The sequence below is a fragment of the Muscardinus avellanarius genome, assembly GCF_963383645.1.
Source record: "Muscardinus avellanarius genome assembly, chromosome: 7".
NCBI lineage: Eukaryota > Metazoa > Chordata > Mammalia > Rodentia > Gliridae > Muscardinus > Muscardinus avellanarius.
Genome location: NC_137793.1, coordinates 86,441,832 through 86,513,626, shown reverse-complemented (window position 1 = coordinate 86,513,626; position 71,795 = coordinate 86,441,832). Strand labels below are relative to the sequence as shown.

General features: G+C 41.9%; 3 protein-coding genes across 4 annotated transcripts in view; all 3 read left to right on the top strand.

The window, feature by feature from the left end:
• The window catches only part of LAX1 (lymphocyte transmembrane adaptor 1), a gene marked incomplete at both ends in the record, with an annotated part of 6,652 nt that extends 3,517 nt beyond the window's left edge, over positions 1-3,135 (top strand). Inside the window, 2 exons of the mRNA XM_080698728.1 lie at positions 527-606; positions 2,251-3,135. Coding sequence (XP_080554854.1) covers positions 527-606; positions 2,251-3,135 — 965 coding nt within the window. The remainder of the gene's footprint in view (positions 1-526; positions 607-2,250) is intronic.
• Positions 3,136-27,112: 23,977 nt separating this feature from the next.
• On the top strand, positions 27,113-27,440 carry LOC308265399 (uncharacterized protein; the record flags this gene model as incomplete). The annotated part of the gene is made up of 1 exon (XM_080699080.1): positions 27,113-27,440. One exon carries the CDS (start codon positions 27,113-27,115, stop codon positions 27,209-27,211), a length of 99 nt encoding a protein of 32 aa, XP_080555206.1. The 3' UTR covers positions 27,212-27,440.
• A 3,946-nt stretch (positions 27,441-31,386) lies between these two features.
• On the top strand, positions 31,387-61,068 carry ZC3H11A (zinc finger CCCH-type containing 11A; the record flags this gene model as incomplete). 2 transcript variants are annotated; one of them, XM_080698589.1, is made up of 16 exons in its annotated part: positions 31,387-31,440; positions 33,020-33,139; positions 35,900-36,023; positions 38,647-38,850; positions 38,969-39,085; positions 39,277-39,357; positions 40,550-40,660; positions 43,998-44,060; positions 47,603-47,701; positions 50,173-50,241; positions 51,888-52,391; positions 54,032-54,111; positions 58,711-59,035; positions 59,398-59,564; positions 60,394-60,461; positions 60,810-61,068. In XM_080698589.1, the coding sequence occupies 16 exons, from the start codon at positions 31,387-31,389 to the stop codon at positions 61,066-61,068; spliced, it is 2,445 nt and encodes an 814-aa protein (XP_080554715.1). The 2 variants fall into 2 exon arrangements, with proteins under 2 accessions (XP_080554715.1, XP_080554714.1); XM_080698588.1 differs by having other exon boundaries at positions 58,711-59,041.
• Positions 61,069-71,795: the final 10,727 nt, after the last annotated feature.

Here is a 71,795-nt window from a genome sequence, read left to right as displayed (position 1 = left end):
ACAAGGGAGCTGGGGGGGATCTGGGCTTGGAGTGTTGTTTTTCTTAGATGTTAGAGCAGCAGAGGAAAGCCGGCCTGTCCAGGCATGGAGAAGATGTGCATAAATCAACCATTGTACCCAGCAGCAAGGGATGGGGGCGTCCCCTGCAAGGAAGGGCCAAGTTTCAGAGCACAGAAGCCCAGGGGATCTGATGCTACCATCACAGAATGCCAGGTGCCACCAGACACGGTCACCCACACTTGTAATACCAGTACTTAGGAGGCTGAGACAGGAGGTTCACAAGTTCATGGCCAGCCCCTGCGACTTAGTAAGGCTCCTTTTCAAAATAAGAAATAAAGTAGGGCTGGGGTATAGCCTTGCGATAGAATGTCCCTGGGTTCAATGCCCTGTATCACATGCACACGCAAAAAGAAGGAGGAGGAGATGGGGAAGAAGAGATGCCAGGTACCATGCAAACCCTCAGCCACCGTGCAGGCTGAAGCACTCCAAGAATGGCTAACATCGAGATCATTTTCTGTCATTACAGGCAGACATCAGCCTAGGAGTATCCATGTTTTCAGTGCTGAGAGCCTTCTCTCCAGAAATTCGGAGAGCCCTGAGCATGTGGTAAGAGTCAAGGGCTGGGGATGTAGTTCAGTGGTAGAGCACCAGCCCAGCATATGTGAGGCCCCGGGTTTGATCTCCAGCACTGGAAAAAAAAAATTACAAAGACAAGCCCCTTGAGAGAATAACAGATCTTTGACAAAATAACTGAAGAGAATGAGTTTTAGGTCTTAAATCTGGTTTCACCACAAACAGCAAGTCCTTTGGTGCTCGCCTTACAGTCTTATTAATACATTGGGAAGTCTAACCTCAGGACCTCCCTCCTGCCTAAAAAGAGAAATTAAGGAAGACCAAAGCAAGTGTTTGGGGTTTGAAGAAAAGCACAAGTAGCCGGGTGTGGTGGCACACCCTTGTAATCCCAGCATTTGGGAGGCTGAGACGGGAGGATCGCAGTTTGCTGACAGCCTAAGTTACTTAGTGAGGCCCTTCACAACTCAGTGAGACCTTGTTTCAAAATAAAGAATAAAAAATAGGGCTGGGGATGTAGCTCGAAGGTAGAATACCCCTGGATTCCATCCCCAGTACCACAAAAAGAAAGAAAAAAAGAAAGAGAAGGAAGAAAGGAAGGAAGGAGGGAGGAAGGAAGGAAGGGAAGAAAAAAGACAAGTATTTGAGTATATGATGTTAGAACTGAAATTATTTTAGCTGCTGCTCATGGAGGTGCATGCCTTATAATCTCAGTACTTGGGAGGCTGAGACAGGAGGATTGCAGGTTTGAAGCCAGTCTCAGCAACTTGGCAAGACCCTCATCAACTTAGCAAGACCCTATTTCAAAATAAAAACAACTGAGAAAAAAAAGGGCGGGGCTTTCTCATCAACCTAGTGTAATCCTGTTTCAAAGCAAAAAAAACCGCTGGGCGTGGTGGCCCATGCTTGTAATCCCAGTACTTGGGAAGCTAAAACAGGAGGATCAGAGGTTTGAGATCAGGCTCAGCTACTTAGCAGGTTTACTTTGAAGACCCTGTTTCAAAGTAAAAAATAAGAAGGGCTGGGCTGTAGCTCGGAGGTAGAACATCCTTGGGTTCGATCCCCAGTACCAGGAGAAAAATTAAAAAAAGATACTAAGCCGGGAGTTGTGGCGCAGGCTTGTAATCCCCGAGCTTGGGAGGCAGAGACAGGAGGATCACGCAGGTTCGAAGCCAGCCGTGCACGCTGGTTTAGGAGACCCTGTTTCCTGGCTTAGGAGACCCTGTTTCCAAATAAAAATGTAAAAGTAGGTCTGGGAGTGTAGCCCGGAGGTAGAAGGGCCTCCAGGAACCCCAGTACCACCAAAAATAAAATAAAATAAAAAAAGATACTAAGCTTTCCTTGGCCGCTCCGCCCTGTGGCCCATTGTCCTCACTGCACTCTGGCAGGCAGGCACTCTACTTTACAGCACTTCCTCCCCTTCCCCAGTGGCCAAAACCCAGTTGCAATTTGTCATCACATTTACGTGATTGCTTGTCTTTGACTCAGCCCACTTCACACACAGCCTGCCTGGCAGCTTGGAGCTTGCAGCCCAGATTCCGAGCTTTTCTCCAAGGTGGGGGCGGGGTGGGGGCTGAAGAAGGAGCTCTGCTGGCCGTGCCCTGCAGGGAAGAGGACAGGCTTTGTAGGCTTTGTCCCCATTTCTGCTTCCATCCTGCCTCTTCCCCGTCTTCTTTGCAGCTCTTGCAAGCTGACAGTGGCCTCCAGATGCACAAAGCCCATGCCCCGGCCATGGGGTACGCAGTGGGTGTCTATGACAACGCCACAGTGCCCCGGATGTGTGGGAACCTCGCATACTACATCAATGTCAGAGCTTCCAGGGCTGACTCGAACAGCTCTTCAGAGGAGTCAAAGGATTATGTCAATGTTCCCCGAGCAGAAGAGATTGCTGAGACTCTGCCTTCCACCCCCAGCCTGTCTCAAAGCCTCTTTGTCCTTCAAAGTGCCCTGGAGCTGGAGTTTACTGAGGTAAGACACGAGGGCTGTGGAGATGCCACTGACTGTACCTGTTTTTGGTCTCCGGGAACTGAGGGCAGCGATCCACTCAGCGACGGGGAAGATTCTTCTCATACGTCAAATGACTATGTCAACATGGCAGGTTTGGATCTCGGGGACATCCAGGAGGAGCAGCCCTGGGAGGCTTTTCAGTGCCTCGGGGATTATGAGAATGTCCCTCCAGCAGATCCTGAGGAGAGCCAGCAGCAGGCTGGGGAAGAAGTGACATCTTCAAGCACAAGCCATGGGGAAGGAAAGACAGATGGTCCAGGGACCCACATTCAACCCGCCACAAGGGATGCCCGGCCTTCAGGGTACCATGTGACCTTTCAGCCATCCACACAGAGTGGGGACAGTCAGATGGAACATGGGGGAGACATCTCAAATGAGGACTCGGATGACTATGAGAATGTGGCTCTTGACCAGTTAGGAGGGAGGGACCGGCAGCTGTGGTCTGATACCCCGCTCCTTCCCGATGAAAGAACACCCAGTTGCCCAGCCACAGAGCCACCTGAAGTAGCCTATCCTGCTGGCTCTCTGGCCATTGGAGAGCCTTGTGAAGCTCCCTGACCACCCTGGCATCTCAGCGGATTCACTTAGGCTAAGAGCGTGAGAGGAATAGGGAAGGCTGCACGAGGCCGAGGTTTGGGAGATCCAGAAAGGAATTCTTCCGATCAGGATGCTGTTCTCTCTCATAGTAACCTAAGTAGGTTTGCTGGAACTGCCTTACTGGACTATTGGAAAATAAAAATAAACAAACAAACAAAGTAGATAGTACTTGGTACACAGTGGAAGTATGAAGTGATCTAAAACAATTACTTTCACTCATACCAGCAGGCTGCAAAGCGAATGTATGGATTATTTTGTAATCCAGGCAGAGAGCGAAGGGAAGGAAAGAGTTGAGATGGGGCAGGCAATTTCCATTTTAAAGAAGGTGGAGAACCAAATGCCCGCGAGGATGAGAACAGGGACTCTCAGTTGTGAGACTGCAAATGTGACTGTTAACGTGACTGCCAGGCAGAACAGCTACCATGAAAAATTCAGTTTCTTATGAGCATACATCTACTTTGTGACCCAGCCATTGCACTGTGAGGAATTACCCAAGTTAACTGAAAACATATTTGCACAAAAAACCCACACATGGCTGTTTATAGCAGTTTCGTTCATAACTGCCAAAAAAATAGAAGTAGCCCAGATGTGTTTCAATGGAAAAATAAACTGTGGATATCCATTCTAGGAGTTTATTCATACTCAACAGTAAAATGGAGTAAACTATCTGTTCATACCATGACGTGGACAAAAAAAAAATTTTTTTTAACGGTACTGGAGATTTAACCCAGGGGCATTCTACCTCCAAGCTACACCCCAGCTCTATTTTTATTTTTTTATTTTTTTTTATTTTTATTTATTTATTTATTTATTTTTTTTTTTTTTTTTTGCGGTACCGGGCATGGAACCCAGGGACATTGTACCTTTGAGGTACACCCCCAGCCCTATTTTTTAGTATTTTTAATTTTTGAAACAGGGTCTCACTGAGTAGCAAAGGGCCTCGCTAAGTAGCTGAGGCTGTCCGCGAACCACAATCCTCCAGTCTCTGCCTCCTGAATGCTGGGATTACAAGTGTGCACCACCACACCCAACCTCTATTTTTAATTATTTATTTTGAAACAGGGTCTCACTAAGTTGCAGAGGGCCTCACTAAGTAGCTGAGCCTGGCTGACAACCTACTATCCTCCTGTCTTAGCCTCCCAAGTACTGAGATTACAAGCGTGTTCTACCACGCCCAGCACTGGCCAAATCTTAAATGTGCTTTGCTAAGTAAAAAAAACTTAAAAGTCTATACACAAGCCGGGTGTGGTGGCACACACTTGTAATCCTGGCATTTGGGAAGCTGAGACAGGAGGATCTTGGATTTATGGCCAGCCTCAGCTACTTAGTGAGGTCCTTTGCAACTCAATGAGACCCTGTTTCAAAATAAAGAATAAGCCAGGTGTGGTGGCGCACGCTTATAATCCCCGCGCTTGGGAGGCAGAGACAGGAGGATCGCGCATGTTCGAAGCCAACCACACGTGCTGGCTTAGGAGACCCTGTTTCCAAATAAAAATGTAAAAATAGGTCTGGGAGTGTAGCCCGGAGGTAGAGGGGCTTCCAGGAACCCCAGTACCACCAAAAATCAAACAAACAAACAAAACAAAACAAAATAAAGAATAAAAAATAGGAGCCAGGCATGGTAGCACACGCTTGTAATCCCAGCATTCAGGAGGCTGAGACAGGAGGATCGCGGTGTTTGCAGACAGCCTCAGCTACTTAGTGAGGCCCTCTGCAACTCAGTGAGACCCGGTTTCAAAATAAAGAATATAAAAAAAAAATAGGGCAGGGGGTGTAGCTTGGAGGTCGAATGCCCCTGGGTTCAATCCCCAGTACTGCAAAAAAAAAAAAAAAAAAAAAGCCTTCACACTATACAGTTCCATTTATAGAACATTCTGAAAAAGACAAAACTACAGGAATAGAAAATAGATTCGTGGTTGTCAGGTTTAAGAAAAGAGTTTACTACAAGGATCTGCACAAGAGAATCCTTAGAATGATGGAGCTGTTCTGCATTCTCTCAATACTACCACAACATATACGTGTATACATTAACATAAGTTCCACCACAATACTATGTGTATTGGGGGAATATATACATAACTGTATATGTATTTGAATTTTGTATATATAATTATGTATATACTCTCTAAAATACCACCACAATGCCACACAGAACAACTCCATCATATACAGTTATATACATATACAGTTATATACATATACAGTATATATATAGTTATATACATATACAGTGTGTGTGTGTGTGTGTGTGTGTATATATATATATATATATATATATATATATATATATATATTCCTCAAAACATAAAAACTGTATATCACTGAGAAACTTTATAATTTTTGTATTGGGGATTGAAACCAGGGGCATTCTACTTCTGAGTTAGACCCCCTAGCCCTATTTTATTTTTTATTTTGAAACAGGGCCTCACTAGGTTATTGAGATTAGCCTCAAACCTGCAGTCCTCCTTTCTCAGCCTCCCAAGTGTACCAGTATTGGGAAGAGGCATCAAAATGTATTAATGTGCTGGTATTGGAAAATTGCTTTGATAATTTCCAAACTGTAAAACCTAGTCAGAGCTTAGGTGCTGTGCACTCAGGCAGGGAGGGGGCAGCAGCGATTACAATGCAGAGTTCCTCTCTGTCGTTGCCTTTCATTCTCATCATTAACCTATAGTAAAAGCCTTAGAGTCAACAGAAGCCATTTAGCCCTAAAATTACAATAGAGGCAACCGGTGCCTCTGTTTACCTCCTCACCTCTGTGATACGGCCTGGGCAGAGGAAAGGTAAACTTTGTGTGCGGCTTCAAAGCACCCTAGTTGATGAGCAACCAATACTGCCCAATACAATAGAGCCGAGGGCCAGGTAGATTCTTGACCCTTGCACTTAGTACATGCACTGTCTGGCGACAAAGAGTCACCACCTGGCTAAGGAGTAAGTAACTAGCCCATTGCCTTGGTAACGCTGATGAGAAAGATACCAATACAAAATCTATTTAAGGGTTGAGGTCCCCAAAAGGGGCCGGAGTTCCATTTTCGGGCTCCCCAGCATGCGGGTCAGCATGCTGCTCTTTTTTTCCCTATTTCCTACTGATCTATTTTCTACTTATTTTGTAATAAAGATTTGTTAAAGCTGCACTGAGCTGCCTGTTAATTTTTCTATTCAACCAACCTTAGTTGAATAAGAAAAAGAACCCTCCCCATTTCAAACCGTAACACCAAGTACTGGGATTAAAGGCATGTGTCGCCATGCCCTTCTGAAGAGGGAGCTTTATGTGAAAAATTTTTTTAATTAAGCAGGCTGTCTGACATAATCTCACTTGGAGGGGATGGAAGATGAAGAAACTGACCTTAACATTGGAAAACCGTGTGTGTGTGTGTGTGTGTGTGTGTGTGTGTGTGTGTGTGTGTGTGTGATACTGGGGCTAGAACTCAGAGGCTTTCTACCTCTGAGCTATACTCCCAGACCTATTTTATACTTTATTTGGAAACAGGGCCTCACTAAGTTGCTGAGAGCCTCACTAAGTAGCTAAGGCTGGCTTCAAACCTGCACGATCTTCCTGTCTCAGCCCCCCAAGCGCGGGGATTACAGGTGTGCACCACCACACCCAGTTCAGTGTCAGCAATTTAATGAGACCCTCAGAAACTTAGTGAGACTCTGTTTCAAAATAAAAAGTAAAATAGGGCTGGGGATACAGCTCAGAGGTGGACCACTGCTGGGTTCGAGCTTCAGAACCAACAAAACAAGAACAACAACAAAAACAAACAAACAAAAAAACAGCTGCATTACAGAGAATGTACTGAAAAGGGGCAAGAATAAAGGAATTAGGGAAAACAGTCAGGAGGTGTTAGCAGCCACTCCACAGGGGCAGGGTGGTGGCTGGGACTACAGAGAGAATCAGCTTGGAGAACAGGATGGAGATGCAGATCTCATTCCTGGGGCTCCAACAATTGGAAGCTACAACAAGAGCCAGCAAAGCAGGCTGGATGCCCAAGGCTGTGGGAGGAACCTCATCAGAGAACGTTGGTAAAGAACCCACGAGAAAAGAAGAGCGTTCCGAGGAGTGTCACCCCTGACACCAAGAAAGGACAACGACCTGTTCTTTGTTTTGCTTTGTTGTGTTTTTGCAGTGTGCCACACAGTGACAACCCCAGCCCTTTTTATTTTTTGTTTATTTGGAGACAGGGTCTACCTAAATTGCCCTTGGCTGGACTGGAACTTGAGATCCGTGACTTGCGATCCTCCTGCCTCAGCCTCCCAAGTTCCTGGAAGACAGGCCTGTGTCACCTACCGTGACTGACAAAGACATATTTCTTAGATGTGTCAATATAGACGACCTGGCAACTTCAGTTTCTCCATCAGTAAAATAAGTCATTCTGGGGATGGCCGATCATAGGGAATCATACCCAAGACATCATCAGGTTGAGTTCAAACAATTTTATTTTTGCAGCTCTACTCCATCAGTGGTTTTCAAGCTTTAATGTTTATTAGCATCACCTGGAAGATATGTTAAACTATAGCTTTTGCCGAGCGTGGAGGCGCACGCTTGTAATCCCCGTGCTTGAGAGGCAGAGACAGGAGGATCGTGCAGGTTCGAAGCCAGCCACACGAGCTGGCTTAGGAGACCCTGTTTCCAAATAAAAATGTAAAAATAGGTCTGGGAGTGTAGCCTGTAGGTAGAAGGGCTTCCAGGAACCCCAGTACCACCAAAACATAAAAATAAAAATAAACTATAGCTTTACTAGGGCTGCAGATGTAGCTCAGTGGTAGAGGGCTTGCCTAGAATGTTCAAGGTCCCAGGTTCAACCCTCAGCACCAAACACCAAAAAAGATTGTTTTGATACAGTAAGTGTGAGGTGGCTCTAAGGAGATTTCAGGCATTGCTGAGTCCTACCTGTTGGGCTCAGAGGAGGATGCAAACTTTCCTGGGAGTTGGCTTGTTCTCTTCCTTTGAGCCTCTCCATGACAACCGTGTGTCCATGATTAGCCCTGGTGACTGCTTGCTACTTTAGTTCGCTGAGCTTTGGCCTGCAATTCCTAGTTCCTAACAAGCAAGGCACTTGTGCCTTCTGGCCTCTTTCCGCACCCGGGCGCCCAGGCACCTGCTGGCACTACTAATAATGGAAACACATGGCCACTGCTTGGCAGAGCTGGAAACCTCTCATGGCATTAGAGTATATTTTTTTGTTTTGTTTTGTTTTTTGTTTTACTCAAACCCCAGGAGTCCTGAAGAAATAAAACTAGTTTACTGACTTGCAAAGGCCTTAGTTTAGGCCTCTCTAGGTTTCTCCAGGCAGCAAGACTTCCATGAAATAAAAGGGAACTCAATTTTCATGAAACCCTGAAGTTAGGCTGTCCCACAGCTGTCTGGTCCCCATGTGACACACACATCCGTGTGTGTGTGTGACCTACCTACCTCTAGAGTCACCTCTTCACATCTCCACCTCACTGTTAAAAGGCTTCCCTGTAGGGTGTGGTGGCACATACCTGGAATCCCAGTACTTAGGAAGGTGAGACAGGAGGGTCACAGGTTTGAGGCCAGTCTCAGCAACTTGGGGAGGCCCTCAGCAACTTAGACCCTGTTTTCAAAATAAAAATAAACAGGGCTGGAATGTAGCTCAGAGATAGAACACCCCTGCGTTCAATCCTCAGTAGCACAAAAAAAAAAAAAAAAAAAAAAGATAAAAAATAGGGCTGGGGCATAGCTCAGAGGTAGAAGGCACCAGAAACCCCCTTCCCAACCCAAACATACACACACACACACACACACACACACACACACACATACACACACACGCTCCCCCACTGGGCCTTTGGGTAGAGTCTTACTCAGTGGCTCCAAAGCCATTTATCCTCATACGTATGTATGTTCCTCTAGGGAACCTGATTGTCTTTCTGAAATCAAAGTTTTGCTGGGCCTGCCCAATCCAACAGGCATGTATTTCTTTTCTTTTTTTTTTTTCTTCTTTTCTTCTTTCTTTCTCCCTCTTTCCCTCCCTCCCTTCCTTTCTATTTATTTTCTATTTCTGTTATTAAAGATGAAACCCAAGGGCATTCTACTACTGAACTACATCCCCCATCCCCAGACCTTTTTACTTTTTGTTTTGAGACCGGGTCTCCCTAAGTTGCCTGAGCTGGCCTCAAACTTTTGCTCCTCTTACCTCAGCCTCTCCGGCAGCAGGAATTACAGTCTTATGCCACTATAATCCCAGTACTTAGGAAACTGAGACAGGAGGATCACAGGTTTGAGGCCAGCCTCAGCAACTTGGGGTGGCCTGCTCAGACGTGTTTTTATAGCCTTAAGTCTTAGTGGGATCAGACTTTCTGCTCCCTCCATTTTGTGGGATGAGTTCATTTGTTTCTGAGTAAATCTGTGACTCTAGCAAGATACAAGGGATCCCATCAAAATTCACCAATCCAGCCCCACAAGCACGAAGGTGCTCAGGGGAGGAGCATGCTGAACTCTTTTTCACAAGAGCTCAAGGGACTATCCAGCCTAAACTTTCTGCTAGGCCTATGAAACACCTAGCACAGACATGATATGAATAGTAAGCAATGGCTATCACTGCCTGCTTCTGCCTTAGAAACTCATCTTTCTCCCCAAACCAGTTTCCCTTCAGGCTTTTCCTACTCATCCCAGGGCCACAGCCCTAATCTTAGCCCTTATTTCTTCACACCCAAATAGGACTGGGGTGGAGCTCAGAGGAATGACTCTGGGTTTAATCCCCAGTATCAAAACAAAAACAAAAACAAACAAAAACCCCCAACCAGCAACCAATCCAAAGTAGTCTAGTCCACCTGAGAGGGCATGATAAGGACATCTCTTTCCCTTTAACCCTGTAAGAAAAGTAACCTCGAAATTGTTACTGAAGTCCTGGGCCAGAGACCTGACTCTGGGGGTCCCAACAAGTCAGGTTTGGCCATTTACCCCAAAAACCAAATGGAAAAAGAAATAGTGAAAGGCTGGAAAGGAGGTTTTTTGTTGTTGTTTTGTTTGTTTGTTTGTTTGTTTTTTGCGGGTCTGGGGATGGAACCCAGGGGCATTTGACCTCCGAGCTACAACCCCCGCCCAATTTTTTTTATTCTTTATTTTGAAACAGGGTCTCACTGAGTTGCAGAGGGCCTCACTAAGTAGCTAAGGCTGTCCACGAACTGTGATCCTCTTGTCTCAGCCTCCCAAATGCTGGGATTACAAGCGTGCGCCACCACGCCGGCTTGGAAAGGAGCTTTAATCAGTGTAGCTACACTGGAAAGACAAGGGACCCAGATCTTTAGCTCTGCCTCTGAGGGGCTGGCTGACAAGGACTTTGAGGTTTTATAGACAGGGAAATGGGCTGCAAATCGTGGTGCACACCTGTAATCCCAGTACTTGAGGGGCTGAGATGGGAGGATTTTGAGGACAGCCTGGGCAGTGTAGCAAGGTTGGCAATCTAGGGAGATCCTGTTTCAAAACAAAAATTAAAAAGAAGCTGGGCGTGGTGGCGAACGCTTGTAATCCCTGCATTTGGGAGGCTGAGATAGGAGGATCACCAGCCTCAGCTACTGAGTGAGGCTCTCAGCAACTTAGTGAGATCCTGTATCCAAATAAAATATAAAATAGGTCTGGGAGTATAGCCCCGGAGGTAGAAAGCCTCTGGGTTCCACCCCCAGTACCACATACACACACACACACACACACACACACACACACACACACACACAAACACATACCAAAAAAAACTAAAAAGAGCTGGTGTGTAACTTGGTGGAATGTCCCTGGGTGGTTTAACTCCCAGAGGAGAAGAAGAAAGAGGAGGTGGGGGGGGGGACCACAATGGAGGAGGTGGTGGTGACACAGGAAGAAAGGAAGGAATGGAGGGAAGGAGGGAGGGAGGGAGGGGGAACAAGGGCAAAGGTGGGGTTTGCATAACTAGCAAAGCAGGTGATCTTGGTCAGGATTGACCAAGATCCATTATTCCACCATCATCTCAGGATTGGTCCTGCAGGGCCTGCCAGGAGTAAGAAATTGCTGTTTCCTGAGGGCTAATTTCAACTCGCCACAAGATGTTTATCAATCAGAGGGCTGTTCCTGGAATCCTCGGTGACTCACAGCAAAGGATGCAGATGCAAAATGCAGGCAGAGATGACAAGTTTTTTTTTTTTTTAATCTTGTGTTGGGCACCTAGTTATCTTTATTCAAAGTTAGGAGTTATAATACAATTAGAAGCATGCAAACATTAGCTTGAAAAGGACGGTCACTAATAACAATTTCCATTTGAAGGATGCCAGCTTGGTAAAGTGTCCTCTTAAGCTATGCATTTTAGAAGGCTTTTACAGTTGGGGTACACTGAACATAGAAGAACCCAGTAATAATTAGCATCACAGTTACATACAAGTCTTTGATATATTAACTTTTATCCTTTTTTTCTTTTTTTGGTACTGGGAATTGAACCCCAAGGGCCTTCTACCTCTGAGCTACACCCTAGCCCATTTTATTTTATTTTATTTTATTTTATTGATGATACTGGGGTTCCTGGAAGCCCTTCTACCACCGGGCTACACTCCCAGACCTATTTTTACATCTTTTATTTGGAAACAGGGTCTTCTAAGCCAGCGCGCGTGGCTGACTTTGAACCTGCGCGATCCTCCTGTCTCTGCCTCCCAAGCACGGGGATTACAAGCGTGCGCCACCATGCCCGGCTGCCCATTTTATTTTTTATTTTGAAAGAGGGTCTCACGAAGTTGCAGAAGGCCTCACTTCCTGAGGTTGGCCATGAACCTGTGATCCTCCTGTCTCAGCCTCCCAAGTACTGGATTACAAGTATGTGGCACCATGCCCGGCTATATTAACTTTTGAGGTGAAATTCTGAATCTATATCTTGGGAGGATAACTATAAGCACACGTCTCTGCTTTAACAGGTCTATATAGGTTAACAGAACCAATAAAAATCACAGGACAGTTTTATATGTTTAGAAAACCACACTAATGACTACATATAGACTTAGTAATGTGTAAGTATCTCATATATACAGTAGCAAAATTCTTATTCAATCAAAGCAAAGAGATGTAAACCAGGTTTTCAATGGCAAGACTGCCAAATGGTACAATTTTGGTTTTGATTTGATTTTTTTCCTTTACCATATCAATGATACTGGGATACAGATTTTTTTTTTTTTTGCAGAAATGTCAAAAATTAGTTGGGCGTGATGACACATGCCTATAATCCCAGCACTTGGGAAGCTGGGATGTGGATCGCAGGGCTGAGGCCAGCCTCAGCAATTCAGTCAAGTCCGTGTCAACTTAGTGAGACCCTGTTTCTAAATGAAAAATAAAATAGTGCTGGGGGTATAGCTCAGAGGTAGAATGTCCCTGGGTTCAATCTGCAAAATCTCAAAAGAGAGAGGGAGAGAAAGAGTTTTAAGAAGTAAAGTTGGGGGACTGGAGATGTAGTCCAGTGTCAGGGCCCTTGCCTAGAAGGTGCAAAGACCTAAATTCGATCCTCAGCACCAAGTGAATAGGAAGAGAGAGAGAGAGAGAGAGAGAGAGAGAGAGAGAGAAAGTCAGTGGAATATCCCATTTGGATTTTTTTTTTTGGGGGGAGCGGGTCTGGGGATGGAACCCAGGCGCATTCTACCTCCGAGCTACACCCCCTGCCCTATTTTTTAGTCTTTATTTTGAAATAGGGTTTCATTAAGTTGCGGAGGGCCTCACTAAGTAGCTGAGGCTGTCTGCAAACCCAGATCCTCCAGTATCAGCCTCCCAATGCTGGGATTACAAACGTGCACCACCATACCGGGCTATAACTATTTGGATAAAGTCTGTAGTGACTGGGTGGCTGGTGGCTGGTACCATCATTCACTAAGACAGAGACTTCAGGGAGGGATGCTGGGGACAGGTGCTGAGTTCAGTTTTTGGTGTGCTGAACTTAAAGAGCCTCTGAGTCATTCAGTTGGAGACTCCTGTAGGCAGCTAAACAGAGATCTGGGTCAGAGATAAGATTTGAGTCACTATATTTAATTAATGTAGAGTAGAAACTCTGGAAATGGATGAGACAATCTAGGGAAAAAATAGAAAGCGAGAAAAGATGAAGGCTAAGGACTAAATCCTGGGTGGCACCCACAGTTTGGGGAAGGATAGAGAAAGAGGAACTTGCCAAGGAATCAGGAAGCCAGAGAGATTGGAAGAAAATCAAGAGAAAATTTAATTCTTTAGACCAAGGGAAGGAGCCAGGTGTGGTGGTCCAGGTCTGTAATCCCAGTATGTGGGAGGATGAGACAGGCCGATTGCAGGTTTAAAGCTAGCCTGCTGTAATTTAGTGAGATCCTGTTTCAAAATAAATAATAAAAAGGACTGGAAGTGTAACTCAGAGGTAAAATACCCCTGGGTTCAATCCCCAGTACCACAAAATAATAACAATAATATAAAATAAACCAAGGGAGGGGAAGTTTAAAGAAATAAAATGGCCAATGAGGTCAAATAAACCAGGTGTGGGGGCACATACCTGTAATTCGAGTACTTGGGAGTCTGAGACAGGAGGATCACAGATTTGAGGTCAGCCTCAGCAGTGTAGTGAGACTCTCAGCAACCTACTGAGAGATTGCTTCTTCTTTCTTTCTTTCTTTCTTTCTTTTCTTTCTCCTTTTTTTTTTCTGGCACTGGAGATTGAATCCAGGTGCATTCTATCTCTGAGCTACACCTCCCATCCCTATTTTATTTTTATTTTGAAACAGAGTCTCACTAGATTGATGAGAATCTCACTACTTGCTAAGGCTGTCCTCAAACCTGTGATCCTCCTGTCTCAGCCTCCTAAAGTACTAGGATTACAAGCGTGCACCGCCACGCCCGCTCCCAGGTTGGTCATGAACTTGCCATCCTGCTTCAGCCTCCCAAGTAGCTGGCATTATAGAAGTGTTCCATCACACCTGCCTCAGAAGTAACATCTTGACAGAAACCTGTCCTACAGCCTGTGGTACCAGAAGAATGTAGATTGTGGAGGAGAGACAAAGTGTGAAATGTGCGGAGCCAGCCAGGTGTGGTGGCGCACGCTTGTAATCCCAGCATTCGGAGGCAGAGACCTGAGGATCGCGGTTTGCGGACAGCCTCAGCTACTACTTAGTGAGGCCCTCTGCAACTCAGTGAGACCCTGTTTCAAAATAAAGGATAAAAAATAGGGCTGGGGGTGTAGCTCAGAGGTAGAATGCCCCTGGGTTCCATTCCCAGTAAATGCCAAAAAAAGAAAGAAAGAAAGAAAGAAAGAAAGAAAGAAAGAAAGAAAGAAAGAAAGAAAGAGAAATGCAAGGAGCCAGAGGGGAGTCTAGCAACATGTAAAATTTACATGTGTCTTCACACATGTAAAATTTTATGTGGAAGATTCAGTTACCTTTAACAATAGTATGGCAGCACTCCTCTGCGCTAGACATCAACTTTCTCTATCTCCCATTACCCTGTCCTTCTAGGCTCCCTCTCCCCCTGTGATGTCAGTGTGAGGCATGCAATCAGTAGAATACAGAGGAGTGGTGGTCTGTCCTTTCTAAGGCTAGGTCATAAAAGGCATTTCAGCTCACAGCTTCTGTCTCGTACAAGCTCTGCTCTTACTCTCACTCTGAGAGAAGCCTGCTGCCCATGCCCTCTGGTGAGGAACTAGGGTCTCCTGTGGACCCCGAGATGAGTTGGCTTGAGAATGGATCCTCCAGCCCATATAGAGTCTTCAGATGATTGTAGACCTGGCCAACAGGTTCACTACAAACTCAAGAGAGTCTCAGACAGCATCACTCAGCTCTGCTGCTCCTGTGTTCCTGACCCACAGAAACAGTGAGATGATACGTGTTGGTTAAAACCAACTAAATTTTAGGGTAATCTGCTAAATAGGAATAGATAACTAATACAACTGTAGTGCAGGCCTGTAATCCCCACTGGGATTTAGGAGGCTGAGTCAGGAGAATCACAATTAAAGATCAGCCATAGTAACTTAGACCCTAAAATAAAAAATAAATAAATAAATAATGGTTGGAGATGTAGCTCAGTGGTATAGCTCCCCTGAGTTCTATCCCTAGTACTGCAGAATGAAAAAATAAATAATTTTTTTTTTTTTTTTTGGTGGTACTGGGGTTCCTGGAAACCCTTCTACCTCCGGGCTACACTCCCACACACCTAGTTTTTATATTTTTATTTGGAAACAGGGTCTCTTAAGCCGCCTATGCGATCCTCCTGTCTCTGCCTCCCAAGCACAGAGATTACAAGCATGTGTCACCACACCCGGCTAAAATAAAAATTTAAGCCAGGTTTGGTGGCGCACACTTATAATCCCAGCATTTAGGAGGCTGAGACAGGAGGATCACAGGTTCGTGGACAGCCTCAGCTACTTAGTATGACCCCTACTTGCAACTCAGTGAGACCCTGTTTCAAAATAAAGAATAAAAAACCGGGATAGGGATGTAGCTCAGAGGTAGAATGCCCGAGTTCCATCCCCCATACTGCAAAAAAAAAAAAAAAAAAATTTTTTTTAAATGGGCTGGGGATATGGCTCAGTGGTTGAGTGCTTCTAGGTTTGATCAAGTACTGAAAAAATTTATAATAGTATACTTAGCAAAAATGTTAGTTTTCAGCCAGGTGTGGTGATGCATACCTGTAATTCCAGTACTTGGGAGGCTGAGACAGGAGGATCACAGGTTTGCAGCCAGCCTCAGAAATTTAGTGAGACCCTGTTTCAAAAAATAAAAAAAATATAAAAGAGCTGGGAGTGTAGCTTGGAGGTAGAAGCGCTAGCACCAATATCACCACACACACACACACACACACACACACACACACACACACACACACGAGGCTAGTGGGTGAGGTAGAGCATGAATGTAATCCCAGTACTTAGGGGGCTGAGATAGGAAAATCAAAGGTTCCAGGACAGTCTCAGCAACTTAGTGAGATCCTGTTTCAAAATAAAATAGGGCTGGGTATGTAGCTCAGAGGTAGAATGCCTCTGGGTTCCATCCCCAGGACTTACCGCTCCCCCCTACACACACACACACACACACACACACACACACACACACACACACGCTATAGAAGAAACTGATTTATCCTTTTACTCTCCTTACAGCACAGATTTTTTTTTTCCAGTATGGAGGATTGAACCTAGTGATGGTCTATCACTGAGCTACATCCGAAATCTCTTTTCTTTTTCTTTTTCTTTTTTTTAGATATGGTCTTGCTAAGTTGCCCAGACTAGTCTCTAACTTGGGATCCTCCTGCCTCAGCCTTCCAAGTAGCTGTGATTGCAGGCATGTGCCACCACACTGAGCTAATAGAAACTATTGCAAAATTGGTGTCATATAAAGAAGAGATCAGTTGGGCATGCTGGTGCACACCTGTAATTTCAGTATTTGGGAGGCTGAGACAGGAGGATCACAGGTTCAAAGACCACCTCAGCAAGCAGTGAGATTCTCATAAACCTAGTGAGACCTGTTTTAAAATAAATATAAAATAGGGCTAAGGGTATAGGTCGGAGGTAGAATGCCCCTGGGTTCAATGCCTAGTGCCAATGAAAAAATTAAAGAAGTGATCAGCCTGGCCTGGAGGCACATGCTTTAATCCCTGTACTTGAGAGAGGAGGATCCTGGTTTGCGATCAGGCTCAGCAACTTGTGAGCCCTCCACACCTTAGTGAGACCCTGTTTTAAAATAAAGAATAAAATAGGGCTGGAGATGTAGCTCGGAGGTAGAATGTCCCTGGGTTCAATCCCTAGTATTACACAAGAACAAACTTTACAAAAAAAAAGTGATCAAAGAGCATGCAACCATATATATAAAAATGTACTATTGAGGATTATACTAGCAGTTTACTGGTAAAAAATAAATATGACTTTTTCCGTTTGTAATGTGGCACAATGATTTGGTACGGTGAAATTACTGGGCACTCTACCACTGAGCTGCATACTCAAACTTTTGTTACTATTATTAGTTTAGTCTTTTTTTTTTTTTTTTTTTTGGTGGTACTGGAGGTGGAACCCAGTGGCTTTTCTACCTCCAGGCTATACTCCCAGACCTATTTTACATTTTATTTAGAAACAGGGTCTCACTAAGTTGCTAAGAGCCTCACTAAGTAGCTGAGGCTGGCTTTGAACCTGTGCAGTCCTCCTGTCTCAGCCTCCCAAGCGCGGTGATCACAAGCGTGCACCACCACGCCCGGCTGCTTTAGTTATTTTGATATAGGGTCTTGCTAAGTTGCCCAGCCTGGTTTGGAACTTAACATCCTCCTGCCTCAGCCTCCTACATTACTAGGGTTACAGATGTGTGTCACCATGCTCAGCTACAACGTTTTCAAATGTGTAATTTGTTGTAATTCCTTTTCCTAGTCTAATATATATTTTATATAACATATACGATTTATATAATATATAATTTATATAAAATATATATACTTTTTTTGTATGCGGTACTGGGGATGGACCCCAGGGGCATTCTATCTCTGAGCTATAACACCAGCCCTATTTTATTCTTTTATTTTGAAACAAGGTCTCACTAAATTGCAGAGGGCCTCCCTAAATTGCTGAAGCTGGCTGTAAACCTGAAATCCTCCTATCTCAGACTTCCAAGTACTGGGATTACAAGCGTGTGCCACTATGTCTGGTTTACATTCTCTTTTGAATGTAATTTTGTCTCAATAATTTTGCATTCTTTTTCTAGAATTCTCTACAAAACCTTTGCACACCAAAACCACACTGAATATTCTAAAGGGGTTGGTCATTTATTGAAAAGGCCTACAGACTGGTTAAAATTCATTCATAATTTCAGGTGCTTTATAGGTTCCTCAGTATGAATGTATATGTATATACATACATACATACATACATACACACACACACTGGGGATTGAACCCAGGGAAATTCTACCTCTGAGCTACACCCCTAGCCCTAGTTTATTTTTTCTTTTAAACAGTCTTGCTGGGCCAGGCGTGGTGGCGCACGCTTGTAATCTCCACGCTTGGGAGGTGGAGACAGGAGGATTGCGTAGGTTTGAAGCCAGCCGAGCTGGCTTAAGAGACCCTGTTTCCAAATAAAAAAGTATACAAAATGGGTCTGGGAGTGTAGCCCGGAGGTAGAAGGGGTTCCGGGAACCCCAGTACCACCAAAATAAAACCAAAAAACAAAACAGTCTTGCTGAGTTGCTGAAATTGGCCTTGAACCTGTGATCTTCCTGTCTCAGCCTCCCAAGTACTGGGATCACAGGTGTGAGCTAGTATGCCCAGCTTCTTATTATTATTGCTTTAGTTATTTTGGTATAGGGTCTTGCTAAATTGCCCAGGCTGGTTTGGAACTTACTGTCTTCCTGCCTCAGCCACCTACATTGCTAGGATAACGGATGTGTATCACCATGCTCAGCTACAAACTTTATAAATGTGTAATTTTTTGTAATTCCTTTTCCTAGTCTAATACATATTTTTTACCCCCTGTAATATAAGAAGTCCCCCCCCCCCGAGAATCCTATGTGTATACACTGGTGGAGTATTCCCACATAGACTCTTCCCTCTGGGGGGAGCGGGGGTTCCCAACTAGTTCTGCCTTTTTCAACAGTCTCAGGTGTTTAACTTCTGTTCTCTTCAGTGTCCCTAATTCCCTATTATTTTTCTTTTCCATCTTTGGGAAGCCTAAGAGAAACCGAAACACGATTATTTCTACCAGTGAGGGACTAGAGGATCAAACTGTAGAAGTTCCTTGGCAATCAGAGCACTGTCTTTGTAAAGCAGGGATCAGAGCTAGGATTCTGATGTTGTAGCTTCTCGCTTTGAAAGAACGTAAAAGCTTGAGCCTGCAGAATCTCAGGAGAGGGTCTCGCTGTTGGTCACCAGCTGGCTGTGACTACTGCGCTAAAGGGACTGGCCGAACACAGGAGGAAATAAAAGGTGCCTGGAGTCCCCATCGTTTACCATCAGGTGTATCCTTCCTCAGTACAAAACAATCTTTTATCTAGGTTACACAAAACGTGGCCTCCTAAATCCTGCTAATCTACTAACCCAAGGCAATCTGTGGTTCTCATTGCAATAGCGTTGCAATATCAGAATTTTAAAATGTAGGAAGGGTTGGGCTGTTGACACAAACCAATAATCCCAGTATTTGAGAGGGTGAGACAGGAGAATTTCAGCTTCAGCAATGTAGAGGCCTCTCAGCAATTTATGGAGAGAAAAAAATATATATAAATGGGCTGAGGGTGTTGCTCAGAGGTAAAATTCCCTTGGGTTCAATCCCCAGTACCCAAAACAAACAAAACATGTCAAAAGGATATAAAGGATGTAACTTAGATTATTTCACAGGAATGAGATTAATGTAGACTTTATACTCCTGACATTTTCTTTTTCTTTCTTTCTTTTTTTTTTTTTTTTTTTTTTGGTGGTACTGGGGTTCCTGGAAGCCCTTCTACCTCCGGGCTACACTCCCAGACCTATTTTTTACATTTTCATTTTGGAAACAGGGTCTCCTAAACCAGCGCGCGCGGCTGGCTTCGAACCTGCGCGATCCTACTGTCTCTGCCTCCCAAGCGCGGGGATTACAAGCGTGCGCCACCACGCCCGGCTTCTTTTTCTTTTTTTCTCTTTCTTTTCTTTTCTTTTCTTTTTTTTTTATTTTTTTATTTTTTTTTTGTGGTACTGGGGGTGGAACCCAGAGGTTTCTACCTCCGGGCTATACTCCCAGACTTATTTTCTATTTTACTTGGAGACAGGGTCTCACTAAGTTGCTGAGAGCCTCACTAAGTAGCTGAGGCTGGCTTTGAACCTGTGCGATCCTCCTGTCTCAGCCTCCCAAGCCTCCCATCTCAGCCTCCTGTGCGCCACCACGCCCAGCTAAACGGCCTACTTTTTTTTTTTAAGGCAAAACCATTCCAATGGGAAATGGAAAGGCATCTGTTCACCTTTTTTCTTTGTTTTTATTTTATCTTTTTCCTTTTTTATCCCTAACTCATAAATTTAATAATGAGCTTGCACTGCTTCTGTAATACACAAATTTGTCTTAAGAAATCAAAAGAAACTCTCCCCCATCCCGAAAGCATAATTTCACTTCTTCAAATAAAAATAAACACACCTGGGCTAGGGAAGTAAGTCATAGGACCCCTGCCTAGCTGCCTAGCCTGTGCAAGGCCCTGAGTTCAATCCCAGGTACCTCCAAAAAATAAAAAATAGAAACCCTTACATAAATCCTTCCAACATCACATGGGAAAGATACCATTTATCTCTAACGTACGCTTTGGATAATTTATTCGTCACACAAACTTTGGTAAGAGTAAGCGGAACAATAAACTTTATCCAAGATAGTTTCTAGAGGCCTGGGCTTTTAGCAACGCACTCCTAGCTAAGGAAAGACCCGCACGTCAGCGCCGCCCCGCTCACGTGACCCTGTGACCCCGGAGCCATCTTAGACATGGCCTCATAGAGGAAACTACAACTCCCAGAATCCCGCGCGGCGCGGCGCGCTGGCACCCTAACCGGCCGGTCCTTAGAGCGGAGCCTGTAGCCGGGCGCCATCTTTGACGCTGGCAGCCTGGGGTTTCTGCGGGTTCTGCTTGCTGGTGCGGACGGCGGGCGGCAGCGGCTCAGAAAAGAAAGACGTGGCAGCAGACGGGAGTCGGAGAGAGTGTCCTCGGTTCGGTAAAGTTTCTGTTCTCTGGTAACTAGACCCGTTTTTTGATTCCCGGGTGGCCTGGGGCCAGGGAGTGGGGAGAGGGCGAGGGAGTCCGCTCGTCCCCCGGACTCGGCCTAGCCCGGGAAGTCAGCCCTGCGGCAGCGGCGCTCCCCGCCCTCCCCGGGCGCTCGGCCGCGGCCCCCCGGGTGGGCGCCCGCTCCCCTTCCCACCTCCCCGCCCCCACCCGCCGCGGCGCCCTCTCCCCTCGCTCCCCTCCCCCACATCCGGTGTTCGCGCCCCGGAGCCCGGTGCAGCCCGACTCCGGCCCGGGAACTGGCCCCAGGCTGCTTTCTTTGGGGGCAACATTTCTCCAGCTTAGCGAGTCCTCACTCTGCCAGGAGCTGAGTTGACCTGCTCTCATTCCTCTACAGGGTCCTCTTACTTCGCTGATCTTTTTACCCTCAAACTGCACATACAAGGCCACTGGCCTAATTCCGGCATTCTATCCCCTTCCCACCACCCCTCCTTCCGCCCCTACAACTCCCCCTCCGCCCCCAGCATTGGAGCGAAAAACTACAGGGACACTTCCGTTCTCCTTATAGGATTGGTGAAACTGTAATGAAGAACACCCCCTAAAGTCCCATAGTCGGTGCGGATTTCTATGGGGAAGGCCCAAATTGTTGACATCTTCCAAACTTTGGTTCTGGACCTTGAGAAGGAGGCTGTGGAACTAACTAGTGGTAGCAATGCTTTTTAGGGTAAATGTGTTGGGGAAAGGGGAGGGATCAATAGAAAAGGAATGGACGAATGGAAGTGGTTTAAAGTTTTTGCTGTTCATACAGAGTCCAACTTGTGAGTTACATATTAACAAGCTATAAAGTTTCTTCTAAGAACATTAACTCTTGGTAGGAAGAGTAATTCGAAAATGCAGCTCATTATCTTGTTTTAAAATATTATTCCCAAAGAATTTTTCTTAGCCACCTATATTAAAAACAAAAAAGTGTGATGCTCATAGTCCTAACTAAAAGGGCTCAACTAGTATTTACTGTTAATGACCAGTATGTGGAGTCTGATTTAGCTTTCCAGAATTGACTTTTGGGTTTGTATTGGCAGATCAGTCATAAATGATGAATGTTGAATGATGCACTATGTTTTTGTTTAAATGAAATTTCCTGAAAATAATTTCAGAATTAAGGGGAAATCGTTGTTGCTATCATGAGACATCATAAAACGTATTTTAACAACTGAAGACATTTCGAATAGATAATAGTTATTGATGAAGCAGAAAGAGCATGAACCTGAGATTTGAAAGTCCTGGCTTCTAGCTGCTGCTAATCAACTCAACTCTATGACTGTGGGAAAGTGGGCCTCATTTCTGGACTATTTGGATTCTGAACTCAGAAAATTGAAAGGGATCGTAAAGCTCTCTAAAGAGTTTGGGAATGTTCCCCACTGCTGTCACTTTTGCTACAAAAATAAACTGGCTTCTAGATCATTGGTCCACAGGGAATTTGACTCCTCATAGGAATTGGAGAAAAGGTAATGCAAGAAGAGAGAAACAGCTATATTTCTGCTTGAGTAATAAACCCACTAACAGATTCTGGTACCAGTTGTGGAGACCTAAAGAGAATGAATATATGTACTTTAAGTGTACCAGTTTCTCCAATCTCTCCTGGTAGAAGATGCAACACTTTTAGTGGTGCTGGGATTCTGGGTTGTGTTTCCATTAATTCTAATACAAATGAAGATTTGGTAGAGGAAAAGATGGTGGCAGAAGGAGTGGATAAAGAGGCAAAATTGCCTGCTAAAAAGAAAAGAAAGAAGGGTTTGCGGATCAAGGGTAAAAGGCGCCGAAAAAAGTTGATCCTTGCCAAAAAGTTTAAGGATTTGGCCTCTGGGAGGGCTGTTGCAGATGCCCCAGCTTTGTTAGCTTCCAGTGCTCCTGAGCAAGATGAAGAAAGTCTCTTTGAAAGCAATATAGAAAAACAGATCTACCTACCTAGTACCAGAGCCAAGACTTCTATTGTGTGGCACTTCTTCCATGTTGATCCCCAGTATACCTGGCGGGCTATTTGTAACCTCTGTGAAAAAAGTGTCAGCAGGGGTAAACCAGGTAGTCATCTTGGTACATCTACTCTTCAACGACATCTACAAGCAAGGCATTCACCTCACTGGACCAGGGCCAACAAGTTTGGAGTCACTAGTGGGGAGGAGGACTTTGGCTTGGATGTATCTTTATCTCCCTCTTCTCCTGGAAGCAGTGGAAGCTTTGAATATATTCCTGATTCATTAGATGATAATAGATTGAGGAAGAAGCGTGGTAAATCAGCATCTGATGCCCTAAGGGCAGAAAGAGGGAGATTTCTCATCAAAAGTAACATTGTCAAGCATGCCTTAATTCCTGGAACCAGAGCCAAGACATCTGCAGTTTGGAATTTTTTTTACACTGATCCTCAGCACATCTCAAGAGCTGTGTGTAATATATGTAAAAGAAGTGTAAGCCGGGGGAGGCCAGGTTCCCATTTAGGAACTTCAACACTTCAGCGACATTTGCAGGCCACACATCCCATCCATTGGGCTGTTGCCAACAAAGAAAATGGTGCTATTGCAGATGACCTAGATGAAACTGAGACTGAGAGCAATGAACTCTTAAATGATACTTTGCATGGAGAAAAGTCTACAGGCAGCCAAGATTTAACAGCTGAGGACCTTAGTGACTCTGATTCAGACGAGCCCCCGGTGCTAGAGGTTGAAAATAGGTCTGAGAGTCCTATTCCTGTTGTAGAGCAAGACAATCTGATACATACACAAGAGAGAGAAACAACATATTGTGAAAATCCAGCCTCAAGTCAAATAAATCAGGCAATTATTCAAATGATTGTAGAGGATATGCATCCTTACAATTACTTTTCAACACCAGCTTTTCAAAGGTTCCTGCAGATTGTGGCTCCTGACTATAGATTGCCATCAGAGACACACTTTTTCACTAAGGCTATACCTCAGTTATATGATTGTGTCAGAGAAAAAATATTCTTAACTTTAGAGAATGTTCAAAGCCAAAAGATCCATCTGACTGTTGACATATGGACACATGACCCATCCACTGACTATTTCATTGTGACTGTACATTGGGTCTCTTTGGAAACTGAATCTTCTAACAATGGTAGGATACCCAATTTTAGAAAGTGGGCAGTGCTTTGTGTTACAGGTTTGGCCAAAGACTGTTTGATAACCAACATTTTACAAGAATTAAATGACCAAGTTGGTTTGTGGCTTTCTCCCAATTTCCTTATCCCTAGCTTCATTGTTTCTGACAATTCCTCTAATGTGGTACATGCAATCAAAGAGGGTGGTTTCACCCATGTTCCATGCTTCTTGCATTGTTTAAATATAGTCATCCAAGACTTTTTCTGTGAGCACAAAAGCATTGAAAATATGTTAGTGGCTGCTAGGAAAACCTGTCATCATTTTAGTCATTCAGTCAAGGCCCGTCAGATACTGCAAGAGTTCCAAAATGATCACCAGCTACCATGGAAGAATTTGAAACAGGATGAAACAGGCCATTGGATTTCTACCTTTTATATGTTAAAATGGCTCTTGGAGCATTGCTACTCAGTTCACCATAGTCTTGGTAGAGCCAGTGGAGTTGTGCTCACCTCCCTTCAGTGGACTCTAATGACATATGTTTGTGATATTCTTAAACCATTTGAGGAGGCTACCCAGAAAGTGAGTATAAAGACAACAGGATTGAATCAGGTGCTACCCCTAATCCATCATCTACTCCTTTCCCTTCAGAAACTCAGAGATGATTTTCAAGTCAGAGGTATTACTCAGGCCCTCAGTCTGGTGGACAGTTTATCTCTGAAACTTGAAACTGACACCCTTCTAAGTGCAATGCTCAAATCCAAGCCCTGTATCTTGGCTACTTTGTTAGATCCTTCCTTTAAGAACAGTTTGGAAGATTTTTTACCTGAAGGTGCTGATTTAGAAACTTATAAACAGATTCTTGCAGAAGAAGTTTGCAGCTATATGGAATCTTCACCAGAGGCCTGCCAAATTGCAACTTCAGAAGCATCTGGTCCCTTAGTTACAGTAGGAGCTGATTCATTTACCTCATCTATTAAAGAAGGCACTTCCAATTCAGGTTCTATGGATAGCTCAGCTGTAGACAGTATTACCATTGGAGGCAAAGGTTTTATGTTCCCTTCTGCTATAGCAGTAGTGGATGAGTATTTCAAAGAGAAGTATTCAGAACTCTCAGGAGGTGATGACCCTTTGATTTACTGGCAGAAGAAGGTGAGCATATGGCCAGCTTTGACCCAAGTTGCCATTCAATATCTAAGTTGCCCTATGTGTAGTTGGCAATCTGAATGTATCTTTACTACAAATAGCCACTTTCATCCAAAGCAGATCATGAGCTTGGACTTTGAGAATATAGAACAGTTGATGTTTCTGAAAATGAACTTAAAAAATGTTAATTATGATTATTCTACATTGGTTCTGAGTTGGGATCCTGAGAATAAGGTTGTTCAAAGCAATGAAAAAGAAATGTCTTAATTTCTTTTCCTTTCTCCATTTAATGGGCAAATCTTTGCTATGTTACTGTCTCCTTATTGCTATAGTTATTATATATAGTCATACTAATTCTATAAGAAAATACTTGGACATGGTGACACACTTCTGTAGTCCTAGCTACTTGTGAGGCTGAGGCAGGAGAATAGCTCAAGCCCATGAATTCGAGACCAGCCTGGGCAACATAGCCAGATCCCATCTCAACCAATCTCCCACCCCCAAAAAGTCAAATAACCACAAAGCCAAATCTCTGGAAACCTGAAAACACAAAAGGGCTAAAAGATTCCTCAAAGGCAGTTATAATGTTGAGAAAGTGAAAGTTGACTTTTAAAGATTTCAAGGCTGTAACTCAATGTTACACTTGAAAATTTTGATGTTTATATCATTTGAGAAGATTTTTTTAAACTAAAAAAATATAGTGCAGCATTGAAGAGGCCTTAAGCTATTTCTGACTGGTATATTTAACTAGTAATTGAAATAAAAATTTTCCTCAACTTGGAAAATTTGATTACTCTGGAACAAATGATAACTTTTCTTCAAAAGTTATTTTTGAAGAAAAAAATAACCATACTAAACTAGTATTCCTTTCTCCTCTCCATTTTCTATATGCTTAAAAAACCCTGATACTTGGCAAAAAGAAAAAAATTGTTTTATATTTGGAAATTTCTAATTACCTCCTCATACTGGTCAACTCTATAATTTCAAATGACTGGGCATGATAGAATTACTCTTTTTAGGATTGGATCTATATAAAAGGGAAATATTAGAAAACAAATTAGGAAAAAGATTAATTTTAGTCTTCAAATTGGCTTTTTTTAACCTTTATAATATAAAAAACAAAAAGCAGGCATTTTGCATAATTTATGCATAAATAATAAAAAGACTACAAAATTGAAAAACAGTGATTGGGAATTGGAATACAAGCCCTATAAGCATACTTTGACAAACTCAGTATGCATTTCCCAAAGAATGCACTCTAATTTTATGTGATCTTTTTAAAAACATATTTAATGATCCTTAATTTTGTTATTAACTGATGTTGTTTTGGCTACCATATACCTTAACTAAAAATAAACCGTCAATATTTTCATGTGTTAGGAATCATTGGTGAAATGTGAATTAATCTCAGTGATCTTAAGGTCCCTTTCCACTCTGAAAGTATGTTTCTGTGATTGAGTGGAAGACCAGAAAATGATGACTTTTAGTAAAAGTCTATTAAATAAAGTTTCAGACTGAATAACTAATGTAAGATCCCAATTTTTCCTTTTTTTCATTTTAGATTTGGGGATATTCCCTGCCCAAAAAATTCCTGGAAAATTGACTAGTATTAAGTGTGAGTAAAAGGTGTCCACTTTTTAAAAATTTTGATTTTAGTTTTGTCTTGGATAGTATTTGGCAAGATTTAGCTTAGAAATTATGTAGTATTTATTATGTGAGAATCAAAATTGCTTTGTCACTGGTCTGGTTTCACAAATTTTTTAAAAAACTCATTTCTGTGTATCAAAATACTTTTTTTTGTTCTTAAATGTACCATTGTGAAATGAAATTTCAACGCTAAAAGTTTACCTTTTTACTAACTGGAGTAAGTGGATAAATTACGAAGTCTTTGAAAGCTATAGCCATCAGTAGTGAAGAATTTGGTTCTAGGCTGCATAAGCAAGCCTTTGCAGGGCCATTATTGAATGTCTTATCATTAATGCTGCTATTTGATATTTAAAAAAAAAAGAAAAAAATCTTCCTTTGGATAGAAGCTCTCTGTGTGCTGACAGTGCCAGTTCAGAATGGCTATAATGCTGCTCTGCCTTCTACAGCTTGCTGCACCACTCTGTAGTTACTCCGTTACTATACGTTTTTATCTTTTTTGGTTAAACACTCCTTGATGATGACAGACATGCACCCATGTTATATACATTGACGGATGTGTAAGGATTCCCCTTCATCTTTATTTTGTGGGCTGGGCAAGATTTAATGTAACATTAACTTCATGGTACTTTGGTATAAGAATAAGTGCACTATTTTTATAATGAACCTAAATCTAAAGACTTTTATTGTGTATTTTAAAAGGGGAAACTTACCCAGATATTTTGTTTCTACACATTTGTGTGTCTGTGCGTGTGTATATATAAGCCAATTAGTCTATATGTATATGTATATTATATACATAAACACTATATTTTTACATACAAGTATGCTTTTATTACACAGATAATAAAGATGGGGGAAGGTTTCTGTTTTTTTTTCTTAATAGGTGAAGAATCTTGAAGACCAGGAATTGGATCTTATTGAATTTTTTTTTGTTTTTTCATTTTTCTTTTTTCTTTTTAAATTATATTGTTCGACAGTGGAAGATGGAGTTTTTATTTTGTTTTTAATCTCTGAATCTCAAGTTCATCTTTAAATGAACTTTTTTTGTTTTTGTTTTTTATTTTTGAGGAGATAACTAATGCTAGCTATCTCCAGGCTGACAAAGGTTATTCGAATGGACTTAATCTTCCAGTAGTTGGAAGTTGTTTTAAAGATATTTTAAAAACACATCCTGTGTTTCAATTGTGGCTGAGAGGTTTCCTTGGCAATGTGAGGAGGAAAATTCTTTCTGCCTCATTATTATTAATTCATGGATTGAGTGTTGGTTCGACCTACAGGCGTAATAGATTGGAACTCAGTGAAGACACAGACGTTCCTGTTGAGAGCAACCAGCTAATGTAAGTGGGGGGAATGGGCCTTTTCTCATTAAAAAAGTAAACTTTTTTTTGTAATTTAGGCATAATTTTTTGGACTAGTAAGACATTAAAAGGCCATTGTCCAGACATTTTTTTTCTTGTAATTGTTAACAAGTGATTAGTTTTTGGATGAAAACATCTTTCTTTCTGTTTTTTTTTTTTAAATAATGCACATTGTAAAAAAAAAAAAAGGTAAAAATTATATAGCCAAGAAGAAATCCTTCAGTATTTCTATTTCCTAAGATCTGAAGAAACACTGTTAGTAGTTTATTATTATAACATAGTTCCTTGTCCATAGACATATAGCTCTTGCCTCATTATTTTTAATGACTATGTAGTGTTCTGTTGTAAAAGTATGCCTTTAATGTATCACTCCTTGATAGACATTTGAGTTTTGTCATCAAACAAAAATAGCCCCGTATCCAATAACAGTCTTATGCACACATTTATGTAAAAAACCTTAGGACCAATTATTAGATGCAAACTTATAGCATTATTATATATTATTTTCAAAAGGTTGTGACAGTTTACTGAACAATTACAACTAATGAGATCTTCTTGATTTGCAAAAGCTTTCAGTATATCCTTTTTAGTAAAGATACTAATCTTTGGTCATATTGTTGATAGATCTTTTGCTATATAAATATTTTTCATTTTAATCAGTCTTATGGTTCTGGTTTTTAACTTTGTTAACATAGGAATGGTTTTTACATGGAGCTTTTTAAAATGCCATGATTTATCCAGGTGCAGTGCTATACAAGTGTAATACCAGCACTTGGGAGGCTGAGATGGGATGGGAGGGTTTCAGGTTTCAGGCCAGCCTCACCAATTTAGTGGAATGTTACTTGAAAAAATACAAAGGGCTGGGTGTATAGCTTAGCGATAGAATGCCCCTGGATCCAGTCAGTGTCCCTTACACAAACATGCACACAAAATGGCATGATTTTGGGGGGGATGGGCAGGGTACTGAACATGGAACCCAGGGCCATTCTCCCTCCAAGCTATTCCACAAGTTTACCAAGTACTGGGATTATAGGCCTGTGTCACCACTCTTGGTGGTTTATTTTAATCTTTATAAAAGGTATAAGGTCTGTGTCTAGATTTTTTCTTTTTTTCTTTTTTTTTTTTTTTTTGGCATGTGGATATTCAGTTGCTCCGGTACCATTTATTGAATTTCTTTGCTCCTTTACCTGTGTGTGTGTGTGTGTGTGTGTGTGTGTGTGTGTGTGTGTGTGTGTGTGTGTGTGTGTGTTTTAGAGGGGATTGAACCCGGGAGCATTCTACTTTTGAGCTATACCTCCTATTTGATTTTTTATTTGGAAACGGGCTCGCCAAGTTGCCCCTCCCTGAGTTACTGAGTCAGGCTTTGAATCTGCAGTCCTCCTGTTTCAGCCTCCCAAGTATTATGGTTACAGGTGTACACGATTATGCCTGGCTCCAGCAATCATTTTTCTATCTTTGCAATCTGTATTCATGTCGTAGGACTGCCATAGCACAAAGTGCCACAAACTGGCTTAGAACAAAAGAAATTTATCATCTTAATAGTTCTGGAGGATATAGTAACTGATTAGGTGATAGCAAAGCCATGGTCCCTCTGAAACCTGTAGGGGAATGACCTTGTTTAGCTTCTGGTGCTTGTTTGCAGTCCTTGATTATTAATGCGTCACTCCATATTCATGAACATCTTCTCCCAGTGTGTCTTCTCATTATCTTCCTTCTCTGCATGTCTGTCTCTTAGTCCAAGCTGGTAGCATTTTGCTGAGGTAATTAATTTTATTCAGTTTTATCCACAGTCACACACCTAATCTCTTCAAAAGCCATTGCACAGCCACATCCTTGGGGTGGGCTGGGAATTTTCCAAGTCTTCAACTTCCATCCCTTTTTGCTTCATAGTTCTTTCCTTGATGTATTTCTTTCCTTTTGTGTGTTAATATAAACTATAAGGAGAAATCATGCTCTTCCTTCCACACACTGCTTAGACATCTCAGGTAAATATTCATGTTCTTTGCTTATAGATTTTACCTTCCACCCAAGAACTCTCAATAAGTTCTCTGTCATTTTGTAGCAAGAATCATCTTTCAGGTTTTCAATAACTTACTTCTCATTTGTAGTTGAAATTTCATAAGAAGGACCTTTAACATAGCTGCATCCACATTGTTAGGTCCTTTTTTTTTTTTAAAGCAATGGAATAACAAACTCTTAATCTCCAATTTTTTTAAATTTAGATTTTTGGGTGATGTTTGCTTATTAGAAACAAGATAGTGCTGAACTTGCTTGTGCATTATTTTGTGTATATGTTGAATATTTTTACTTTAGGATTCATTTTAGAAATGGAATTGTCTTTTAGACAAAGAATATATAAATTTTAAAGATTTAAGTACATGGTTAGATGCAAACACTCACTTCTAACTTAGCTTGTTAGCTTCAGGGTTTTTCACCATGGCATATTATTATTGGATTAGAAATTATTAGTGGGAGATAAGATTGAATTTGGTTTGATTTTTTTGAATGGTAGGTCAGTGTTTTCATAAAACCCAATTTTCCGGTGTGTGAGTGTGTGAAAGAACCTTCTGCATTCTGGTATGTGCTCTAATTTGACTTTTATAGAAGTATTCTTGGACTCTAGTGTAAGGATCAGGGTATGGCAGAGACTAGGGAATAGAGTATTGGTTGTTTTGTTGAATCACCATTTCATGGGGATTAGTCTTACAGATTTCCTTTACTCCTTGTTTTATAATTGATGTGTGCAGCTCTTTAGCCAACTTTAATATTAAGCTAATTTCATAGGGAATTGTTTCATCAGTTATTCTAATTAAATATGATTCTCCATCTAGTTACACTTGTATACATTTGAAATAACATGCGTGTATATGAAAATATTTGAACTTTCTTACTTGGATTTAAAAAAACCTAATTTATCAGAAATGTAGATTTGCCAAGTGTCTTGTGTAAAGTAATCTAGGTTCAGTTAATCTAAAATGTTGACCATGTGTTTGGTTAGCAATGCTTATTTAAATTTTATGCTAAAATTTTTTTAAAACAAAAAAAAGTTTATGTTGAAGCAATAAAGAAATGTATCGGCAAGTTTGTGTAAATAACTAAAATTTGGCTTTAACAGTGATCACATTAGGGTGTTTTAGAGGTGGAAGTTGGAATAATTTGCCTGAAATGTTTTAATTCATTTTCTGTTTAGGATTACATTTTAAAGACGATTTCTGTGATTGAGTTGTCATTTGGAAGATTAAGAGCATTTCAAGAGGACGGAACTGGTCCTCACCTTGAGGAAGCGGTGGCTTACTTCAAGAAGCCACTCTTGGTTTAAGAATTTACCCAGCATGTCTAATCAAGGAGAAGACTGCTACTTCTTTTTCTATTCTACATGTACCAAAGTAAGAATTGGCATCTCTAAATCAATTCTGTCTAGTTTCTTTAGTAAAATTGAATAAAATTCCCCCTACATTCAAAATTGTTTCCATATTTTGTTTTGCTCAACTGTTTATCTACTGACAGTTTTTTAGTAACGGATAATATATTTAGGAGAATGCATTCTCATTTTTTCTCTCTTTTTTTTTTTTTTTTTTTTTTGGTGGAACTGGGGGTTGAACCCATGGGCATTCTACCTCCAAGCTACACCCCTAGCCCCCTTTTTTTTTTTTTTTTGGTGGGTCTAGGGATGGAACCCAGGGGCATTTGACCTCCAAGCTACGCCCCCTGCCCTAGTTTTTATTCTTTATTTTGAAACAGGGCCTAAGTAGCTGAGGCTGTCTACGAACTGCGATCCTTTGGTTTCAGCCTCCTGAATGCTGGGATTACAAGCGGCTGCCACCACTCCTGGCTCCCCAGCCCTATTTTTTATTCTTTATCTTATTCTAAATTGCAGAGGGCCTAAGTAGTTGAGGCTGGCCATGAACTTGTGATTCTCCTGTCTCAGCCTTCCAAGTACTGGGATTACAAGTGTGCACCACTATGCCTGGCTTCTCTTCATTTATAACTAATTTCCCATGTTTTTTTAAAAAAGTGAAATGGTTCGTAGTACATGGTCATAGTCAGTATTCTTTTATCTCTATTCACAGTGCCGTTAGATTTGGGGCACTTTGATCTAATGGCTTGCTAACTTTGATTTTATATATTTTATATTAAATGAGTAGGTAGATTGTATTATAAACATATAGAAACTATTATGGATTGAATTTGACCCTTTCTCCCAGATATTTTGCTGCTAAGAATATAAAGCTGTCTTCTAAATATGCTTTTGTAGCCTTTTGGTTTTATCTTTGTCAAAATGTTCTGTTTTTCTGCTTGATTTTTCTGCAGTTCTATTTAAGTGTTTATTTTGCTATTTCTTTACAATTCTATATATTCGTATATTGCAGTATCTTTTTCTTAAGTTATCTTGATGCTGTGTTTTAAAATGATACGTTTTAGGGCTAAGGTTGGTTCAGAGTGCTTGATTAGCATGCATGAGGCACTGGGTTTGATCTCTAGCACCAAAAAGTAAAAGATAAAATGAAAGTTTTGAGCAGAACTCTGATAATTTTATCTGTCTTACATAGTACTCTGCTCAATAGTGTTTTGTTTCAGATGAAAATGTAGAAAAGCATAATCATATTGGTTATACACTAATTACACAGTAAGTATACTTAAGTTATTAAATGAGGATTAATAAAAGTCAGAACACATGAAACCGTTTTGAAGATGAACTAAGAATTTTTAGAAAGTACCTCACAGTCCTCTTTGTCTTTTTCAGCCCCATCTTTCATTATGTCACTCATGTTGTCAGATTGGCTAGAAGGTGCTCTCAGAAAATGAGTGATGGGAAACAATGAGCTGGTGGTGGTTGTCCTGCCTCAGTTGTTCCCACCTTGCCTTTCTCTACTGAACTGGCTAGGGAATTCCTGTTGTGAACATTGTACCTCAAATGTAGTTCAGAGCCATAGCTGTTTTTTTGTGTGCCCTTTTTGTTAACAGGGTGACAGCTGCCCATTTCGTCACTGTGAAGCTGCTCTAGGAAATGAAACTGTTTGCACATTATGGCAAGAAGGGCGTTGTTTTCGACAGGTGTGCAGGTTTCGACACATGGAGATTGATGTAAGTTTCCAGTTTGCCTTACTGTAATAAGTAGTCTAGGATCATTGTAGGCCAGTAAAGAAATATATGGACAAAAATGACATTTGGTGTATTTGTTTTAATGATCCAGTGAAATTATTTACTTTCAGTACTGGGGATGGAGTCCAGGAATGCACTCATCCTGAGTGTATGCGCATGCACGTGTGTGTGTGTGTGTCCGTGTGTGTGTGTGTCCGTGTGTGTGTGTGTGTGTGTGTGTGTGTGTGTGTGTGTGTGTGTGTTACTAGGGGTGGAACCCAGAGGCCTTCTACCTCTGGGCTGTACCTGCAGCCCTGTTTATTTTTTATTTGAAAACAGGGTCTTGTTAAGTTATTAAGAGCCTCATTGAGTTGCTGAGGCTTACTTCAAACCTGTGATCCTTGAATCTCAGCCTCCCAAGTACTGGGATTACAAGCATGTACCACCATGCCCAGTTCCCTTTTTATTTGTTTGTTTTGTTTGTTTGTTTTGAAACAAGGTCTAGATTGTTGAGGGTCTTGCTGAATTGCTGAGGCTGGCATAAAATCTGCAATCCTCCTATTGCAGCCTTTCACCTACTAGCATATGCCACCATGCCTGGTTTATGTATTTTTAAAATTTGAACTGTTTATTAAAATATATATAGAAAAGTTTACAAATAATAAAATTACAACTTGAAGAATTTTCACAGAGTAAGTACATTTATTTGGACATACCCATTTTAAGCAATGGAGCATTAGCCACACATGATGCATGCCTGTAATCGCAATACTTGGGAGGCTGAGACAGGAGGAATCCAGGTTCAAGGCCAGTCTTAGCAACTTAACAAGACCCTCAGCAACTTAGTGAAAATCTGTTTCAAAAATAAAAAGTAAAGTAGGGTTAGGGATGTGGCTTGAGAAGGTAGACTGCCCCTGGGTTCAATCCCTAGTACCAAGGAAAGGAAATAAAGCCTGAACATTCTTATATTCTCTCTTCATTGTCTCTAGCTTCGTGTCCAAAACTAAACACTGTTCTCATTCCTAACACAGAGATGTTTTGACTATTTTGATCATTACATAAATGGGATTTTATAGGGTTTTCTCCCTCCCCCCATGTTTATCTTCTTATTACTGGTTGGTATTCTATTGTATGAATATCCTACAGTGTATCCATCATTCTTTTTTTTTTTTTTTTTTTTTTGGTGGTACTGGGGGTAGAGCCCATAGGCTTTCTACCTCTGGGCTATACTCCAAGACCTATTTTATATTTATATTTTATTTGGAAACAGGGTCTTACTAAGTTGCTGAGAGCCTCACTAAGTAGCTGAGGCTGGCTTCGAACCTGTGCGATCCTCTTGTCTCAGCCTCCCAAGTGCGGGGATTACAAGCATGTGCCACCACGCCCTGCTTACAGTGTATCCATTTTGGTTTTGGTGGGCCTGTGGGTTGTTTGCAAATTTTTGAAGTAGTTAAAGGTAGAATTGTTTTTGAACATTCTCCCCACCCTTGTGGGAGGGATTAAACCCATGATGTTTCTCAGGCTCGGCAAATAGCTTTGAATAATCTTTTTCTTTTCTTTGGAGGGATAGGGATTGTGCTCAGGGACATTCTGTCTCCGAACTACACCCCAGCCCTTTTATTTTTTAAGCAAGTTTTGTATTTTGCTGTGGTCTTGCTAAGTTGTTGAGGCTAGCCTCAAACCTGTGATCTTCCTGTTCCAGGCTTCCCTCTGTACTGGGATTACAGGCATGTGCCACCACACCTGGCTTTCCTTTTTATTTTGAAACAAGGTCTCACTTAAGTTGCTGGGACTGGCCTTAAACCTGTGATCCTTCTTGTCTTTGCCTCCCAAGTATTGAAATTACATGTCTGTGCCACTGTGCTGGGCTAAACTTTTTTATATGCTTTTGAAGAATGTACTGCTCTCCAAAAGATACGTATCTTTTTTTTTTTTTTTCCTTTCTTCTTTCTGACAAAGATCCTATGATGTGCGAGTTTATTCTAGATATTCAGGTGCTTTGGGGTTTTGTTTTCTCTTTTTGCGGTACTAGGAATCAAACTGAGAACTTTGTGCATGCTTAAACAGGTACTGTGCCACAGAGCCCACAGGTCTACTTTTCTTAAGAAACAAATTAGATAGCTATTATCATATTCATTTTATATCTACTAAAGGTGAGGCTGAGAGGCATTAAATTTTCCAAGGCCACATGGCCTATACTTAGCATAATAATGATGTAAACTTTGTTACCTTTAATTCTATACTCAGCTACTGCATCATCTTGCTCTAAATTAAATGTAGAAGGCCGGGCGTGATGGCGCACACTTGTTGGGGAGGTGGAGGCAGGAGGATCACGTTTCTTGGACAGCCTTAGCTACTTAACGAGGCACTTCGCAAACCAATGAGACTCTGTTTCAAAAAATAATAAAGACTAAAAATAGGATAGGGGGTGTATCTCTGAGGTACGATGCCCCTGGATTCCATCCCCAGTACTGCAGTAATAATAATAATAATAATAATAATAATAATAATAATAATAATAATAAAATGTAGACAGGTTTAAGGATGAAGACAAAGAGAAAACCACAACAGATCAACTCCTCTTTGCATCTTGCCATCATGCCTAAAGCATATCATGTTCATCAGCCTTTCTCCCTGTTGATAAAAACCATCTCATAGCCCTCCCTCTGATTTTGGAATCTAGTATAGAAAACCACTTTCTGAATTAATACAGGTCTCACTTCATGTTTTGTTTTAAAACAATGTTGTTGTTTTTTTTAACAGAAAAAACGCAGTGAAATTCCTTGTTATTGGGAAAATCAGCCAATGGGATGTCAAAAACTAAACTGCGCTTTTCATCACAACAGAGGACGCTATGTCGACGGCCTTTTTCTACCTCCAAGCAAGAGTGAGATCAATTTCTAATTTTAAAAGAATAGTTAATACTAACTGAATACCTACTATGCATACTATACAAAGTACTTTATATACCTTGTCTTTTTTCAGTGAGGGAGCAGTATTATTTCTACCTTACAGATGAGTTCTCTAAACCTTATGAAGGTTAAATTATAGCTGAATGTGGTGGCGTGCATGGTTGTTACACAGTACCTGGTAGGCTGAGCCGGGAGGATCACCCAGCATCAACTACTTAGTGAAGCTCTCCGCCAACTTAGGCCCTGTTTCAAAAAATAAAGAAGAAAAAATAGGATTGAGGTTATAAATCATTGTTAGAATGTCCCTGGGTTCAATCCCTAGTACCACACAAAAAGGTTAAATTATTTGTGCAGTCGTGGAACCTAATGATTCTTGGCATGCCAGATTGGATTCCTATAGTTTGGTGCATTTACCATTCACCATTCTCTTAGACACATCGAAGTTTCTTCCCTTCCCTTTTTTTTGTGTGTGTGTGTGTGTGTGTGTGTGTGTGTGTGTGTGTGTGTGTGTGTTTGTGTTACTAGGGATTGAACCCAGGGCCATTCTACTCTGAGCTACACCAGCCTTATGTTTTATTCCTTTTTTTTGGGGGGGGGGTGGTACTGGGGGTGGAACCCAGAGGCTTTCTACCTTCAGGTTATACTCCCAGACCTATTTTATATTTTATTTGGAAACAGGGTCTCACTAAGTAGCTGAGGCTGGCTTCGAACCTGTGCGATCCTCCTGTCTCAGCCTCCCAAGCACAGGGATTACAAGCATGCACCACCACACCTGGCTTATTCCTTTTTTTTTTTAAACGGGGTCTCACTAAGTTGTGGAGGACCTTGCTAAGTAGCTGAGGCTGGCCTTGAACCTGTGATCCTCCCAGGTGTGGCACATCTGGTCCTGTGCCTGTTTTGTTTAAGGAGGGCAGGTATTAGAATACACCCTTGTCCATTTATTTACATATTCTTTTTATTTGGAAACAAGATCTCACACTAACTTGATGACAGCTTCACTAAGTTTCTGAAGATGGCTTTGAACCTACTCTACTCTCTGCCTCCAACCTACTGGCATTATAAGTGTGTACCACAGCCAGCTCTTATTTTTTATTTTGAAACAGGTCTCACTAATTGCTAAGCCAGCCTTGAACCTGTTATCCTTCTGTCTCTCAAATAATGAGATTATAGATGTGTGCCTGCACGTGGCTTTTTTTGTTTTGTTTTGTTTTCCTTTCTCTCTTTTTTAATAGGTCTAGGGACCAAATCCAGGGTCATACTACCACTGAGCTACATTCCCAACTTTATTTTTTTGAAACAGGGTCTCACTAAGGGTCCCAGGCTGGCATCAAACTTGCAGACCTCCTCTTGCCTCAGCTTCCCTAATCATTAGGATTCCAGGCATTCACCAATATGCCAAGCATTATCTTCTATCTAATAATCATAGAATTGGCTTGGTATGGTGGCTCTACTTGTAATTCCAGAACTTAGGCTGATTACAGCCAGGAGGATCACAGGTTTGAAGCCAGCCTCAGCAACTTAGTAAGGCCCTTTACAACTTAGTGAGACCCTGTTTCCAAATAAGATATAAAATTGGGCTGGGGATATAACTCATTCCCAGTGCCACATACAAGCACACACACACAAAATAGAGCTGGAGATGAAACTCGGAGGTACAATGCTCTTGGACTTAATCCCCAAATCCCAAATACCAGGGAAAAAAAAAAGCATAGTCTCAATTTTAAAATTAAATATCTAGATGGGTGGGGTGGCGCACGCTTGTAATCCCAGTGCTTGGGAGGCTAAGACAGGAGGATCTCACAGGTTCGAAGCCAGCTTCAGCTATTTAGGCTCTCAGCAACTTAGTGAGACCCTGTTTCCAAATAAAAATATAAAATAGCTGGGTGTGATGGTGCACGCTTGTAATCCCCATGCTTGGGAGGCTGAGACAGGAGGATCGCACTGGTTCGAAGCCAGCCTCAGCTACTTAGTGAGGCTCTCAGCAACTTAGTAAGACCTTGTTTCCAAATAAAATATAAAATAGGTCTGGGAGTATATCCCGGAGGTAGAAAGCCCCTGGGTTCCACCCCCAGTACCACCAAAAATAAATAAATAAATAAATTAATTAATTAAATGTCTAGAATTTGCAAATACTATGCACTAGCCTTCTGTTTATTGTTTGGACTGTTCATTTTGTTTTTATACAGTGAAGATTTATTTTGTTGAAAGCATATTTTCCTCCCTAAGAAGTTTAGAGCCCAAATAGGAAGACCAGGTAAAAACCAGAAATGCTTAAGCCGGACATGGTAGCACATTCTTATAATCCCAGCATTCAGGAGGCTGAGACCGGTGGATCACTGTTTTTGGACAACCTCAGCTATTCAGTGAGGCCCTCCACAACTTAGCGAGACACTGCTTCAAATAAAGAATAAAAAATAGGACAGAGGGTGTAGCTCTGAGGTCAAATGCCCCCAGGTTCATCCCTAGACCCACCAAAAAAAAGAAAAAAAAGAAATGTTTTTAAAAAAACATACCAAACTTATCAGAAGGGGCCATGATTTATGTTGAAGTGGTATTGTATCTTCTGTTTTTAACTTGTTGCTGGTTTTGTAAATTTAGCTGTATTACCCACTGTGCCGGAGGCACCAGAAGAAGAAGTGAAGACCAGCCAGCACACAGTTCAGCAGAGCAAATTGTCTGTCCAGTCTAACCCTTCCCCTCAGCTGCGCAGTGTTATGAAAGTAGACAGTTCTGAAAATGTTCCTAGCCCCACACACCCACCAGTTGTAATCAATGCTGCAGATGATGATGAGGATGATGATGGTAAGTTTTAGCTTTTTTTCTTAAGGTAAATAAAGCCACACAGTGAATTGGAAAGAATTAAGACTGAAGTTCTAGTCCTGTTTTTAATTATAATTTGTCCTAAATGTTGACATAACAGATCAGTTTTCTGAGGAGGGTGATGAAACCAAAACACCCACCCTACAACCAAGTCCCGAAGTTCATAATGGATTACGAGTGGCTTCTGCCCGAAAACCTGGGGTCAACTTAAAGCAAGGTAAAAAAGAGACTGTCTTACAGCCCTATCAACTGTGTCCTATTTTACTAACCTTTGAAATTTAATTCATAATGCTAATGTCTCTCTTCCCTTCTCCATGCTGCATAGACATACTTTATCATAATAATTTATTTTAAAAACACTTGAATGTCAGCTGTGAACAGAGAGTGATTTATATTTGGGTTTCTTAGGTGAATGTTTGAATTTTGGGATAAAAACCCTAGAAGAAATTAAATCAAAGAAAATGAAAGAAAAATCCAAGAAACAAGGTGGTAAGTCACTCATAACTTTTAGCACAGTTTGGCTTTACAAGTTTTTGTTACCAAAGAAGAATAAGGAGACTTTTGGAAGCAATAGCCAAAATTATCAAATAGATTTTTAGTTCTGTGGCTTGTTTGAAGAAAGACAGATTTTCAGTCCCTAGCTATTCAGATTGAGACACATAAAATAAGATCCTAAAAAAAAAAGGACAGCTGGGTGTGGTAGCGCTTGCTTTGTAATCCCAGTGCGAATCTGAGACAGGAAGATTGAAGGTTCACAGCTAGCTCCAGCTACTTAGGTCCTCTGCAACTTAGTGAGGCCCTTTTTCAAAATAATAAGTCTTGGGGTGTAACTCAGAGGTAGAGTGCCCCTGGTTTCAATATCTGGTACCCAACCCCAAAAAAGAAAACCTGTATGTCTTGAACCATGTTAGAAAAACCTTCATTTTTGTGGTAGATGAGTTCTTCTGTGAGTGCTGCTGGATTTTCTTCTAGACTATGCCTCGATCTGGTTGATGTGTATTTGCAACTCTTAAAAATTATAAATAAGGTGTGAGGTGTATATGGAGAGACAAATGGTTCTAAGAATTCTTATTAGCGTGTGTGTGTGTGTGTGTGTGTGTGTGTGTGTTTTACTGGAGATTGAGTCCTGGGGCATTCTACCTCCGAGCTACACCCCCAGCCCTATTTTATTTTTATTTTGAAACAGAGTTTCACTAGGTTGATGAGAGTTTCAGTACTTGCTAAGGCTGTCCTCGAACCTGTGATCCTCCTGTTTCACTTCCCAAGTACTGGGATTACAGGTGTGAGCTGCCACACCTGGGTTAAAGCTTTGTGAACTTTGTAGTTGTTTTCAGATGATTCAATTTAGAAAAGATTGGATTCATGTACCTAGTGGTTAGTATACTGCTGAAGTTAGCTTTAGAATAATGGTAGCCTTATTGGTAAATAAAAGGTTGAATGCCTGAATTACTCAAAACAATTTTTATACTTTATTTTGACATTCTGTGCAAGGGTCCCCCTACCATTACCCCATTTAACTGTAGGCAACAGGTATAGAAAGGCCAATTGTCTACTAAGTAGTCTTATAGCAATCTATATTGAACTTTTAACAGGTCATGGAAGCACTTTTTTTTTTTTTTTTGACTTGTGATAGCTTTATTTTTTATAAATTATTTGCTGTTCTTCAACTTACTTTATACAGAAGGTTCTTCCGGGGTTTCCAGTCTTTTACTCCAGTCCCAGCCTGGTCCAGGTCCTGAAAAAGAGAATGTTCGGACCGTAGTGAGGACAGTAACTCTGTCAAGCAAACAAGGTAAGATATAGGTAATACCGAAAGTTACTGGGATTTTACTTTTATCGCTGGGAGTGTAAAGTCCTTGGATATTTTTTTTTACCTTTGATTTGTAGAAAGACTAATATTTTGATTGAATTGGTATATTTGGTCCTATTTATTCTATTGTACACATAATTTATTGGTGCATTATAGTCTCTTATAATGTAGTTCACAGTGATTGTGACATAAATGCATATAGCACATGGCAAGCTTTCCCTTGGCTTCCGCCTCCATTCCCTCCCCTTCCCATACAGAGTATTGAGAATGTAGTATTCTCACATATGTACAAATGTCAGTGGAAGTGAATGCTTTGTTAATCATCCCTCTCCCTCCCCTTCCCCTAGACCACCTCCCTGGCTCCACTGGAGTTTCTCCTCTGTTATCTGAAGTCCCTCTGATAGCCCAGTTACTCTCCCTAGCTTCCTCATATGAGAGAAAATATATGACCCTTCACTTTCTGTCACTGGCTAATCTCACTTAACATACTCTCCAGGTCTGTGCATTTTCTTCAAATGACATAATCTTGTTCTTTGTTGTTGGGTAGAATTCCATTGTGTGGATATCTCATAATTTCTAATTCATTCATCTGTTGATGTTGAATGTTTATGAATGTCTAGATTGGTCCCATAATTTGGCTATTGTGAATTGTGCTGTGATAAACATGGATATGCATATGTTACTATAATATTCTGATTTTAGTCCCTTTGGAAAGATACCAGAAGTGGTATAGCTGGATCATATGGTGGATTCATTCCCAGTTTTCTGAGGAATCTCCACACTAATCTCCATAGCAGCTGCACTAATTTGCAATATCACCAACAGGGTAGGGTAGAAGAGTTCTTATTTCCCTGCATCCTCACCAGAATTTTTTATTGTTAGACTTCTTGATGACTGCTATCTAATTGGAGTGAGATGGAATCTCAGTGTAGTTTGATTTGTATCTTCCTGATTACTAATGGTAAATATATTTTTCATGTGTTGGCCATTTGTATTTCTTCTTTTGTGAAGTATATAGTTCAGTTCCCTATTTTTATTATTTGTTTATTTATTGGTTTATTTTTTGTGGTACTAGGGATGGAACCCAGGGGCATGCTACCTCTAAGCTATACCCCCAGCCTTGTTTTTTATCTTTATTTTGAAACAGCGTCTCACTGAGTTGCAAAGGGCCTTACTAGTAGCTGAGGCTGTTCTCAAACCACGATCCTCCTGACTCATCCTCCCAAATACTGGAATTACAAGCGTGCACCACCACCCCAGGCCTCTTTAGACTCTTGATGGTTTCTTTCCCATTTATTGCTTGAATTTTCTGAGCTTTGAAGGTCTTAATGAGGAAATTTCTCCAACATTCCTATATGTTGGAGTGGTGATCCTACTATTTAAAAGGTTGAGATTCTTAATTAAGCAGCTTTCACATTTATGTAGTTACATTTTTTATGGTTACCAGGGATTTAACCCAGAGGAATTCTATCTCCAAGTTATACTACCAGTTCTATTTTTTATTCTTTAATTTGAAACAGGGTCTCACTGAGTTGTAGAGGGCCTCATTAAGTAGCTGAGGCTGGCCATGAACCTGTGATCCTCCTTTCTCAGCCTCCCAAGTACTGGGATAACAAGCATGCACCACCACACCTGTCTGTATGTTTGATTTTTACATTTAACTGTTTATCTGTATCCATTCAAAAGTATATTGACTTTCCTTTGTGGGTAAAGAATGGGAAATATAGCCGGGCGTGGTGGCGCATGCTCTTGGGAGGCTGAGACAGGAGGATTGCACGGGTTTGAAGCCAGCCTCAGCTACTTAGTGAGGCTTTCAGCAACTTAGTGAGACCCTGTTTCCAAATAAAATATTAAAAAAAATTTTTTTTAAAAAGGTCTGGGAGTATAGCCCGGAGGTAGAAAGCCTCTGGGTTCCACCCCCCAGTACCACCAAAAAAAAAAAAAAAAAAAGGTAAATATACCCTTTGATTAAAGAAAAATATAAATGTCATTTTTACTAAACAGTTTTAAATCTAGTCAGGAATAAGGCTAAGTAATTGTAATATGTAGGTACGTTTAAGTGCTTATACCATTCAAGAACAAAGAACTAAAAGGAAAACTCACTTAAAAAGATAGCTGGGCCCTGGGGATCACACAGGTTTGAAGCCAGCCACGCTGGCTCAAGAGACCCTGTTTCCAAATAAAAGTATAAAAGTAGGTCTGGGAATGTAGCCCGAAGGTAGAAGGGTTTCCAGGAACCCCAGTACCACCAAAAAAAAAAAAAAAGATAGCTGGGCATGGTGACACATGCTTGTAATCCCAGCATTTGGGAGGCTGAGACAGGAGGATCACAGTTCACAGCCATCCTCAGCTACTTAGGCCCTTTGCAACTCAGTGAAACCCTGCTTCAAAATAAAAAATAGGGATGGGGGTGTAGCTCGAAGGTAGAATGCTCCTGGATTCTATCCCTACTACCGCAAAAAAAGAAAAAGGTATGTAACTTATAAAGTGCATAAGTATAGCTTGGGCTTTATAACTAATTGGTTAAGAACATAATCTGTTGGCTGTGCATTCGACTATTTAAATTATTAAGGTTTCAAGCCGGGCGTGGTGGCGCACGCTTGTAATCCCAGCATTTGGGAGGCTGATCCGGAGGATCGCATTTTGCGAACAGCCTCAGCTATTAGGCCCTCTGCAACTCAGTGAGACCCTTTATTTTTATTCAAAATAAAGAATAAAAAATAGGGCAAGGGGTGTAGCTTAGAGGTCAAATGCCCTGAGTGTTTTTTGCTGGGCATGGTGGCGCACACTTGTAATCCAGAGCTTGAGAGGTTGAGACAGGAGGATCGCACAGGTTCGAAGCCAGCCTCAGCTACTTAGTGAGGCTCTTAGCAACTTAGTGAGACCCTGTTTTCAAATAAAATATAAAATAAGTCTGGGAGTATAGCCCAGAGGTAGAAAGCCCCTGGGTTCTATCCCCAGTACCATCAAAAAAAAGTTTCTTTGGGTGGGCACAAAATAATGTCAGAATATACTTTGGTACTTGCTGAGCATAGTGATACACACTTGTAATCCCAGTACTTGGGAGTCTGAGACAGGAGGATTGCAGGTTTGTGGCTAGCCTCAGCAATGCAGTGAGGCCCTCCACACACAACTTGGTGAGGCTCTGTTTCAAAATAAAAGGGCTTGGGGTGTAGCTTGGAGGTAGAATGCCCATGAGTTCAGTTCCCAGTACCACAAAAAAAAAAAAAGAAAAAGAGAAGTACCACCAATATGCACTGGTATTCATCAGCACAGAAAACTTGGTTAACAGTAAAGAAATTCTGTTTTACTCTTTCAGGAGAAGAGCCCTTGGTTCGACTGAGTCTTACTGAGAGACTGGGGAAACGAAAATTTTCAGTTGGTGAGATAAATTTTGTCTATATTTCTAAATTGTTTTATACCTACTATAATGTATCTGTCTCAAAAAATTATTTTTCTGACTCAGAAAATTCTGTTATTCCAGTACTTGGGAGGCTAAGACAGGAGGATGGCAGGTTCGAGGACAGCCTTAGCAAATAGACTGTCGTCAACCTAGTGAGACCCTGTTTAAAAATAAAAGTATAATAGGGCTAAGAGTGTAGCATGGAGGTAAAATGTTCTTGGGTTCAGTTCCCAGTACCACAAAAAAGAGGTTTTGTTTGTTTGTTTGTTTGTTTGTTTGTTTTTTGTGGGTCTGGGGATAGAACCCAGGAATATTTGACCTCCAAGCTACACGCCCTGCCCTATTTTTTATTCTTTATCTTGAAACGGTCTCACTGAGTTGCGAAGGGCCTTGCTAAGTAGCTGAGGCTGTCCACGTACCGCAATCCTCTGGTCTCCGCTTCCTGAATGGTGGGACAGAAGTGTTTTGAACTTGATAGTATTTCATGTTTTCAGTCAGAAAATGTGAATATATTATGAATCAGTTACATAATAAAAACTCCACAATTATCATGCCTATGAATGAAATAATATTTGCTGTGGATTTCCTCTGTGTCACATACTTTATATACACTTTCATCTAATCCTCAGCAACCATGAGGAAACGGAGTACAATACCTGGCACTGAATAAATATTAGCAAATATTTTTAGCACTGAACTCAAACTGTTTTCCAGATAACGTGCCCAAGGTTACATTCAGATGAACATATTATAGATTAAATCATCATTTCTAAAATGAGAGGCTGAGGCAGGAGAATCTCAAGTATAAGTCCAGTCTGAGTAATTTAGCAGTGCCTTGTATCAAAATGAAAAATAAAACAGTCTGGAGATATAACTCAGTGATACAGCACCCCTGGGTTTCATCCCCAGTATTGTAAAACAACAACAAAAATGGAAATTGGGCATAGTAGCACACACCTGTAATCTCGGCGGCCCAGTCGAGGCAGATTCGCGGCTAGCCTAGGCAGCTTAGTTTAGACCCTGTCTCTAAAATAAAAAGGACTGGGGATAGCCAAGGCTGGTGGCACATGCCGTAATCTCAGAACTTGGGAGGCTGAGACACGAAGATCACAAATTGAGGCTAGCCTTGGCAACTTAGCAAGAGTCTGTTTGAAAATAAAAGCCAGATTTGGTGGCACACGCTTGTAATCCCCACACTTGGGAGGCAGAGATGGGAGGATCGCTCTGGTTCAAAGCCAGCTGTGCTGGCTTAAGAGACCCTGTTTCCAAATAAAAATATAAGAGCCGGGCGTGGTGACGCATGCTTGTAATCCCCGCGCTTGGGAGGCTGAGACAGGAGGATCGCACAGGTTCAAAGCCAGCCTCAGCTACTTAAGTGAGGCTCTCAGCAACTTAGTGAGACCCTGTTTCCAAATAAAATATAGGTCTGGAAGTATAGCCCAGAAGTAGGGAAAAAAAAGCCCCTGGGTTCCACCCCCAGTACCACCAAAAAAAAAAAAAAAACAACAAATAAATATATATATAAAATAGTTCTGGGAGTGTAGCCTGGAGGTAGAAGTGCTTCCAGGAACCAAAAGAAAAAAGAAAAAGGGCTCGGGACAAGACAGGCGTGGTAGCATATACACCTGTAATCCGAGTACTTGGAGGCTGAGCCAGGAGAAATGCAGGGTTGAACAACTTGGTAAGACTCAGCAACGTAGCAAGACCTTGTTTCAAAACAAAAAAGGGCTGGGTGCTAAACTTTGAGGCAGAACATTCCTGGGTTCAATCCCTATTAACTACCATAAAGGAGACATCGAGGAGTGAAGTACCTTCAGGTTCCATTCCCAGGACAACCCCCCCCAAGAAAAGGTTAGGGATACAGCTCAGGGGTAGTGTGTTTACCTACTATGTGCAAGGCCCTGGGTTCAATTCCTAATATCATAAATAAGTTACTGCACTCTCAGCATGCATGCAGACTTTATGATTTTTTAGTTTTATATTTAAATTATAATGAGGGGAGAGTAGCTCAGTGGTGGGGAGCTCATCTAGATGCACAAAATCCTGGTTTCGGTCTTCAGTACTGCAAGTAAAAAATGAGAGAGATTTGTGTTCTGTGTAGAGTTTTTTTCAAATATTTAATGGTATCCTTCAAAGAAATAGGACTTCCGTAAAGCGATTCAAAAAACAGACCTTAAAAACTGATAATTAAATAACTTATATTTAACAGTGTAATAGTATTAATAAGCCAGGTATAGTGTGCAGGTTTGCAGTCAGCCTCAGCTACTTAGACCCTCAGCAACATAGTGAGACCCTGTTTCAAAATAAAGAATAGCTGGGCGTGATGGCGCACTCTTGTAATCCCCGTGCTTGGGAGGTGGAGACAGGAGGATCGCGCAGGTTCGAAGCCAGCCTTTCTGACTTAAGAGACCCTGTTTCCAAATTTAAAAAAAAAAATTATGTGTGTGTGTGTGTGTGTGTGTGTGTGTGTGTGTGTGTGTGTGTGTGTGTGTCTGGGAGTATAGCCCAGAGGTAGAAGGGTTTCCAGGAACCCCAATACCACCAAAAATATATATATATATAAATAAAGATTAAAAAAATAGGGCTGTGAGTGTGCCTCAGAGGTGAAGTGCCCCTACATTCCATCCCTTATACTTGGGGGGGGGTAATAGTATTAATAAACTGGAAGCTGGGTATGGTGGCACACACTTGTAATCCCAGCATTTGGGAGGATTGAGACAGGAGGATCGTGATTTGCTAACAGCCTCAGCAACTTAGGCCCTTTGCAACTCAGCGATACCCTGTTTCAAAGTAAAGAATAAAAAATGGGGCTGGGGGTGTAGCTCAAAGATAGAATTCCCTGGATTCTGCTAAATAAACAAACCAAAACTGGAGTCAGGAGACTTGATTTAGGTCTTGCTGTATCAGTATCTGCTTGATGACTTGTGTAAGACAGACCCTTTTTCAGAAAGTTTCTTTTCTAGAATTGAAGAGAGGAGACTGTGGCATTTGTCTTTAAATTACAGGATAATTATTTTGCTATCCTCTATCACCCCAGATACATTTAACATTAATTCAGCATTGCGGTACTGGGGGTGGAACCCCAGGGGCATTCTACCTCTGAGCTACACCCCCAGCCCTATTTTTTATTTTTGAAACAGGGTCTCACTGAGTTGCAAAGGGCCTCACTAAGTAGCTGGGGCTGTCCGAACCATAATCCTCCTTGTTCAGCCTCCCAAATGCTGGGATTCCAAGCGTGAGCCACCACGCCAGGCTATTTTTTATTTTGAAACAGTGTCTTGGTAACTTGTTAAGGACCTTGCGCCTGTCTTGGCCTCCTGCATACTGGGATTGCAGTCATGTGTCACCATGCCCAGCTCTAGGACATTATTCTCTCTCCAACAAAGTTGTCAGGAAGCTGTTGAGCAAACACCATGTAAATGCAGAATCCTGAGAGAATCGTTCTGCCTTGTCTGTTTCTGCTTGTATTTCTTCACCTTGCTCAAGATGGAAATGTTAAAGTAAGTACTTCCTATTTGTAGGTAGTGACAGTGATCCCCCATTAAAGCGGAGCCTTGCACAGAGGCTAGGGAAGAAAGTTGAAGCTTCAGAAGCTAACACTGAGAAAGCGCCAAAAAAAGGTAAGGACATTTGTTCTAATACTGCGTGCGTGCGTGTGTGCATGTGTAACTATGATGCTTGTTTATTCAAGTAAATAAGGTTGTTAGGCTTTGATGATTACCGTTCAGTAGATCCTGGGTGTACCCCTTTGAACAATATAAACAGTAACACTCCTCAGGGACTTATAATGGCACGTAGCAATACTTTGAAATAGTGTGATTAATTCTTTGACAGAGAAAAGTACCTAATTCTATGGAAACATGTAGGAATGGCCTTCTTGTATTTGAAATTCTTCCACCTCAGCCTTCCAAGTCACTGGGATTATAAGTGTGCTATACCACACCTTGACTATATAAAGTCTCTTAAGCTATGTTGGGAGAGTTTGGAGCCAGGTGTGGCGGCCAACACCTGTAATCCCAGTGGGAGGAGGAGAAAGGAGGATCACAAGTTTGAGAGTACGGTCAGCAAAGTAGCAAGACTCTTAGAAACCAGCAAGATTGTTTCAAAAACAAACAAAAAATAAAAAAGGGCTAGGTATGTAACTTGAAAGGAGAATACCCCTGGGTTCAATCCCTAGTACCACCAAACAAAAACAAGTTTATTTCTAAAATAGTTGAAGCCATTGAAAGATTTTGAACAAGGATCAAAGGGTCTGGTGTGCTTTTTGTTGTTGTTTTGGTACTGGGGACTACAATGGGCATTCTACTTCTGAGTTACACCCCCCAGCCCTTTTTATTTTGGGGGAACAAGGTATCACTAAGTTGCTGAGGTGGCCTTGAACCTGTGATCCATCTGGCTCTGCCTATCAGGTACTGGGATTACAGGTGTGTACCACCACACCCAGCTTGAAAAAGCCTTTTTGTGCCAAAAGATCTTAGAAACTTGTACAGTAGCAGAATTATTTTTCTAGCCTGGTGTGATGGCACATGCCTGTAATCTCATTACATGGTAGGCTGAGACAGGAAGATCTCAGGAAGGGCACACTCAGCTTTCGGGAGGCTGAGACCGGAGGATCACGGTTTGAGGACAGCCTCAGCTACTTAGTGAGGCCCTCTGCAACTCAGTGAGACCCAGTTTCAAAATAAAGAATAAAAAATAGGGTGGGGGGTGTGTGGCTCTGAGGTCAAATGCCCCTGGGTTCCATCCCCAGACCCACAAAAAGGGGGGGAGAGCTGGGATATAGCTCAGAGATAGAATGCCCCCTGGGTTCAGTACCCAGTTTTTTTGGTTTTGTTTTTTTTTTTTTTTTTTTTTAATTTTTTTCTCTGAATTCAATAGTTTTGCTTTTCAGATTTAAAGAAAGTTCTATGAAACTTTTTAGAGTACTCTAGGGAGGTCATGATTTACAGAAATCTGTGAATAAGAACCGTTTAAGACCTTGAAAAATTTGTGGAGGGGCAAACTGAGGATTAAATCTAGAGACATTCTACCCCAGAGCTGTATATCCAAGCCCTACTTTTTCATTTTGAAATGTATCTCCCTAGGTTGATGAATCTCACTCCTTCCTAAGGCTGTTCTCAAACCTGGCAGTCCTCCTGTCTCAGGCTTCTAACTACTGGGATTACAAGCATGGGTCACCACCCCGGCTTAAAAGATTTTTTTTTCTGTGTTGGGGATTGAACCCAGGGGCATCCCTAATCATAACCCCCCTCCCCAGCCCTATTTTTTTTTTTTTTTTTTTTTGGCGGTACTGGGGGGTGCAACCCAGGGGCATTCTACCTCCAAGTGACACCCCAGCCCTATTTTCTATTCTTTATTTGAAAACAGGGTCTCACTAAGTTGCAGAGGACTAAGTAGCTGAGGTTGCCCGCAAACCGTGATCCTCCTGTCTCAGCCTTCCAAATGCTGGGATTACAAGCATGCACCACCATGCCTGGCCATTATTCTTTTTTGTGGTACTGGGGGTGGAACCCAGGGGCCTTCTGCCTCTAGGCTACACTTCCAGACCTTTTTTTTTTTTTTAAACAGGGTCTCTTAAGCCAGGGAGGCTGGCTTAAGCGCAGGGATTACAAGCGGGCGCCACCACGCCTGGCCATTATTCTTTATTTTGAAATAGGATTTTGCTAAGTTGTGGAGGGCCTCACTAAGTAGCTGAGGCTGGCTGTGAACCTGGGATCCTACTGTCTCAGCCTCCCAAGTATTGAGATTACAAGCAGGCGCCATCATACAAAAGACATTTGCATTAGAAGTATAGCCTAAGTCGAGCGTGGTGGCGCACGCTTGTAATTCTCGCGCTTGGGAGGCGGAGATAGGAAGATCGCGCTGGTTCAGAGCCAGCCTCGCTGGCTTAAGAGACCCTGTTTCCAAATTAAAAAAAATATAAAATAGGTCTGGGAGTGTAGCCCGGAGGTAGAAGGGCTTCCAGGAACCCCAGTAACAACAACAACAACAACAACAACAAAGTATAGCCTAATTCGTGAATTTTGAAGATATTTGACCTATAAAAGATTTCTGCTCAACTGTTGGATTTTGAAATTTTGTCTTTTTATAGTGCAAGTTTCCAAGTCTTTGAAGGAGCGATTAGGCATATCAGCTGGTCCAAACAATGAGGAAGCCACAGGTAAGTAAACAAAATTGTAGCCAAAGCCCAGTCACAGTTTGTGGAGGCCAGTGTGCAGTAACTTGAGGAGATTGTTTCAAAGTAAAAAGGGTTGGGGTGTCGCTCAGTGGTGGAAAACCATTGAGTTCAGCCGCCAAAAAAAAAAAGTAAGACAAGGTTCTGACATTTTTTCCTTGATATTTTTTGCCATTGTTCTGATTTTTTGCATTTAGCTAGGTGCTTATGGTTTTTGTTCTCTGTGATTCTTTTTTTGTTGTTGTTGCTTTGTTTTTATGGAGGGAATTGTGGTACTGGAGATTGATCTCCAAAATATTATACCTCTAAGCTACATCCCCAGCTCTATTTTTCGTATGTATGTATATATTTGAAATGGGGTCTCACTAAGTTGCAGGGGCCTCACTAAGTTTCTGAGGCTAGCCACAAACTTGTGATTCTTCTGTCTCAACTTCCCAAATACTTGGATTATAGGCAGGCATGTCCCACCACACCCAGCTTGGCTTTTTTGTTTGTGTTTGCTTTTGTTTTTGTTTTTGTTTTTTTTTTGTGGTACTGGGGTTCATGGAAGCCCTTCTACCTCTGGGCTACACTCCCAAATCTATTTTCATATTTTTATTTGGAAACAGGGTCTATTAAGCCAGCACGGCTGGCTGGCTTTGAACCTGCATGATCCTCCTGTTTCCGCCTCCCAAGCCGGGGGATTACAGGTGTGTGCCACCACGCCCGGCCATTGTTTTTGTTTTGTTTGTTTGTTTTTGCAGTGCTGGGGATGGAACCCAGGGGCATTCTACTTCCAAGCTACTCCTTCAGCCCTAGTTTTTAATCTTTATTTTGCAACATGATCTCTCTGAGTTGCAAAGGGCCTCACTAACTGAGGCTATCCTTGAACTGCAGTCTTCCTCTCTCAACCTCCCTAATGCTGAGACAACAAAGGTGTGCCACCACACTCCGGGGCTTTTGATGTGTTTTTTAAATGATTATTCATTGGTATCAATCTCTTGTACTCAGAGATAAAGCAGGGTTTGTAGCTCGGGCTATAGCAAAATAATTGTAGAATGTTCAACAAGGCCCTGGTTGTGGTCCTTGCATCCCTGCTCCTAAAGGGAAAAAAGTAATTTTTTTTGATAGGGGAAAAAAATGTCATTGGTGAAATGAAGGTTACAAAAGAGCAGATGCTAATTTTTACCTGTTGATTTAGGGCTAAAATTTTTTATTATGCAGCTTTTTTTTTTTTTTTGGTGGTACTGGGGATGGAACCCGTCTACCTCCAGGCTACATTCCCAGACCTATTTTATATTTTTATTTGAAAACAGGGTCTCTTAAGCTAGCGAGGGCCTTTGAACCTGAGCTATCCTCCTGTCTCCCCCTCCCAAGTGCGGGGATTACAAGCCTGTGCCGCCACACCCAGCCTGCAGCATATTTTTTAATCACAGAAACTCAGAGAAAACATCTCTATACATAGGCGATGATTCCAGTATGGTAAAGATGTTATTATATGCCTTAAACTTCAGAAAAAGGGCAAGGCACTCGGCTCAGTGGTAGAGTGCTAGCCACCTAGTATGTGTGAGGCCCTGGGTTTGATCCTCAGTGCAAGAGGAAAGACTGAAAAATACAGCCAAATATAATGATATGTTTTTCCCCACACACAGAGAGAGTTAACAAAGTTGGGGAGATCCATGTCAAGACATTAGAAGAAATTCTTCTTGAAAGAGCCAGTCAAAAGCGTGGAGAATTACAAACTAAACTCAAGACAGAAGGACCTTCAAAAGCTGATGATTCTACTTCAGGAGCAAGAAGCTCCTCTACTATCAGAATCAAAACCTTCTCTGAGGTCCTAGCTGAAAAAAAACATCGGCAACAGGAAACAGAGAGACAAAAAAGCAAGAAGGATGCAGCTTGCATCAAGCTAAAGACTGAGAGTGAAATTAAAAAAACAGTGGTTTTGCCTCCCATAGTAGTCAGCAAAGGACAATCAGAAGAGCCTGCAGGTAGAACCAGATCCATGCAGGAGGTGCACATTAAGACGCTGGAGGAAATTAAACTGGAGAAGGCACTGAGGGTGCAGCAGAACGCGGAGAGCAGCACCAGCTCCCAGCCCCACCCCGAGGCCAGCCCTGGGGCCCGGCGACTACTACGAATCACCAAAAGAACAGGTCTGTAGAGCCACTTTCCTGTGTTCAAAATCAAAACACAGAAAACTGAGCCACAGGATCTTAGAAGTTTCTTCAGAACTTCGGTCAGATTAATTTTGAGCCAGCTGCACTATGTAGACTTACAATATTTTATTTTGAGGTGGGTATTGGTGATTGAACCCTGGGAGCATTTTGCCTCCAACCCACCCAGCCCTTTTATTTTATTTATACATACATACATATTCCCCCCTCCCCCCTGGTCTGGGGATGGAACCCAGAGGTATTTTACCTCTGAGCTATACACCCCGCCCTATTTTTTATTCTTTATTTTGAAACAGGATCTCACTAAGTTGCAGATGGCTTCACTAAGTAGCTGAGGCTGTGTCCATGAACCATGATCCTCTGGTCTCAGCCTCCCGCATGCTGGGATTACAAGTGTGCACCACCACACCTGCTTTTATTTTATATTTTGAAACAAGGTCTCACGAAGTTGCAATCCTCATGTCTCAGAGTTCCAAGTACAAGGATTATAGGTGTGAACTTGGCTGACCTTTGATATTTTCATGTGTATTTTGAGGTTTTACAATACTAATGAGCCTCATCTATAATATTTTGTGGTTACTCTCATTAAGACAAGGCTATTTACTTTTATTTTTCTATTTATCTTTGTGGTAATGGGGATTGAACCCAGGGGCATTCTACCTTCGAGCTACACCCCAGCCCTATGTTATTTTTATTTTGAAACAGGTTCTTGCTAGGTTGATAAAGAGTCTTACTACTTGCTGAGGGTGTGTGTGTGTGTGTGTGTGTGACAGACAGACAGACACTGAGGATTTAACCCAGGGGCATTCTACATCCAAGTGTACTGGGATTACAAGCATGTACTACCATGTCTGGCTAAGAGTAGGTTTATTAACTTCACTTCTCACAAAGTTGCAAGGTAATCCAGGCACATGCTTACCACAATTTAGACCTTGTTTCAAAATAAAGAATAGAGCCAGGGCATGGTGGCTCCCAGCATTTGGGAGGCTGAGACAGGAGGATTGTGGTTTGTGGACAGCCTCAGCTACGTAGTGAGGCCCTTTGCAACTCAGACCCTGTTTCAAAATAAAGAATAAAAAATAGGGCTGGAGGTGTAGCTTGGAGGTCAAATGCCCCTGGGTTCCACCCCCAGACCTGCAAAAAAAAATTAGGCTGGAGGTGGTGGTGCATGCTTAGAGAGGCCCTCCACATTTAGTGGGACCTTGTTTCAAAATAAAGAATAAAAAGCCAGGTGTGGTGGCACACGCTTGTAATCCCAGCATTCGGAAGGCTGAGACCTGAGGATCGCAGTTTGTGGACAGCCTCAGCTACTTAGTGAGGCCCTCTGCAACTCAGTGAGACCCGGTTTCAAAATAAAGAATAAAAAATAGGGCAGGAAGTATAGTTCGGATGTTAAAAATGCCTCTGGGTTCCACCCCCAGACCCGCAAAAAATAGAGAAAGAAAGAGAGAGGGAGAGAAAGGAAGAAAGAAAGAATAAATGAATCAATGAATGAATGAATAAAAAGACTGGAGGTGCAGCTCAGAGGTAGAATGCCCCTGCATTCAGTCCTGAGTTCAGGAGGAAAAAAAGTGGCAACATGAACAAAATAACTAATGATGTCTTTCATGTGAATACAGGTGTGAAGGAGGACAAGAATCTTCAGGAAGGAGTTGAAGTTGCTTCTCTGAGCAGTGTTACAAGAACCGAGACTAATGAGGTGAGTGCATAATATTATTGTATCCTTTTGTTCATGACAAATAAAGGCTAGATGAATGATAAAATGTTTATTTTAGTTTCAGTTTATATTAAATGTCTTTTCACTGATATATCAGGTAGTTTTTCTCTATGCTTAGTTTTTTTTTTTTTTTTTTTTTTTTTTTTTTTTTTTTTGGTGGGGTGTACTAGGGTTGGAACCCAGGGGCATTCTACTTCTGAGCTACAAACCCAGCTCTATTTATTTTATTCTTTTATTTTGAAACAGAGTCTCATTAAGTTGTAGAGTCTAAATGCTGAAGCTGGCCTAGCACACACCTGTAATCCTGTCTCAGACTCCCAAGTACTGGGATTATAAGCCTGGGCCACCATGCCTGGCTATGCTTACAGTTTTCTTTGAAAGTTTCTCAGAGTTCTTTGTATGTCAGTATTTGCCCTTATAAAGTTTGTTTCATTGGTCATTAGTTTTTGTCTCTGTGTGTGTGTGTGTGTGTGTGTGTGTGTGTGTGTGTGTGTGTGGTATTATATACACACACATACATACATACATACATACATACATACATACATACATACTGGGAATTGAATCCCTGGGTGTTCTACCTCTGAGCTACATTCCCAACCCTTTTTTATTTTGAAATTTTGAAACAGGGTCTTACTAAATTGTGCAGAACATAAGTTGCTGAGGCTGGCCACAGACCTTCAGTCCTACTGCTTAAGCTTCCCAAGTACTGAATTTACAAGTGTGTGTCACCATGCCCAGCTGGAACTTCTTAAACTGAGTGCAGGTGGTGCATGACTAATCCCAATGCTTTGGATACTGAGACAGAAGGATCACAGATTCAAGGACAGCTTCAGCAATTTAGTGAGGTTCTTAGCAACCTAGTGAAACCCTGTTTCAAAATAAAAAACAAGCTGGGTGTGGTGGCACATGCCTGTAATCCCAGTACTTGGAAGGCTGAGACAAGAGAAATGCAGGTTTGAGGACAGCCTCAGCAAAGAGTGAGACTCTCATTAAACTAGTAATACCTTGTTTCAAATTAAAAATAAAAATAGGACTTGGCGCCAAGTGTGGTGGTACACACTTGTAATTGTTAGGCTGAGACAGGATCGTGGTTCGCAGATAGCCTCACCTACTTAGTGAAGTCCTTTGCAACTTGGTGAGACCTTGTTTCAAAATAAAGAATGAAGCCGGGCGTGGTGGCGCATGCTTGTAATCCCCGCGCTTGGGAGGCAGAGACAGGAGGATCCCAGCAGCGCTGGCTGAAGAGACCCTGTTTCCAAATAAAAAAAATATAAAAATAGGTCTGGGAGTGTAACCCGGAGGTAGAAGGGCTTCCAGGAACCCCGGTACCACAAAAAAATAAATAAATAAACAAAGTAAAGAATGAAGCCAGGCGTGGTGGCGCATGCTTGTGATTCCAGCATTCGGGAGGCTGAGACAGGAGGATCGCGGATCGTGGACAGCCTCAGCTACTTAGTGAGGCCCTCTGCAACTCAGTGAGACCCGGTTTCAAAATAAAGAATAAAAAATAGGGCAGGGGTTGTAGCTTGGAGGTGTAGCTGGGTGTAACTGGGTTTCATCCCCAAACCCGCAAAAATAAATAAATAAATAAATAAATAAATAAATAAATAAATAAATAAATAAATAAATAAATAATGAAAAATAAGGTCGAGGGTATAACTCAAAGGTAGAATGCCCCTGGGTTTCATTACCAGTACTGGGGGGAAAAAAATAGGACTGATGTGTAGCTTGGAGATAGAATGAATTCCAAAGAATTCAACAACAAAAAAATTTTAAAGAAAAAGTAAAGTAGATCTGGGAGTTTATCTTAGAAGTAAAATGCCCCTGGATTTAATCCCAGTACAAAAAAGAAACCTACCAAAAATATTATGTGCATGCATAAATGTATCACTGTGAATCACTATTATATACAATTACAGTGCACCAATAAAGTATTTTTTTAAAAGAACAAGAATGTACAAGCTGGCTACAGTAGCAAATGCCTATAAAATTCCAGCTACTGAGCAGGCTGAGGTGGGAAGGTTTCACTTGAGCTCAGGAGTTCAAAGTCAACCTGGATAACACAGTGAGACCTAGTCTATAAAACACCAAAAGGAATAAACAAACCTTTAATTCTACAGACCCCATGTAGCCACGACTAGTTTTGTCATGAATTTCCTTCAGGCTTTTTGTTCATGGATATATGTGAGCCTGTTTAATGTTTTTTAAGTTTTTGGTTTGGTTATTGGGAATTGAATTCAGAGACTTTCTACCTCCAAACTATGGCCTGATAATATTTTTTTATTTGCAAACAGAATCTCACTAGGTTGCCGAGGCTGGCTCTGAATCTGTGATCCTCCTGTCTCAGCCTCCCAAGTACTACTAGGATTACAGGTGTGCACCACCACACCTAGCTCTGTTTTAGTGTCTAAATTCACATTTAGCCGGGCGTGGTGCCACACGCTTGTAATCCCCGCGCTTGGGAGGCAGAGACAGGAGGATCGCGCAGGTTCAAAGCCAGCTGCTCGCACTGGCTTAGGAGGCCCTTTTTCCAAATAAAAATGTAAAAATAGGTCTGGGAGTGTAGCCCGGAGGTAGAAAGGCTTCCAGGAACCCCAGTACCACTCCCCCCCCCCAAAAAAAAATCACATTTAGAATATAAATGAGGCCGGGCATGGTGGACATGCTTGTAATCCCAGAATTTGGGAGGCTGAGACAGGAGGATCACACAGGTTCGAAGCCAGCCTCTTGCTAGGTTGATGAAAGTCTCACTACTTGCTAAGACTGTCTTTGAACCTGTCGTCCTCCTGTCCCAGTCTCCAAGTACTGGAAATACAGGCATGTGCCACCCAGCCAGATAACTGATTCATGTTTTCTCTTTTAGTTAACTGAACAGTTATCTTGGGCCTCAAAAAACAGTCCTGAGCTGGGTGTGGTGGTGCACGCTTGTAAATTCAAGCGGTTGGGAGGCTGAGACAGGAGGATCTCACAGGTTTGAAGCCAGCCTCAGCTGCTTAGTGAGGCTCTCAGCAACTTAATGAGACCCTGTTTCCAAACAGTATAAAAAAGGTCTGGGTGTATAGCCCAGAGGTAGAAAAGCACCTGGGTTCCACCCCAATACCACCAAAAAACACAAAAAATATAAATGAGAACTCTAGGGTGCTGACTGTTTATACTTTACCATTTTAGTAGTTTTTGAAAGTGTTTGTTTTTATTGACTATAAAATACTATTATGTGAATATAATCTTTTTCTGGACACTTGTATGGTGCTGGAGGTTGAACCCAGGGTCATTCTATCTCTGAGCTACACGCCAGCTCTATATTTTGAAATAGTGTTTCACAAAGTTGCTGAGGCTGGCCTCAAACCTGTGATCCTCCTATCTCAGCCTCCCCGTATTGGGGTTGAAGGCATGCGAAACCTGCTTGAAAGCTGGGTGTCATAGCACATGTTTGTAATCCCAGCATTTGGGAGGCTGAGACAGGAAGATCGCAGTTCGCAGACAGCCTCAGCTACTTGGTGAGGCTCTTTGCAAACTCAGTGAGACCCTGTTTCAAAATAAAGAATAAAAACTAGGGCTGGCAGTGTAGCTCAGAGGTAGAATGCTTCTGGGTTTCATCCTCAGTACCATACACACACACACACACACAAAACCTAAGCTTGTCTTAGGTTTTGTTTTACAATTTCCAATAAGATTGTGTGTGTGTGTGTGTGTGTGTGTGTGTGTGTGTGTGTGTGTGTGTGTGTTGCTATTATTTTTTATTTTTGAAATAGCATCTCACTAAATTGCTGAGGCTGGCCTCAGACCTGCACTACTCCTGTCTCAGCCTCCCAAATACTGATATTATAGGTATGCGCCACCATATTCGACTAAGATGATATCTTTGTAAACCATGTGTGATGGTACACACCTCTAATCCTAGTACTCAGAAGGCTGAAACAGGAGGATTGTAGGTTTGAGACCAGCCTCAGCAACTTAGCAAGCCCCTGTTTTCAAATAAAAAGAAAGGGTTGGGGCTGTATCTTGGAGGGCCCCGAGTTCCATCTCCTAGAAGAACAAGAGTCCCTTTGTGCACAGTCTTTCTGAGTGATAGTGGTCATTAGTGTTTGACCTAGAGTCCTAACTGCCAAGCCTGTAGAATCTGGGCTTTTATCGTTACAGATGTCTTTAATTCTGTTTTCCTCCCTAGCAACATATTTAATAGAATAATATTAACTTAATAAAATTAACTATATAATATTGATTAGTATAATATAATAACCTTAATATTAAAGAGCTTTTCTCACCAGGTGTGGCACAGGCCTGTAATCCCAGTTCTTGGGATGCTGAGACAGGAGGATTGTAGGTTTGAATCCAGCCTCAGCAACCTAGGGAGACTCTATTTCCAAATAAAAAATAAAACAGGTCTAGGTATGTAGCTCTGAAGTAGAAAAACCATGGGTTTGATCCCCACTGCTTTAAAAAGAAAAAAGAACTTTTCCCTTGGTTTCTGGATCATGTCATCCTCTGTTTATGGTGGATTTTAGCCTGATACTTTGTAAATATCACAGGATTTTCGATGTAGTCGGTTTTAATTCTGTCATTTAACTTTGTCCGTAGGCTTCAGATGAAAGCACAGGAGTTGATGTCACTAAAATCCCGGTCAAGAAATGTGAGGCCATGAGAGAGAAGCACGTGCAGAACCAGCAGGAGATGGGGGCCTCACAGAACGAGAAGTCAGTCTTGAGCCCCCTCTGGGGGGGTGCGCCCTCCTACAGTCCCCAGGTGGCCGAGAAGCCCGCGCTCACTGCCGTGTCCGGCATCACACGACATCTGTCCAAGCGGCTTCCCACGAAGTCCTCCCAGAAGGTGGAGGTAGAAACCTCTGGGATGGGGGACTCGATGCTGAATGTAAAATGTGCGGCACAGACTTTGGAAAAAAGGGGTAAAGGTCAGTATTTTCATAGTGTATTTGGCTTTAAAATATCAAAATTGCTAAGTTTGAGTAACTCCTTGCCAACAATAGAGTTGAATTTCATATGTCTTATGTTCTGGTCACGTAGATAGGTAATATTTCTGATATTTTATGAAAACAAAACTGTTTCTCTCTTATCCTAGTACTTGGGAGGCTAAGGCAGGAGAATCGCAGGTTTAAGGCCAACCTTAGAATCTTTCTCATTTTAATACTGCTGTTTAAGAAATTTTGTCCAAAATTTTCTGTGGTGTATTCTGATAATTTATCCTGAGTTACTCTTTATGTAAAGATTTTTTTCTGTCTTTTAATAAGATATTTTCTACCTCTTGTAGCTAAGCCCAAAGTAAATGTGAAGCCATCTGTGGTTAAAGTTGTTTCATCTCCCAAATTGGCCCAAAAACGCAAGGCAACGGAGGTGCACCCTGCTGTCATTGCAGCAGTGAAGCCACTCAGCTCCGGCAGCGTCCTGCAGGAAAGCCCCGCCAAGAAAGCAGCTGTGGTAAGAAGTAGATGCAGTCAGCGGTGCCTCAGTCTGTGCGTGGGAAAGGCTAACCCTCCAGGGGCTCTCTGTGCCTGTGTAACACATCCTGCCATTTCCTAAGCATTTGTTCTTTACGTTGTTACTGTATTGTACATTTACAGTTAGACATTTGTGGAGTGGCAGGGCAGGGTATTTTGAAAGTTGGATTTTTGGTGGCAAGTCATTTTACTTCCTTTGTGTACTCAATCTTTCCATTGTTGGTTCTTGGGTTTTGAGGATAGCCATTGGGCTTGGGATGTGGCTGTAGTGGAGTACTTGCCTAGTATGTGCAACACCCTGGCTAACACCTTGGAAAAGAAGGACCTCGTGTGATGCTGTGTGCCTGTAATCCTAGCTGCTGGGAAGGTGGAGGGAGCTGAGGCAGGAGTCACAAATTTGAGGCCGTCTAGGGCAACTGAGCAAGAGACTCTCCCAAAATAAAAGAAGACTAGGAACCCAGCATGGTGGTGCACACCTTTAATCCAAGTACTGGGGAGGCTGAGACAAGAGGATCATAGGTTTGAGGACAGCCTCAGCAATCTAGCAAGACTGTTTCAAAATAAACAGGCTGGGGTGGAACTCAAAGGTAGAATGCCCCTGGTTTCAATCCCCAGTACCAAAATTTAAAAGGGCCAGGGATATAACTCTGTGATAGAACACTTGCCTGACATGCGCAAGACCCTGGCTTTGACCCCAGGACCTTCAAAAAAGAAAAGAATAATAGGGTTCTGAAATAGCAGTAAAAAAAAAATGAGTATATTCAAACAAAAAGCCTGACTCTTGACTGAATTACCTTACTCTTTTGTAGGCTGTTGTCCCACTCCTCTCTGAGGACAAACCAATTGCCGTGCCTGAGGCAGAAAAACCCAGAGACAGGTAATTAATTCTTCTAAGCCAGACTCTAAGTCACTATAATGTTTATACTCTAAAGAAGAACACTGATAAGTAACATTTAACGTTTAGCCACATCTGAATAAATCTGCTAAACTTTAATTGCAAGAAAGCATGAGATTCAGGATTGCTCTTTGCCCTTGGTGCTATTGTTTATATTTTGCCCATTACCTAAAAGATGTTTTCCATATCCAGATCAATAAAACAATTTGTTTTTTATGTGTATCCTCAGAAGCAGCTTTTTTAATTATTTGTGTCCCTGAGACTGGATGGTTCCGTTAGCCATTGAAAATGGGCTCCACTCTGATTTTTTTAATTTCTTTTTACTTCCAGTTTTGTGCTGTCTCCAACCCAGTCCTCTTCAGATTCCTCACCCCCAGAAGTATCTGGCCCTTCCTCATCCCAAATGGCCACCAAAACTCGCCGGCTCAGCTCCGCCTCAACAGGAAAGCCCCCACTCTCTGTGGAGGATGATTTTGAGAAACTAATATGGGAGATTTCAGGAGGCAAATTAGAAGCCGAGATTGACCTAGATCCTGGAAAGGATGAAGACGACCTTCTGCTTGAGCTCTCAGAAATGATTGACAGCTGAAGGCGGTAGTGCGAACACTTTAAAAAAAAAAAAAAAACTCACCCCAAAACTGGATTTAGTTTCATCTATTATAACATTTACCTGAGATGACCATTTCTTTAGTCTCAGATTTGCCCCAAATCAGAAGTATACCTCTAAATTATCTGTATTTGTTCTGAATTCCTTGGAGTCAGATTTTTCCACTCCCTTGATAACCATTTGTCCATTTGATGCTATTGTTTAGCATCTTTGAGAAAAAAGTTCTGTAATGCTCCTCTCTCCACAAAGAAGAGACTGAGAGGGAGATCTGAGGGAAAAGGGTGCGAAAGGACCGCGGGGACTCCTTGAGGTGTGTCAGTGGAGCTGTTCCCCTTTGTTGTGTTCTTTATTCTATGTATTGTCTTAATGTACTTAATATTATCTAACTCTGAAATGGATGAAATCAGCTGCTACCATTGTGGACCAAATTTCATGCTACCACTAAACAAGAACCCCACTCAGTCTGTGTTCAATTGTATTTCTCTTTAAAGGTATTTGGAGATTCACGTAAGCTTTAAAGAGGGCTGAGCAGCTAAAGAAACCTGAAATATGGACATACAACCCTTTGGACCTGATTTAGATGCTTCCGCTGCTCTATAAGCCTCTGAAGAGCAATAGCTAATGTACTATTACTGTAATTATTACTGTAATTTTTTAAAGGCTTTAAGTGCCTCCGGGGTCCCTGAAACTAATTTTCTACTTCCGGGATTCTTTGGATTCTTTATAAGTGATGGTCACATGATTAGAGGAATTCTTTTTTAATAATTAAAAAAAAAAAACTGTCCCTTATTTAGTACTTGCCTCCTACTGGCATTGAATTATCACAGGGACAAAAATTGGCTAATTTTTTATTTCTCACTCTTCAGCAAGCTCCTCTTGCCCAGTACTTACTTGGTGCCCTTTAGGAACCGGAGGGAAAAACAACAGTCACCGAAGCTGCCGCGATTTGTCAATGGAGTGTCAGCGCACTTGAATTGTACTGTAGCAGGGAGACCGATGTTCTCTGGGGGTGTATTGTATGCCTTCCAGTTCTTCATTTCTGCTTTGTATTTTCTTTTCTCAATGTTGTTCTCCTTAATATCACCTCAAGGTTTAGACTTGTGACGGAACAAGTATGATGGGATAATAGTCTTGAAAGGAGACATATTGTACATAATCGAAGGAGGAGGAAAGAAGGACTTGTCCATTTTGATACTTTGCTATAGGTGGCTAGTTGTGTTTCTCATAGGGAAAACTGAACCACCTGTCATGTTGGCTCCTAAGGAACTGCTGTTGTAAGCGGCTCATCAAGAGTTGAACTTCACGTAGCCTTGTTTGGGAATATGGAAAAGGAAGAAAGCCACAGGACTGCTCATTCAGTCTTGGGAAGATCTGGATGACTGCACAAGCAAAAATGACTTGAAATTTGTGTATAGACATACTTCTACCAATCCATCTTCAGCTGACTGAATGCTGTATGATAAAGCCCTTCTCCAAAGCAGGGGTGGAATGTTTTCACCACAGATTTTATAAACTCATTTCAGTTTTGGAATCAGCTTATAGATTCCAGGTCCCTTTTGTATATAACCTTTATTCTTTTGCATTTTTAAAAAATAATTTGTTTCATATTTAAAGCCCGTGTATTAGTCAATGTTCGTGTTCAGCATTATTTGAACCATTCGCCATTACAGAAAGAGAAATACTTATTGTGTTTTAAATAAAACTGGTATAGGCAAGTCTTGATTTTGTGAGTTAAGTAGTGCTATATCACTTTAGCCTTCATCTGCCTTGACAAGAGGCCCCAGTTAGGATCTCACTGGCCTCTTATGTAGGTGCCCCAATTTCACCTACCTACCTACCTTCCTTTCTTTCTTTCCTCTTCTTTTCTTTTCTCTCTTGGGGGTTATACTAGAGATTCTGCCTCCAAGGTAAATTCCTAGCCCTTTTTTGTTTTGTTTTGAAACAGGGTCTTGCTGGGCTGCTGAGTCTTACCATGTTACTGAGGCTGGTCCTGAACCTGCAATCCTCCTGCCTCAGTCTCCCAAGTACTGGGATTACAGGCGCGCACAGCACACCTAACTGTGCTAATTTCTTTTTGGCTTTAGAAACCTTTCATGAGACAACTTGCCAGATTTATGTGCTGTTTTAGCTGCACATTATATGTGAGGATTTTTTTTTTTTTTCTGGCAGCAATACTTAGTCCTTATCATTGTAGCTCAAGTGATGCCATTAATTTTTTAAAGGAGGAGGGTTTAAAAATGGTCTTACATTCAGTGGTTTGGAATTTTAAAGGATGAAGATGAAACACATGTAAAGTTTTAATTTGGCTGTGCATGGTGGTACAAGCCTGTAATCCCAGTACTTGGGAAGCTGAGAGTGGAGGATTGTAGGTTGGAGGCACCTCATAATTTAGTAAAACCCAGTTTGCACAAAAGAAGGGCTGGGGAGCTGGGCATGGTGGCACACATTTGTAATCCCAGTATTTAGGAGGCTGAGAGTAGAGGATTGCAGGTCCGTAGCCAGCCTCAGCAACATAAAGTCTTCTACAGCTTAGTGAGACCTTGTTTTTAAAATAACCCAGGCTTGTTGGCATATGCTTGGAATCCCAGTACTTGGGAGGTTAAGACAGGAGGATCCAGATTCACAGCCATCCTCAGCTACTTAGGCCCTCTGCAACTTAGTGAAACCTTGTTTCAAAATAAAGAATAAAAGCCAGGCATGGTGGAGCACGCTTGTAATCCCCGTGGTTGGGAGGCAGAGACAGGAGGATCTTGCTGGTTTGAAGCCAGCCCTGCTGGCTTAAGAGACCCTGTTTCCAAATAAAAAAGTATAAAATAGGTCTGGGAGTGTAGCCTGGAGGTAGAAGGGCTTCCAGGAACCCCAGTACTACCCCCCACCAAAAAAAAAAGAATAAATAGGAATGGGGTGTAGCTCAGAGGTAGAATACCCCTCGGTCCAATTCCCAGTACCACAATAAATAAATAAATAAATAAATAAATAAATACGTAAATAAAATAGGGCTGGGGGGTGTAACTCAGGTAAAATGCTTGAGTTCAGGTTTTTAATTTATACCAATTTTTTCATTTTTATGAGAATATATATAAACTTGTTAGTGGCTACAGAACATGGGCTTTTCCTGTTAGTAGTCTAAATAATCCTGGGCTAGCTGGGCATGGCAATGCACACTTATCCTCATACTTGGAAGGCTGAGACAGGAGGATCACAGGTTTGAAGGCATCCTCAGCAAGTAGTGAGATTCATCAACCTAGTGAGACCTTGTTTCAAAATCAAAATAAAGAATAGAGCTGAGGGAGTAGCTTGGAGGTAGAAGGCCCCTGAGTTCCATCCCCAGTACCAAAAAGTAAATAAATTAATGAATTAATAAATAGTCCTGAGCTGGGGATGTAGCTCAGTGGTAGAGCACTTAATCTCTAGCATTGTGAGGGAGGAGAAAATAGCCCCAATGAGTTGATAGTTTTCAATTTTAATGGTAAGAAAAGGGCTAAAATATTGCAGTGTGTTATTCTCAAGATGAAGCCGTAAACCTAAATCCCAATGTGCAGTCTTTCATGTGGTCAGAACATAGTATATTTCATTTTTTTTAATTTTTATTTTTATTTTTTGGTGGTACTGGGGATGGAACCCAGGGGCCTTCTACCTCCAAGCTACACTCCCAGACCTATTTTATATTTTATTTGGAAACAGGGTCTCTTAAGCCAGCTGAGGTTGGCTTCGAACCTGCGTGATCCTCCTATCTCAGCCTCCCAAGTGCGGGAATTACAAGCGTGTACCACCATGCCCGGCATGTATATTTCATTTTAGCCAGTCTTTGCTACCACAAAGATACGGCTTTTTTTTTTTTTCCAGAATTTAAGATTGAACCCAAGGGCCTTCTACCTCCAAACCCCACCCCTAGCCCTATTTTTTTTAATTTATTATTTTTTAATTTTATTTTTATTTATGTGTGTGTGTGTGTGTGTGTGTGTGTGTGTGTGTGTGTGTGTGTGTGTGTATGTGGTTACTGGGGATGGAACCCAGGGGCATTCTACCTCCAAGCTACACCCCAGCCCTATTTTTTATTTATTTTGAGACAGAGCCTCACTTAGTAGCTGAGGCTGGCTGCAAACCTATGATCCTCCTGTCTCAGCTTTCCAAGTACTGGGATTACAAGCATGCAACTCCATACCCAGCTTAGTTATAATTGCACAAACAAAACTTGATTTATGTTGATCAAAATTTTATGACCCTTTTCTACAGTTACGGCGTGTGTGTGTGTGTGTGTGTGTGTGTGTGTGTGTGTGTGTGTGTGTGTGTTACTGGAAATGGAACCCAGGAGCCTTCTACCTCCAGGCTACACTCCCAGACCTATTTTTTTTTTTTTTTAATTTGGAAACAGGGTCTCTTAAGCCAGCGGAGGCTAGCTTCGAACCTGCACGATCCTCCTGTCTCAGCCTCCCAAACATGGAGATTACAAGAGTGCGCCACCACACCCGGCAGTTATGGCTTTATTTTGACCAGAATAATTCTGCACTTCTTTTAATTTTTTTTTTTTTTTTTTTTTTGTGGGTCTGAGTTGGAACCTGGGGGCATTCAACCTCTGAGCTACATCCCCTGCCCTAATTTTTATTCTTTTTTTTTTTTGTGTGTGTGTGGGGGGGGGTACTGAGGATGGAACCCAGGGGCATTCTACCTCCAAGCTACACCCCAGCCCTATTTTTTATTCTTTATTTTGAAATAGGGTCTCACTGAGTTGCAAAGGGCCTCACTAAGTAGCTGAGGCTGGCTTCGAACCTGCGCAATCCTCCTGTCTCAACTTCCTAAATGTTGGGATTACAAGCCTGCGCCATCATGCTCGGCTTTTTATTCTTTCATTTTGAAACAGGGTCTTTCTTTTTGAAACAGGGTCTTACTAAATTACGGAAAACCTCACTATAAGTAGCTGAGGCTGTCTGCAAACCTTGATCCTCTGGTCTCAGCCTCCCAAATGCTGGGTTACAAGCGTGTGCCACCATGCCAGGCTCTAAAATGTTTACCTGAGCATGGTGGTACACTTTTGTAATCCCAAGTAGGGAAACTGAGACAGAAGGATCATAGGTTTGCAGCCAGCCTCAGCAACTTGGGCCCTCTGCAACTTAGACCCTGTTTCCAAATAATAAAATAGGGCCAGGGCTATAGTTTGGAGGTAGAACTCTCCTGGGTTCAACTCCTAGCACCATAAATAAACAAATTAATAAATATAAATAAATAAAATGTTTGCTTTGAATTTGGAAGTTTAGCAACAGTAAATGCATGATCTCTGATTATAACTGCCTAATAGGTAACACTTCTTTTTGTTTGTTTGTTTGTTTGTTTGTTTGTACTAAAGATTGAACCCAAAGGTGCTCTACTTCCAAGCTACACACCCAGCCCTTTTTATTTTATTTATTTTTGAAACATTCTTGCTAAATTGGCCTTGAACCTGTGATCCTCCTGACTCAACCTAGAAAGTACTGGAATTACAGGCCTGTGCCACTACACCCAGATTGTAACACTGTTCAACACTTTTAAGCCTGACTGGTGGCCCACGCCTGTAATTCCAGTACTTGAGAGGCTGAGACAGGATGATCAGGTTCAAAGCCAGCCTCAGCAATGTGAGACTCAGTAATAGCCTAGCAAGACCCTGTTTCAAAACAAAAAGGGGTAGAGGCATAGCTTGGAGATAGAATGCGCCTGGGGTTCAATCCCCAGTGCCACAAAAACTAACATTAATTGGGTTATGTTATTTACCTTTAATTCACATAACCATTTTGTCACTAATCCCTCTACTACATGAGAATATCACTGCTTTATTCCCCCACTAGTTTCAAGGTTAGTATGTTTAGATGTAACTAAGAAAAGTATAATTCTTAAGTGCCATGTGGTTTAATCAATTGAGGTTTTTATTTTTTATTTCTTAGTTATTTTTTTTTTTTTTTTTGGTATTGGGGATGGAACCCCAGGGGCATTCTACCTCTGAGCGACACCCACAGCCCTATTTTTTTTATTCTTTATTTTGAAACAGGCTCTCACTGAGTTGCAAAGCACCTAAGTAGCTGAGGCTGTCTGTGAACTGAGATCCTTCTGTCTCAGCCTCCCAAATGCTGTGATTACAATAGCGTGTCACCATGCCCTGCTTCGGGTGAGTTTTTTTTTTTTTTAAAAGCTGTGTGTGTGTGTGTGTGTGTGTGTGTGTGTGTGTGTGTGTGTGTGTGTGTTTCTGAGGATTGAACCCGGGACATTCTTATTCTGAGTAACTCCCCTAGCCCTATTTTACTGTTCACTTTGAAACAGGGTCCCACTAAGTTGCTGAGGGCCTTGCTAAATCACTGAGGCTGGCCATGAACCTGAGATTCTCCTCCCTCAACCTCCCAAGTACTGAGTTTACAAACATACACTACCATGCTTTGCTCAAGTGTTTCGGTTTGGTTTGGTTTTGGTTTTTGTGGTACTGGGGATGGAACCCAAGGGTATTCTACATACGAGCTACACTCCTTTTTATTCTTTATTTTGAAACAGGGCCTCACTAAGTAGCTGAGCCTGGCCACAAGCCTGGATCCTCCTGTCTCAATTTCCAAGTACTAGGATTACAAGTGTACACCATCATACCCAGCTCTCAAGACTATTTTTAAATATGATCTTAGAAAGCTACTCAATATTTGAAAATGTCTACAACCCAGACATCTGACTCCATTAAAAATTTGTCTCCAACTGTAATTTTTTTTGGGGGGGTGGGTACTAGAGATTGAACTTGGGGCATTCTACCTCTGAGCTACATCTCTAGCCCTTTTTATTTTTTGTTTTGAAACAGTGTCTCCCTAGATTGCTGAGAATCTCTCTAAATAGCCAAGGGTAATCTCAAACCTGCAATCCTCCAATCCTCCTTGTCTTGGCCTCCCAAGTAATGGGATTACAGGTGTATGCCACCATGCCCAGCTATTTATTTATTTATTTATTTATTTATTTATTTATTGTGGTACTAGGGATGGAACCCCAGGGCATTCTATTTCTGGGCTACACCCCCAGTCCTATTTTTATTTTTATTTGGAAACAGGGTCTCATTAGGTTGCTGAGAGACTTGCTAAATGGCCAAGGCTGGTTTCAAACCTGCAGGATCCTCCTGTCTCAGTCACCCAAGTACTGGGATCACAAGCACGCACTACCGCACCGGGCTAAATCAAGTTCCTTGGCATGGCATGTAAGATCTTTTCCTAACAGCTTCTTTTGCCATTCACCACACTCTACCCTTCAGCAAAAATACAGCCTGTGATGACTGGCATAGTGGCACAAGTGCTTGTAATTCCAGCACTTGGGAGGCTGAAATAGGAGGATCTGGGTTCATGGCTAGCTTCAGCTACGTAGGCCCTCTGCAACTTAGTGAGACCCTGTTTCAAAATAAAGAATAAAAAATTGGGCTGGGGGTGTAGCTTACAAGTAGAATGCCCCTGGATTCAATCCCCAGCACCACACACACACACAAAAAAAGTCTGTGGATCTGTCACCAGCTCAAGAGTCCTGTGGAGGTCCCCAGCAGGGAGTTGGGCCTCAAGTCAGGCTGAGGGTCCTTGATGTCAACACAGAAAGGAGTGAAGGGTGGGTCACAGATTGACTTTACTGAGAGAAGGAAAGAAGTACACACTCAGGGTAAAGTGAAGGCATTGACAGGAAACACACGGGCTACATTTTAGAAGTGTCTACTTGTAAAATCTATGGTATTGCGCCATGCCCCGAGGAGAGGATTGCTGTTGCTCTTTAATCAGAGACTGGATTATGTTAGTTATTTACCTACTATAGGTTGTTTCTTCTTTGTCGTTGAAAAATATGATTTTCTTATCAGGGTGTTTTGTTGTTTTGTGAACTTAAAAAATAGTCCTACACTGATGCAGAATTGAGGGTGAATCAAAGGCCTGACGTGCAGTTAATCACTGGCCTATGGATGGTCATGATTGATTTATTGTTCTGGTTGTGGTTAGAGTATATGAAGGCAAACTTTGAGTTGCCCACTATTGTTTTGTCCCTTGTGTCTCCTTTCTGCCTACGTTATGTTTTCTACCCTATCTCACAGTTACCTGCTAAGTCCTTTCTCTAGCCCTTTGCCTTTGGTAACACTGACTCTCTTCTCCCTAAAAGCTTTGTCCTCTCTCTTCTTTTGTCTACCTTTAATAGACCCTGTGAAGGCTAGGCATGATGGGGCACATTTGTAATCCCAATGCTTGGGAGGCTGAGACGGGAGGATCGCACAGGTTCGAAGTCAGCCTCAGCTTAGTGAGGCTCTCAGCAACTCAGTGAGACCCTGTTTCCAAATAAAGTATAAAATAGGTCTGGGAGTATAGCCTGGAGGTAGAAAAGCCCCTGAGTTCCACACCCAATACCACACACACACATAAAAATAATAGACCCTGTGACCTCTTTTAATATCCTCCTCTCTCCAAACTGAGTAACTCTTTTATCTCTCCCCCAGTTTTTGTTTGTTTGTTTGTTGTTGTTGTTGGTGGTGGTGGGTTTTGTTTGTGACTGTGTGTGTCTGTGTGTGTTACTAGGGACTGAACCACCCAGGGGCACCCCGAGCTACACCCAGTCCTATTTTATTTATTTTTTGGTTGTATTGGGGATTGAACCCAGAGGCATTCTACCCCTGAGCTACACCCCCCAGCCCTATTTTGTTCTTTATTTGGAAACAAAGTCTAAGTTGTAGAGGCCTCACAAGTTGCTGAGACAGGCTGTGAATTTACAATCCTCCTGTCTCAGCCTCCCATGCATTGGGATTAAAAGTTTATGACACCATGCTAGGGCTATTTATTTATTTTTTTGAAACAGAGTCTCACTAAGTTGCAGATGGCCTTGCTGAACTATAGGGGCTGGCCCAGAACCTGCAATCCTCCTGTTTTAGCCTCCCAAGTACTGAGATTACAGGCTTATGCCACCATGCCCACCTCTACCCCCTTGTTTTATGTTTGTTTGTTTGTTTGTTTGTTTATTGTGGTACTAGGGGTGGAACTCAGGGGCTTTTCTACATCTGGGCTATACTCCCAGACTTATTTTATACTTTATTTGGAAACAGGGTCTCCTTAAGTTGCTGAGAGCCTCACTAAGTAGCTGAGGGTGGCCTCAAACCTGTGCTGTCTCAGCCTCCCAAGTGCTGGGATTACAAGTGTGCACCACCACACCCGGCTTTACTCCCTTATTTAAAAAATTGTTTAGCTGCACATTTCCTCAAGCAGAGTAGAAACTCCTTGAAGTGTAATCCCAGTGCTTGGGAGGCTGAGACAGGAGAGTCACAGGTTTGAGACCAGCCTCAGCAACTTAGCAAGGTCCTCCACAACTTAGTGAGAGCCTGTTTCAAAATAAAATAGGGTTGGGAGTACAGCTCAGAAGCAGAATGACCCTGGGTTCAATCCCTAGTACCACATAACCCTCCCTCCCCCCCCACACACACACCAAGAAAAAAAAAGAAACTCCTTGAGATAAAGATCTTATTATTAGTATATAGCCAGGGCTTGGGACATAGGAAAATTTGTCACCAAGGACAAGGGGCCTGAGGAGGTATCTAGAAGAGAGATGGACCTCAAATCAGGCCAAGAGGGTTCTTGAGTCATCATAGAAAAGAGTTTTTTGTTTTGTTTTGTTTTGGGTTTTTTTGGTTTTTTGTTTTTGTTTTTGGTGGTACTGGTGGTGGAACCCAGGGGCTTTCCTTCTGGGCTGTACTCCCAGACCTATTTTATACTTTATTTAGAAACAGGGTCTCACTAAGTTGCTGAGAGCCTCACTAAGTAGCTGGGGCTAGCTTCAAACCTGTGCGATCCTCCTGTCTTAGCCTCCCAAGTACTGGGATTACAAGTGTGTGCTACCACACCTGGTTCATAGAAAGGAACTTAAGGGCATGTCACAGTGAGGCACAGACTGCTCTGCAAAAATTCTGAAGTGAGGCTGGACATGGTGGCGCACACTTGTAATCCCAGCATTTGGGAGGCTGAGACCAGAAGATCGCAGTTCACAGTCAGCCTCAGCTACTTAGTGAGGCCCTCTGCAACTCAGTGAGACCCGGTTTCAAAATAAAGAAAAAATAGGGCAGGGGGTGTAGCTTGGAGGTCAAATGCCCCTGGGTTCCATCCCCAGACTTGCAAAAAAAAAAAAAAAAAATTGAAGTGGCCAGACATGGTGGCACATACCTGTAATCCCAGTATTTGGGAGACTTGAGACTGGAGGATCACAGGTTCAAGGACAGTCTCAGCCATTTAGCAAGACACTGTTTACAAATAAAAATAAAATACACCTGGAATCTCTGGGTTCAATCCCCAGCATCTCACATACACACAAACACACATACCACAACAACAACAAAAAAACCACTTTAGAGTATTTGAGGGCATAGAAAAAAAATCTTCCCTTTCTATTCATACCACAGCTATCCAGTTCTCCAAAGCCAAGCTTATCAGTGTCTCAGGATTTCTTCCAGAGAGATATTAGGCCCATAGCAGCAAATACACTTTCATCCAGTATGATGTATAAAACACATGGCATTCTGCATCTTGCTTTACTTATGGAAAATTCCAAATGAGAGTATTGTAATGAACTCTATGTAGTCTGGCAGTGTTAATGATTGAAGTCACGGCAATCCTTTCGCATCTATACTCACACCAACTCTTTCCCCCTATTCTGGCCCCTGGGGCAGAGGCCAGGCTGAGGCTAGAAAGGAGCTTGTGTGCAGTCAGGGT